The sequence below is a fragment of the Mesoplodon mirus genome (assembly GCF_964341445.2).
Source record: "Mesoplodon mirus genome assembly, chromosome: 9".
NCBI lineage: Eukaryota > Metazoa > Chordata > Mammalia > Artiodactyla > Ziphiidae > Mesoplodon > Mesoplodon mirus.
In genome coordinates this window covers 98,895,313-98,967,401 of record NC_138985.1, presented here as the reverse complement: position 1 = coordinate 98,967,401, position 72,089 = coordinate 98,895,313, and the positions used below count along the sequence as shown (strand labels likewise).

Below are 72,089 nucleotides of genomic sequence, written 5' to 3'. Positions count from 1 at the left end.
GTTTCAATTTCATAGCAGAATTTAACTTTATATACAAATATTAGAATCCAAGCTCTGGTCCCATGCTTTATTAGGTGTGTGATATTTGTGTAGTCTGTTTCCCTATTTGTGAAATGAGACATTAGGAATGAGATCATCTTGTTGGTTCCGTCTAGTTTCAATAGTCTTTGAAACTGAATTGAGAAACTAGAGCTGAAGTATATGTATATCTTATGTTAAAAAAAATTCATAGAAATACATGTGGAAAGATACTAGAAGAAAACATACCAAAAAGATAACACCCTGTTTGGCAGAGGGGGACAGGAAATAATTTATGAGTAATATATTTTTCTTCAATTTGTTTTTTCATATGTTCTAAATATTTTATAAATCACCATGTGATAGATGTATAATTGGGGGAAACAGACACTTTTTCAGTTTTCAAAAGCAATATTTATGTCAGGCGACTACTTTGTGTAAGGGCATGAGACATCAAATATTGTCAGCACAGAAAATAAGATTTGCTTCACATGTGTTCCTTGTTTAGGATAAGGTTCCAAATAAAGCACTGCAGCAAAGTAGTACCAGCTGGACAAAGTCAATGGTATTGGTAGTGTCACTGGGCTAGTTATGAGTAGACGATAAGAATCAGGGACTAGAATGAAGCAAACACCTAGTTTAGGCATCACAGTATTTATGCTGTAGTTTAAGCATAAAACACTCAAGTTCTAGTTCAAGATGTTTTGCTAGATTAAAAACAAAACAACAAAACAATGTTTGGCTCATAACATATCAATTTATATCCCACACATCACTGAAGTTCATCATTGGGGTTGGCTAGGCATGGTTTCATTCATTTCAAATAGTTAGTTGGAATCTGAAGATTTTTGACACCCGTATCTGAGGTCCAGGACCTAGTTCCAAATTTGCCATTAATGACGCACAATTTGCTATAGATGAGTGAAGAGGCTGATTGTGACTTGTATTCACATTGTTTTAGCAGAAAGGAAAGGACAGTCTATTCTTCTGGCAGAGAAGGCGGGTTCATAAGAGAAGTAATAGAGGGTGTGATGCTTATATTGAATCCTGGCAGATGGGTGGGTGGTCCTTCCTAAATTAGAAAGTAGGGAAGACAGGCAAGGGAGAGATGGAGAGGGCATTCCAAATAGAGAAAGATAAAACAATATATTATGAAAAGTTTGTATCAATCACTATACAGTGTGCATCTCAACATTTAGGCAATGAGTCAGAGGACTATTCCAAGGCAATGACAGATTCAGATTTTACAAAGATTATTGTGACAAGCAGTGTAGAAAGAGGATTAGGGGGTTGGGGCAGAAAAGAAAGAAAGAAAAACAAACAGAAAAAAAAAAGTAAAATTTTAAAAAATAAACCTGAGGCTCAATTTAATACTCTTCTCATGGTATTCATTTCTAAACTGAAAGATCATATTAATTGGAAAATATAAAATAAATATTCTCTTATATTTTGTCCAACTTCTAGGATATATCTGACTGATGCTATCATTCTATGCTGGGACTGGTTTTCTTTAAGCACGAGTTTCCAAAGCATATTAACAAAACTCATTGAGAAATGATCTCCTATTCTTCTGTTTCCTTAAAGCTCAGGAATGACCTATAAGAAATAGAAAAGTAGAATAAGCTCTAGTAGTGAAGATAATTCTGAAGTCCAGGCAAGCTTTATTTTACTCTGTGTGGTTGAGATAGAACATCCAATCTGTCTAGAGAAGTCTTGGAGACAGGAAACATTCTGGACTATTTGAGGGAGTGTAGGTCATGAAAGGGGTAATTGTGGAACCCAAGCAGAAGCAAGAAGAAAGGAAAAAACTCATGAAACACATATGCTTTCAGAGAACACAAATGAAGGCCAAGAAGAATAAAAGAACAAGCCAAAAAAGAACAGTGACAGAGAAAGTAAGGCCAGAATGCTACACTGAGTGAGTCTGGTCAGGCTTAAGACTAGCAGCAAAGAGAGGTTCCAGAGGGCTCAGCCTTGTAGCGTGATTAAAAATGGACACTTATACCTATTTGAGTGCATCTACGATGCCCTGTGGAAAGTACAAGAATTGGTATAAACAATCAAGTTTGGGGTCACATCAGGAGAAAAGATCCAGAAAGCTGCAGGAGGAACTGGTGAATACAAACACGAAAGCCATTAACGAGAGGTAAAATGGTGGGAACCAGGGAACAGGAGAGACAACTGTGATCACAAAAAGGGCCGATCACATTTGCATATTTGATAGAAAAAAATAGCACTATAACTGAGAACTTCCTCCATTAACTTGGACAAAGTTATTTACCTTGTTGTTGGCGTCTGCACAAAAGAATGAGCATAATTATATCCTCTACAGCAGAGCTGTTGTGTTGCCTCAATTAGAACACTGGGAAAAGGCACTGAGACCATAGATGAAAAGCTCTATAGTAGCACAACTTATAAAATCAGGAAGAGGATGTGTGATCCCCCAGCTGCAACCATTAAACAAGCCCTGTTCCTAGCACAGAGCCGAGGTCAATGGATGAAGCTGGTACACAAAAAAGGACTTTGGCAGCAGCAAGAGCTGCATTAATCAAAGTTGTGAAACAAAACAACCATCAGCTGCATTCAAGCCCCATTGTGGAAGGGAATCAATATTTGACAAACACTTTGTAAAAGGACACAAATTAGAAAGGGAAAACATTTAAAAATATTTCATAGGAGTCAAACAACAGGAAGTAAATACGCAAGGAAATGGTCTTAAGTGTCTCTGAAGGCATTCTTTGGCACAAATGCTGACATTACTCACACCCCATAACCGAGAACCTAAACTTTGCTGTGAGAGTGCCCTGATATTTGTGATAGATTCTGGATCGAATATATCAATAAATATTCGACCTTAATGAGAAGCAAACTGTATCCAATAGCCAGACCAGGCAAATATCCATGGGTGCCAGATGCTTATTCCATAAACAGGTTTGATAAGTAATTCTAATTAGTAAGAAAAGCAACTGCACCTAGGAATTCAGTGATTCTGTGATGGACTGACTGTAGAGCAGGAAAAATATGACTAATTCATTGAATAATAAAAATAACTTTCATCTTGGTATGTTATTCAGATTCTTAGTGTATTGTCACACCGCAACACATTTTATTCTTATAGCGAGAGTCAGCAAACTTTTTCTGTAAAGAACCAGAGGATAAATATTTTAGGCTTGTAAACCATACAGTCCTCTGTAAGGTCGCTCATCATTCAACTCTCCAGCTGTTGTGTAAAAACAGCTACAGACAGTATGTTAAGAACCAGCTGTGACTGTGTCCCAATAAAACTTACACAAACAAATGGCAGGTTCAGTGTGGCTCTCTGTAGTTTGCTGACCCCAGCTCTATTGTGTAAGCCTAACTATCCCCAAGGCCGCCACTTATCAAGTGAATATTGACAGTTAATAGTAATCCAAACTATATGCCAATAAAATGGACACTCAGGTAGAAAAGGACAAATTCTTATAAATGCACAACCTTCCGAGACTGAACCAGGAAGAAATAGAAACTATGAACAGACCGACCACAAGCACTGAAATTGAAACTGTGATTAAAAATCTTCCAACAAACAAAAGCCCAGGACCAGATGGCTTCACAGGAGAATTCTATCAAACATTTAGAGAAGAGCTAACACCTATCCTTCTAAAACTCTTCCAAAATATTGCAGAGGGAGGAACACTCCCAAACTCATTCTACGAGGCCACCATCACCCTGATACCAAAACCAGACAAAGGTGTCACAAAGAAAGAAAACTACAGGCCAGTATCACTGATGAACACAGATGCAAAATTCTTCAACAAAATATTAGCAAAGAGAATCCAACAGCACAATAAAAGGATCATACACCATGATCAAGTGGGGTTTACTCAGGAATGCAAGGATTCTTCAATATATGCAAATCAATCAATGTGATACACCATATTAACAAACTGAAGGGGAAAAACCATATGATCATCTCAATTGATGCACAGAAAGCTTTTGACAAAATTCAACATCCATTTATGATAAAAACCCTCCAGAAAGTAGGCATAGAGGGAACTTACCTCAACATAATAAAGGCCATATATGACAAACCCACAGCCAACATCGTCCTCAGTGGTGAAAAAATGAAACCATTTCCTCTAAGATCAGGAACAGGACAAGGCTGTCCACTCTCACCACTATTATTCAACATAGTTTTGGAAGTTTTAGCCACAGCAATCAGAGAAGAAAAAGAAATAAAAGGAATACAAATCGGAAAAGAAGAAGTAAAGCTGTCACTGTTTGCAGATGACATGATACTATACATAGAGAATCCTAAAGGTGCTACCAGAAAAGTACTAGAGCTAATCAATGAATCTGGTGAAGTTGCAGGATACAAAATTAATGCACAGAAATCTCTGGCATTCCTATACACTAATGATGAAAAATCTGCAAGTGAAATTAAGAAAACACTGTCATTTACCAGCGCAACGAAGAGAATAAAATACCTAGGAATAAAACTACCTAAGGAGACAAAAGACCTGTATGCAGAAAGTTATAAGACACTGATGAAAGAAATTAAAGATGATACAAATAGATGGAGAGATATACCATGTTCTTGGATTGGAAGAATCAACATTGTGAAAATGACTATACGACCCAAAGCAATCTACAGATTCAATGCAATCCCTATCAAACTACCACTGGCATTTTTCACAGAACTAGAATGAAAAATTTCACAATTTGTATGGAAACACAAAAGACCCTGAATAGCCAAAGCAATCTTGACAAAGAAAAACGGAGCTGGAGGAATCAGGCTTCCTGACTTCAGACTATACTACAAAGCTACAGTAAACAAGACAGTATGGTACTGGCACAAAAAATATAGAAATATAGATCAATGGAACAGGATAGAAAGCCCAGAGATAAGCCCACACACATATGGTCACCTTATCTTTGATAAAGGAGGCAAGAATATACAGTGGAGGAAAGATAGCCTCTTCAAAAAGTGGTGCTGGGAAAACTGGACAGCTACATGTAAAAGAATGAAATTAGAACACTCCCTAACGTCATACACAAGAATAAACTCAAAATGGATTAAAGACCTAAATGTAAGGCCAGACACCATCAAACTCTTAGAGGAAAACATAGGCAGAACACTCTATGACATTAATCACAGCAAGATCCTTTTTGACCTACCTCCTAGAGAAATGGAAATAAAAACAAAAATAAACAAATGGGACCTAATGAAACTTAAAAGCTTTTGCACAGCAAAGGAAACCATAAACAGGATGAAAAGACAACCCTCAGAATGGGAGAAAATATTTGCAAATGAAGCAACTGACAAAGGATTAATCTCTGGAATTTACAAGCAGCTCACTCAGTTGAATATCAAAAAAACAAACAACTCAATCAAAAAATGGGCAGAAGACCTAAATAGACATTTCTCCAAAGAAGATATACACATTGCCAACGAACACATGAAAGAATGCTCAACATCATTAATCATTAGAGAAATGCAAATCAAAACTACAATGAGATATCATCTCACACCAGTCAGAATGGCCATCATCAAAAAACCTAGAAACAATAAATGCTGGAGAGGGTGTGGAGAAAAGGGAATACTCTGGCACTGTTGGTGGGAATATAAATGGATACAGCCACTATGGAGAACAGTATGGCGGTTCCTTAAAAAACTAAAAATAGAATTACCATATGACCCAGCAATCCCACTACTAGCATATACCCTTAGAAAACTGTAATTCAAAAAGAGACGTGTACCAAGATGTTCATTGCAGCTCTATTTACAATAGCCAGGACATGGAAGCAACCTAAGTGTCCATCGACAGATGAATGGATAAAGACGATGTGGCACATATATACAATGGAATATTACTCAGCCATAGAAGAAACAAAATTGAGTTATTTGTAGTGAGGTGGATGGACCTAGAGTCTGTCATACAGAGTGAAGTAAGTCAGAAACAGAAAAACAAATACTGTATGCTAACACATATATATGGAATCAAGAAGAAAAAAAAAAAAGGTCATGAAGAACCTAGGGGTAAGATGGGAATAAAGACACAGATCTACTAGAGAATGGACTTGAGGATATGGGGAGGGGGAAGGGTAAGCTGTGACAAAGTGAGAGAGAGGCATGGACATATATACACTACCAAACGTAAAATAGATAGCTAGTGGGAAGCAGCCACAAAGCACAGGGAGATCAGCTCGGTGGTTTGTGACCACCTAGAGGGGTGGGATAGGGAGGGTGGGAGGGAGGGAGATGCAAGAGGGAAGAGATATGGGCACATATGTATAACTGATTCACTTTGTTATAGAGCAGAAACTAACACACCATTGTGAAGCAATTTTACTCCAATAAAGATGTTAAAAAAAAAAAAGGAGTCATGTACCACAATCTTCACTGAAGCTCTATTTACAATAGCCAGGACATGGAAGCAACCTAAGTGTCCATCAACAGGTGAATGGATAAAGAAGATGTGGCACATATATACGATGGAATATTACTCAGTCATAAAAAGAAATGAAACTGAGTTATTTGTAGTGAGGTGGATGGACCTAGAGTCTGTCACACAGAGTGAAGTAAGTCAGAAACAGAAAAACAAATATCATATGCTAACACATATATATGGAATCTTAAAAAAAAATGGTCATGAAGAACCTAGGGGTAAGATGGGAATAAAGATGCAGACTTACTAGAGAATGGACTTGAGGATACGGGGAGGGGGAAGGGTAAGCTGGGACAAAGTGAGAGAGTGGCGTGGACATATATACAATACCAAATGTAAAACAGATAGCTGGTGGGAAGCAGCCACATAGCACAGTGAGATCAGCTCGGTGCTTTGTGACCACCTAGAGGGTGGCATAGGGAGGGTGAGAGGGAGGGAGACCCAACAGGGAAGAGATATGGGGACATATGTGTATGTATAACTGATTCACTTTGTTATAAAGCAGAAACTAACACACCAGTTTAAAGCAATTATACTCCAATAAAGATGTTTAAAAAAAAAAAACTAACAAAAAGAGGCAGAAGATCTTTATAGCGAAAATTACAAAACAATTAAAAGATTTTTAAAAGACATTCTAGAGATGTACCATGTACATGGATGAGAGGACATACTATTATAAAGACATTGGGTTTTCTCCAAATTGATCCACAGATTCAATGAAATTCCCATCAGTTTTTTTTTTCATGGAACTTAGCAAGGGAAATCTAATTGTATATATATGAACTGAGGACAGAGAATAGCCAAGGAAGTTTGAAGAACAGCAAATCTGGTCTATTATTATTATAATTTTACATAATAATAGTATTATATAAAAGTATTATAGGAAACATATAATAATTAAAACCATGAAATTGGTGCATTGTAAATTATTAGGAAAAGACAATGATGCTGGGACAATGGTTATCCATATGGACAGAAGAATAATAAAATTGTATACTTATATCACATTATATAAAAGATATGTAAATTCTAGGTGAATTATAGATGGATCATGAAAAGCTTTATGAACTCACATCATTAAAGGATTGTTTAAATAAGGCAAAACCCCCGTAAGACATAAAGGAAACAACTGATAAATTTGACTACATTGGACTTAAAATTTCTGTGCATTAAAAGGGACCTTAGAGAAAGTAAAAATATAAGCCAGAGCTTGGAGAAAACAAATAAAGTAGATGTATGTGTACTACCATATAATTTCACAAACACGATGTGGAATTAAAAGCTATACATGATGTGGAATTAAAAGCTATTTGCAGGAAAAGAAAAAAAAAGTAATCTAAGTGTTCATCAACAGATGATTAGATTAAAAAGATGTGTTGTATATATGGTATGGAATATTACTCAGCCATTAAAAACAATGAAATGTGTGGATGGACCTAGAGAATATTATGCTCAATGAAATAAGTCAGACAAAGACAAACAGCGTATGATGTCACTTAATGTGAAATCCAAAAAAATAATACAAATGAGTGTATATACAAAACAGAAACAGACTCACAGACTTGTGGTTACCAAGTAGGAGAGGGAAAGTGGAAGGGGCAAATTAGGGGTATGGGATTAACAGATACAAACCTGTCTATATGTAAAATAGATAAGCAACAAGGATATACTGTATAGCATAGGGAATTATACCCATTATCTTGTAATAACCTATAATGGAGTATAATCTGCAAAAATACTGAATCACTATGCTGTATACCTGAAACTAACACAATATTATAAACCAATTTATTTCAATAAAAAAATATAACTTTGCCCTCTTCGGAAGCTTGCCCCACCCCCTCCAGATTAATCATCCCGTCACCTGATAGATCCCCTGTTTTAACTCTGCATAGTTAACATGGATATGAGTTTGCTATTTTCCTATTTGTTTATCATTTTTTTCTCTACTCCCCCCAACTCTCCAGGAAGGATATAAGCTCAATGAAAGCAAAGAGCTTATCTGGGATCCTTGGTACCTGGAACAGTATCTGGTACTTAGAAGAACCAGTAAATGTTGTTCATAGAATAAACCTATACTAGGATGGTGAGGGGGCTTTTCCTATTATCTCAGATTTTTAGCTAAAGCTTTGGAAAAGAGGCAATTGATATTCCCATATTCTACAGAAACATCAGTAGACTCATCCTTATACGATTTATTACAATGCAGGGGTGAGGATTAACCTCATCCTCTTACTACCTTCAGCCTATACAGAAGACTAGATATTCAAAGGAAAGTCATAGATTCAAGGAACCATGGGCCTTGGGAGGGAGAGTATTTTTACTGCATTTCTGTCCTACCTGACAGTGACTCCAAGAGACCCATCCTTCAAGGTAATGGAGGGTTCTGGCACTGTATGACATAAATCACAGCAAGATCCTTTTTGACCCACCTCCTAGAGAAATGGAAATAAAGACAAAAATAAACACATGGGACCTAATGGAACTTAAAAGCTTTTGCACAGCAAAGGAAACCATAAACAAGACCAAAAGACAACCCTCAGAATGGGAGAAAATATTTGCAAATGAAGCAACTGACAAAGGATTAATCTCTGGAATTTACAAGCAGCTCACGCAGTTGAATATCAAAAAAACAAACAACCCAATCCAAAAATGGGCAGAAGACCTAAATAGACATTTCTCCACAGAAGATATACAGACTGCCAACAAACACATGAAAGGATGCTCAACATCTTTACTCATTAGAGAAATGCAAATCAAAACTACAATGAGATATCATCTCACACCAGTCAGAATGGCCATCATCAAAAAATCTAGAAACAATAAATGCTGGAGAGGGTGTGGAAAAAAGGGAACACTCTTGCACTGCTGGTGGGAATGTGAATTGGTACAGCCACTATGGAGAACGGTATGGAGGTTCCTTAAAAAACTACAAATAGAACTACCATATGACCCAGCAATCCCACTACTGGGCATATACCCTGAGAAAACCATAATTCAAAAAGAGACATGGGGCCTCCCTGGTGGCGCAGTGGTTGGGAGTCCGCCTGCCGATGCGGGGGATACGGGTTCGTGCCCCGGTCTGGGAGGATCCCATGTGCCGCGGAGCGGCTGGGCCCGTGAGCCGTGGCCGCTGGGCCTGCGCGTCCGGAGCCTGTGCTCCGCAACGGGAGAGGCCACAACAGTGAGAGGCCCGCATACAGCAAAAAAAAAAAAAAAAAAAAAAAAAAAAAAAAAAAAAAAAAAAAGAGACATGTACCAAAATGTTCATAGCAGCCCTATTTACAATAGCCCGGAAATGGAAACAACCTAAGTGTCCATCATCGGATGAATGGGTAAAGAAGATGTGGCACATATATACAATGGAATATTACTCAGCCATAAAAAGAAATGAAATTGAGCTATTTGTAATGAGGTGGATGGACCTAGAGCCTGTCATACAGAGTGAAGTAAGTCAGAAAGAGAAAGACAAATACTGTATGCTGACACATATATATGGAATTTAAGAAAAAAAATGTCATGAAGAACATAGGGGTAAGACAGGAATAAAGACACAGACCTACTAGAGAATGGACTTGAGGATATGGGGAGGGGGAAGGGTAAGCTGTGACAAAGTGAAAGAGCAGCATGGACATATATACACTACCAAACGTAAGGTAGATAGCTAGTGGGAAGCAGCCGCATAGCACAGGGAGATCAGCTCGGTGCTTTGTGACCGCCTGGAGGGGTGGGATAGGGAGGGTGGGAGGGAGACACAAAAGGGAGGGGATATGGGAACATATGTATATGTATAACTGATTAAATTTGTTATAAAGCAAAAAAAAAAAAAGATAATGGAGGGTTCTGGAAGAAAAGGGAACTGACACCTCACTCCTCAACTGGCTGCATGCTAAGCTTCAGAAACTCACACGCATAAGTCCACACACTGTGAGAGCTATATCTGATACTGAAACTTGAAGACAGTATCGTAGAGACTAATGCCTATTTCTGGCCTGGAGTATTCTGAGAGGAGGAGGTTTCTGGAGCAGCCTGCTGGCAAGGCAAGAAGAGAGGGCATTTGATGTGTATTTCAGCTATTTGGAACAGTAAAATGCATGAGGTCAGGCTCAGACATCTTAAACACACCTTGTGGAGACGGTGGCTGGCAGTGATGAGCAATAAAGGGACACAGGCTGGACTTTCACTTGCTCTTGGTCCAGCTTTACTTTGCTTGGGCAGGTCCTGCATAGGGTAGACACTGTAGTCAGTTAGAGAGTATATTTTCCACATCCTAAAACTATTTAGAGGTGAGATCTTTGAAAAGAGCTGGGCACAGAATCTCTCAAAATGTGCTCAGAAGACAGCCATCCTTTGAGTGCCTGCTATACAGATAACTATAATACAAAACATCAGCCAGGTAAAACATTAGTTCCTTTGTCTATTATCCATCTGTCCTCCTACCTCAACAGTGATTATCTCACACTTGGGGGCCGGGCAGTGAGAGGAAGAGTGAAAGATCAAAAAATGTAAGAGAACAGATTATACAACTTTCCCATGCATTCTTAAGAGTCAGAAGAAGTGAGAAGTGTAAAGTGTAATCTGAATATGAGATTCCATTTTTAAGTCATATAAGACTGGATTTTAATATCTAGCAGAGTTTTAATGACCAAAACGAGACTGTTTTAATAACCAAAGTGAAACCATGGAATCTATAATAAGATGTCATTAAAGGACATGGAAATGAGATCCAGAGAATGTTTAAATATGGTGATTGGAAAAAATAAAACCAAAATAAAACCATTTTCTTTTGTAACAAAATTCAAACCATTAAATAAACTCAGTAAAGGCACTTGCCTTTTCTTTTCCAAGCTTACTAGTCATTCAAAAATAAAGGGTTTCTTGTGTGCCAGTCAACATGCTCAACCCAGGAAATGCAGACTGAAACTTGCCCTCCATCGATAACCTCCTTCCACGTAGCCTCAGTCAGGCACACAGCTTGTTCACCTGGCTATTGCTAGGATCTCTTTAATAATGTTCAGAAGCCAACTTTTCTCCCTCCCAAATCAAATATCTTTTCCAGTTCACTTAATGGTCCTCTATTGCCCCTAAAGCACAAGATTTAGAAACGTCCTTTTTTAATGCTTTTGCCCCTTGTTTCCTAAAATTAGTCACAGTCTCTCAATTAACATTCTTTCATGTGTTCCCTGCTTTCAACCATCACAGTTGCCATCCTAATCCAAGTGGCCTGAACTACTGTAACGAACTGCACTGGTTTCCCTCACCAATCAATGTCCATCTGAAGAGATGATGTACTGTATACTAAATTACTGAATACTATCCACACCTCCACCAATACAGTATTTCTTTTCTTTTTTTTTTTTTTTCCGGTATGTGGGCCTCTCATTGTTGTGGCCTCTCCCGTTGCGAAGCACAGGCTCCGGACGCGCAGGCTCAGCAGACATGGCTCACGGGCCCAGCCGCTCCGCGGCATGTGGGATCTTCCCAGACCGGGGCATGAACCCGTGTCCCCTGCATCGGCAGGCGGACTCTCAACCACTGCGCCACCAGGGAAGCCCTCCAATACAGTATTTCTTGCTGCTAAAACCTCAGCCTTACCTTGACAGCTCTCTACAGCCAATAAACTTGTATATTTCCTACCTGATCACCTCTCACTACTTTATGTAAACTGACCTCAGTTATCTATTCGCCTTTCCATAAAGATGCCTTTCCTTCCAACATTCTAACTTTGCTCATTGCATCTCCCTCTGCCTCTGAAGGGCCTTCTGAGGAAAAGAAATTTTGGGCATGAAACTGGGAGACAATATTCTAGAGCTGCCCAGGTGTCATCCAGACTGACATTCCCATAAAAAGGGGTCACATTAGATGATGCATTCCCTAGGATTCATCTAGACTTTAGAATCACAGAAAAAGGAAGCTCAATTCTAAAAATATTGCAATAACTCCTCAAGAACAGTGGCTCCCAAGCATCCCGTGATTCTGATTTAGTAGCTCTAGGATGGAACCTATACATCTACAGTTTAACAAGATGACTAATTGAGTCTGTTGATCAGATAGGTATGGGAACGTTGGTCCTCTGCCCAAAGGTGGTTGGCCTGGGAGCCTAAAAGTCGGTGATGAGAGGACGCAATACATAGCACACACCACCGGTGGTACTGTCCCTGATTATTGACACAACATGGGGAGAATCACACTGTCTTGAACCCCCTGTTCATATACTGAATCTCCTAAGATCCACATAGCATCTCAACTAGTTTATGTTCCAGGCTTTCTTTAAAAAGTAGATCACTTATCCTTGGCTCCATTCCCTATAATGCACAAGTACATAATAATCTAAAGAAATGTAATTCATTAGCATGGCCACAAAGTCCTAATATGAGTAATTTATGATTCCCCTTCTGAAGAGAATAAGTGCACATCCCCTAGACCACACCCCTCCACCCTCCTGCACACAACTTCTAACTCTAAAAGAGTGGCCAGTGAGAAGAATTTCAGGCTCCATAGCAAAGGAGAAGGAGAAGGGGATGGAGGGGCCTTATCAGAGCCAGTGTTTCGCCTAGCTGGGGGAATGGTCTTTGGATAGGGAATGTTCACACTTCACCCAGTTAAGCAGGCCGAGACACTAAGTCACAGAGTCATGGGCTGTTTGACAGGATCTGTGAAGGGGCATCTCCAGAGCTAACAGGTATCTTAGTACTATAGCTACAGTGATGATTTGAATAGAATAGCATACTGAGCCTCCCTTTCACCTCTCCATTCCCACCCCCACTTATGTTAGGAAGGTCAGAAAGTTTGGAACCAGCTCAAACAAAAGCCTCTCTACTTTGCTCTCCGGAGAGTGCTTTGTATTTCAACTGGGTTATATTGTATTAGCACTGTCATAATATTATGGCAATTGCCATAGCACCTGGCGATTTAAAAAAAATCAATTCGGCAACTTTGTTGGAGGCTGTGAACTAGGTTAGACTAATTAGGGCTTAAGAAAGCCAGACTGTTCTCACCGCCCCTGCTGAGTCCCAGCCAAGAGTCATTCATCTGCTTCCCTATCAAAGCAGAAGACCAAGTTTTACTCCTCTGGGGAAGCAGAGGCCACACGCCAAAACAAACCCAGAAAATAAGTGGCCAGGGCTTTTGCCATTTAACAAAGACCTAATATATCTTTCATTAGTGACCAGTTAAAATTGTTTCAAATTCAACTAGTTTTTAATAAGGTGACTTAAGTAAAAGATATTTTCTCAAATAAAAACAAATCCAAGGTTAGGCAGTTCCAGAGATGTTTCAGAGGCTCAGCAATGTCAGGGCTTTGAGTGAGCATCTCTGTTATTGCCTCTCCTTTCCCCCATGGTCACAGGATGGCTGCAGTGACTCCAAGCAATATACCTTCATAGAGCAGTATCCAAGTAGAAATAAAGGGGGTAGAGAGAGATGAGCTGTTTTCATACCCTCTCTGAGGGAGGAAAATTTATCCCCCAAAAACCCAAGATTTCCTTACGTCACTAGTGTTGAGTTAGTCACATGTCCTCCCCTAGACAAATTACTGGCAAATAAGAATTTGATTAACATGACTGGCTTAAATCAATCATATTCCATACCCTGTGTTTTATAATCTTGCTGCTAGAACAAGGAATAAAGGCAGTGGCCCCTCTATAGGGAAAATGATATCTATACAGTGAGGAAGGCAGTGTCTTTCACCTTAGTATATGGGTTAGAAGGGACAGGGATGCTGTGCACACCATCTAGCTTTCATCAACATTTGCTAAGTGTTGTTAGCCTCATTTTTACGGTATCTGAAGTAAATGAGGGGTACACCACTGGGATGCTGAGGTAGAATTGCCAGCAACAATTCTTGGGGTCCTGTTGTGTTAGAAATGCAAATAGTAGGATGCCAAAAATTGCATTTAGAAGAAGTCACTAATGAAACTTCTTTTCCATTACATCACAAGACACACACCTTAGAGAATGTAGGGTGTCAGAGTTTCAGAGGGATGAGAAGTTATTTTATTGAGGCTAAAAGGTAAGAGAAGCCTATGAGGGCCTGCTAGCTTACTTCAAAAGAGAAGGTGCCAAAGATCCTAAGTATTGTTAGACCCGGGAGATTTAAGGATGGAGGAGGAAGTGCCAAGTCCCAAGCTTTTGTATGAAAATAAGAACTGGAGAGGGCAGGTTACTTCCATATCCCACTCTCATATCAGTAGCTAAGAAACTACTGAGTTGCAGTGAAAGGGAAAAGAGTCAATGCCTCATTAAAAGATGAGACTAAAGGTATGTGAGGTTGTAGAAATTCCCACACAGCAATAATTGTGATTAGAGTTTTAGCAAACACTTCCTTCATCAGGTGTGACCAATGTTCTTCCTAAGACCAGGCCTCACAAGAGCTGCAGCTCTCTAAATCATGGCCTCCAAGTGCGGTTCCCAGACCAGCAGCACGACCATCATCTGGGAATGCCTTATAAGTGCAGATTACCAGGCCTCGGCTCAGCCCTCCTAAATCAGAAACTCTGGGGAAGAGGCTTAGCAATCTGAGATTTAACAGCACTCCAAATGATTTTTCTAATGCTTGCTAATATTTTAGAGCTGCCCGCAAAGTTTCTGGTATTTTAAAATATTCTTAACATTGAAGCCAGTATCAGAATGTTGAACTGGTTTGTTTGGTCCCAGTTCTTGATTTCTTTTTTGGTTCTCATTTCTGCCCACGTAACCCAGTCCCTAATGGATATTCCTCTGCACTAAGCTGTTTTTGCATGGGACCTACTACAATATTTGTAGACTGAATCTAGAGATGAACTACAGCTTTGCCTTAATGAGTAATGCTTTTACATTAAAATAAGCTTATTGTTCTACTCTGTGAAATCACTGAGGTGTCAAACCAAGAAATGGTCGATGAAAATTAGGTAACGCAAAGAGCCCTGTCACCTAAAAGTTGTTTCCTTGTTCAACAGATACAAATGAACTTGTCTTTCTTGCATTTTCTTTATGAGATTAAGAAACTTACGTCCAGGTGTCCTGTCTAACGAAGAATTCCTATGGGAGTTCTTGGTCATGTTATTGAAGGGGGATACCGTGCTATCATCTCCTTTCTCCAGGAGAGCATGAAGCAAGGCTACCATCAGAACCAGGTTCATGCTATTCTCCAAAAGGGCCATAGTTAGGGGAAACCTATTTTCTTCTCTCCCAATAATAATGCCTGCAGATAAGGACAGTTGGCTAAAGTAAGTTCTTACATATTTCAGAGTAAGTGCTTACATATTTCCCTTCTCAGAAGTACAATTTTAAAAGGCACTGAAGACTCTTCTACAACTCAAATATAAAATGCACCCCTAAACGTTTGTTTCTCTTTGCCTTTGGTCCAATTATTCTATTTAACTATTTGTATTGAGAGACAGCTCTGGTCACTGGTGTGGCAAATAAAAATGGTATTTAGAAAAAGCTTTTCAGATAATTCCGAGGTCCTGCCTTCTATCACTTCCTATTTCCCTAGTCCTCCTCCCCCCACCATTTGTTATTCTATATCAAGTAGACCACAATCTCTGGGTGAACACTTGGTATTCTCAGAAACACAGGCCCTAGTACTGTGCTAGAAATCAAGGAAGAGCAATGATGATGGATACCATCCAAAAATGAGATTCGAGAATCAAAGATCATATCTCTTCCAGTCTAAGGAATTTAAAGACAATGTCTATGCACAAAACTCATCTTTAGTTACAGCCACACAAATACACTTCAGCCTCGCATAGTCCTAAACCTCCAGGATGCCCGCAGGTAAAAGCTAAAGAAACTAATGCTTGGAGGGTGGGAAGAGGGAAAGGGGATGGAATTCCAAGAGACAAGAAGTTATTCTAGCTAGAAAGTGAATTGTTGAAGCTATAATTGCAATGGATTGCCCTATAGTCCAAAACTGTTAGGATCTGTTATGGTTTCTCTTCTGGTTTTAAGAAGTAGTTTGTATATGAAGTCTTACACAAATATTGAAACAGAACTGCCACTGCTTATGTATATTCATTTATTAGGATAGTGATAAAACTCTCAAGTAGATTTCTTCAGTCTTTTGTACAGCAATGCTATAAAGAAAGCAGCAGTGGTTATGGTTCTAGCTCCAAAAGCCAATAGCAATATAGTTCCTAGTTCCTTCTCCTCACCTAGGATTTTTGTAAAGTGTTAATGCCAGAATGCTTAGAGTCTTTCTTATCTATACTCTATGGTTAATCACTCCTTGGGATGAAGCTAATCCCACTGGGCCAGCACTATTGTTGGTCTCATGAGTAGCACTGGTCAAGAGAGGACCACCTAGCACAGCTGCCTCCATCTCTCTCCTAGAACTTCCTGAATGTGGTAATTAGACAGGTCAGACGGTCCCTTTTAATAGAACATAGCTCAAGCCATCCTGAGCTTAGAGCATGAATTCTCAATAAAAAGCAATATCATACTCAAAGGGCCAAAATCAGTTTTTAGAGCAAAAGTCTTAGATATTAACAATGGTCACGGCCCTTAAAAGTTCAATCATACCTGAAAATTTCTTATTCCTTAGTATTTAACTTTTCTTAGAATTAACATTTTTATCCCTAAGGAAGTGATTTTGAAAAAGAAAAAAAGGTTGTGAGACACTGGCTTTGAGACTCCTACATCTTTGCCGATTGACTTATAAGATCCCTACTCTGCCTTGACCACGCAACTTTCTCCCAGTAGCTTTGGGCCAGCTTCAGGGAGGGATGTAAATTTTTTTTTTTTTTTTTTTTTTACAAGTTCGAGTCTCACAGCAGTTACAAATGTCAATGTTACCTTCTAGAGGAGACCACCTGGAAGATAACAGCAAAGAGCTATAATCCTTATTATACCTCTAGCCGATAAATCGTCAACTTTGACAATACTCATCTAGAAGGTTCACAGAAGCATAGTAACAAAATTCAAGCAGGGGAATGACATTCATTATTTAACTGGTTACTTTTTTTTTGCCGTACGCGGTCCTCTCACTGCTGTGGCCTCTCCCGTTGCGGAGCACAGGCTCCAGACGCGCTGGCTCAGCGGCCATGGCTCACGGGCCCAGACGCTCCACGGCATGTGGGATCTTCCCAAACCAGGGCACGAACCCGTGTCCCCTGCATTGGCAGGCGGACTCTCAACCACTGCGCCACCAGGGAAGCCCTAACTGGTTACTTTTTATTTTGTGAAATCAAATTCCTAAAACTTGCATATAGAAGCTGCTGGCTCTAAGAAAAGTCTCTGATAGCCTTAGATAAGATTCAAAGTACAGGGCTTCCATGGTGGCGCAGTGGTTGGGAGTCCGCCTGCCGATGCAGGGGACACGGGTTTGCGGCCCGGTCCGGAAAGATCCCACATGCCGCGGAGCGGCTGGGCCCGTGAGCCATGGCCGCTGAGCCTGCGCGTCGGGAGCCTGTGCTCCGCAACGGGAGGGGCCACAGCAGTGAGACGCCCGTGTGCCGCAAAAACAACAGCAACAACAAAAAAAAAACAAACAAAAAAAGACTCAAAGTACAGCATCTTAAGGGATCAATTAGACTAGGTTTATACCAAGTGACTCGGCCAGTGTTTAAAGAAAAGAAAAAGATGGTATAGGAGGAGAGAAAAGATTTAGTATGAAGAACGGTTTATTCTTTTCCTAAGAGAAAAATGAACATGATATTTGAGTGAATACAGTTATATTTATCCCAAAAGGTAAAGATGGCCAAAGTTGAGCCCTCCAAAGTGTTCTATGCGTTCTTTTAGAGCCTAAAGTTCCTCTGATGATCTAAAACTCTAGATGTATTGTCTGCATGGCCAACATAAGACAATCAGTTGATTGTAGGGTTCAGTACCTAATAACGAAGAGGACAGCAACCTAAGTTCAAAATTGAAGTGTAGGTTTTTAGTCCTGAATAAGCTATAGTAGAAATAGGATAACTAACCAAGATAAGTTTGAAGAAGTATATCTGAGACTCTACTCCTGTTTATTATTCTGCCCCCATTACAGCTAACTCTACTCTTTTACTGGAGTTGGTAGTTTTTTTGTTTGTTTGTTTGGTTTGGTTTTTTTTACACAAAAAAGGAAGATTTGGGGGGGATTACTGAAGCCTAACTTTGAGCACTAAAGAAACAAAGCTTCTGATAACTTTTAAGTAGATTGTAATAAGGTTAAATTGGAGCTGTCCAGCTTATCGAAGCCACCTGTGATATAGGTGCCAGGTGTCACCTGAATTATGAAAGATTTATATATGAAGATATACTAACTTTGATTATTTCAAAGCTTAGTGTTAGTGAATAAGGTATGATTTAATGGACAAAAGTATATTATAGCTTTAGTCTTTCCTTAAATGACTGATTAATAGTATTTATTCTAGACCAGAGTTTTTCAACCTTAGATGCACACTGGAATCACCTGGGAAGTTTCAGAATTACTATCTGGGTTCTACACCCTAAAGCTTCTGATTTAATTGCTCTGGGTTAGTGACCGCTTATTAGATGACCTGGGAAGCTCGTAAAAATTCTATCATGCAGCCAATGTTGAGAACTCTCCTAGATTCTTTAATTAGGAAAGAATATGATTTGAGAAACATGGACATTGATTGAAAACCTAATTTGCCAATTGTCTTAGTCATTATTAATAGGTGCTAACTACTCCCCTTTAATAATAAAAAAGACCTAACTCTCATATTAAAGTTGTAAAGTGCTTAGTTCCTTGATACAGATGTTAAGCAGTTAACTTACATGTATGGTCACAAGTTATAGCCATTCTTTCCCTGCCTGTCCTAACACCTGGGAAAAAATATAACTTGTTCTATTCGGCCTTAAAGGGCTACTGATCTCCTCCTAACAACTGTATTTTTACTGAATTTGCCTCTACATGGTCATAGTGGTTTACACCTAAAGTTATTTAGAGCCATTGACATTCAGGTCAAAACCTACAGATACTCCAACAACTATACCCACAATTTTCATCATCTACTAAAAGAGCAAGCCTTGTTTGAAGAATCTGGGTCAACCAATGCTTCAGTAGTCTTCAGATGGCACGTAATATAGAGCTAGGGAATAATTTGTAGTTGAAACTTAGGTGGACTTGGACTCATATTTAGAATGTTAATGCTAGATCACCCATAACAGAGCAAGAAATGTAACTCACCAGATTTTGTTTGAGCCTTGGTAAGATGAAGGTAAAAACATCTTTTGATTGACCATCCACCAGTCAGCTAGATAATTAAAGAGCACTGGCTACTGAATTACTTTATAGCTGGGAATTGACAAGGGAGCTTCATGTAACTTACCCACTGTAAAGTCAATAAGGAGGGGTTTCCCTGGTGGTGCAGTGGTTGGGAGTCCACCTGCCGATGCGGGGGATGCGGGTTTGTGCGGAGCGGAGCGGCTAGGCCCGTGAGCCATGGCCGCTGAGCCTGCGCGTCTGGAGCCTGTGCTCCGCGGTGGGAGAGGCCGCAGCAGTGATAGGCCCGCATACGGCCAAAAAAAAAAAAAAATCAATAAGGATATGTCAAGGAGTAGATTCTGTGTTTGGAGTTCGCATGGCTACATATGAATCAATGGAGAGCCTTAGAGCAATATGACTCCCAGTGTGGACATCTGCTTGAATGTGAATAACATCCCTAAGTTGGAAGCTAGTATAATTCCTCTCAGAACTCCAAGATTCTGTATTGAGATATCACCTGTAGAGCAACTGGAGGTGAGGAGTAGCCTCTAATTTACTCATGCCTCTACCTACCAGTCATCCATCTCATGGTGCATTTCATTCTCTGCTGAGAGGACAGAGTAGAACTAAATGGAATCCACGTGGGTTGAATGGCTTTGCTGCCCACACTCCTCCTCCTGAATGAGACATTAATAGTAAACCAGCCGAGGGAGTTGAAGGGGGGAGTCATAATAGGGCAGTAACAACTATGAGACATCTCACCTGGTATAAGAACATTTTATTGGAATGACAGTTGGATTAGTTCTCCAGATACCAGAACTGTTGGCAGGCCATGAATTGTAGTGTAGAATTATGGCATATACCAGTGTGTCAGGAGTCATCTAGATAGAACCAGACAAATATTTGTCACCTTAGCAGGATGACTTCTTGGAAGGAGAGCTCACACACTGTAGCAATACTTTTTGTGGCATTTTCCACCATCTTTTGATGAAGCTTTATATAAAGCCGGCTGGTATCTATATGTTAACACCACATGAAACTTACATTCCAAACTGGTTTCTCCAGAGATTCATGAAAAATAACTGTGGCATAGATCAATGTTAATGATATGAATTAAGAAAAATCTAGGTTTTAATCCTAATACTGCTAGTTATCAACTGTATTGCATCAAATTACTCAAACTCTCTAAGCCTCAGTTTCTTCACCTATTACTTGGTGAAAAATAGTATTTACCTCAAAAGGCAGAGAGAAAGTAGTTGTTAGCACATTGCATCTCTCACTCTATTCTATGGGCAATTTATTCTCATAATTAGATTGTTTAGCTTGTAGAAACGACTTCTCATAGCTTGATCTATCATAATAATTGACTATTTTTCAAGGGTAGAAAACAAAAATGAAGCAACTTGAATATTATTCACAACATTCTCCACCATTTGGTTAAAGTTATAGGAGCTGGACATTACTCAGACCACCTAAAATGATGCTGACAGCAGCAAGACGAGTTCAAGTCACTCATGTACTTTACATCATTGTGTAAACATAAAGAAGTTGATTTGATAGGTGATAAGGTGAAGGTAGTGAGGTAACTTGACAACCTCTCAAAATAAGTCTTAGAAGTAACTAGAAAAAGCTACATCTTTTAAACAAAAGGACTCTATGCTTCTTGCTGTACTGCATTACCCCTCCTATTAGTTTCTTAATCAAACTATGGCATCTTGACAAACTCCCAGTGAGGAGTCTTACCTGTACTGCACTGTGCTATTCATGGAGCCCAACTTCAAAGATGGCTGCATTGTTTACTGAGTCTAAACAGTTGTAACAGCAGCCAACTAGGCTGAGATTCATATGGGATGGGTTCACCATCTTTCCTTTCCTGAACACTCTCTCTGAACAGCTACCACCATCTTCTCTTCTTGACACTGCATTTTAACAGGCAACCATGAGGAGGAAGACTTAGGAAGAGAAGTCTGTGGAGAAGCCCAAGAAAGAGAAGGGACATGAGAAGACTCCGGAGTGGCCTTCTTATCTCTAATCATGCACTTGGTGGGAACAGAACCTGAAGAAGGAAAACCCCAAAGAGCAACAGACCCTAAAGGATTCACTGCCAACCAGACTAATAGAAGCCCCACCAGGTACCCCTGGCCCATCCCACCTACTCGCTACTATTAGCTTCCTAGCAACCTAGAGGCGGTGGCCTTTATATCCATCCTCAAGTCATTCAGCAGTTATTGCAGGCCCTGAAGTTCAGGCTGGAAATAAAGGAGGCAAGAATGATAGTCTACAACTGGAATTCAGCCAGCGCTTTCATCATTTAAGAGCGAGCCCCGGGCTTCCCTGGTGGCGCAGTGGTTGAGAGTCCACCTGCCAATGCAGGGGACACGGGTTCGTGCCCTGGTCCGGGAGGATCCCACATGCCGCGGAGCGGCTGGGCCCGTGAGCCATGGCCGCTGAGCCTGCGCGTCCGCAACGGGAGAGGCCACAACAGTGAGGCCCGCGTACCGCAAAAAAAAAAAAAAAAAAAAGAAAGAGCCCCAAGGAGGAAGGAATCAGCTGTTGAAAGATTTTCAGCTCTCCTTAAGAAGGCACATGTTGTATCCCTTTTGAGAAGCTTGATGAGGCCTGGAAGGGAGTTATAACTTACAAAGATTCAAGGTATACTTTCCCTGTAATCAACAACTGCCTTAAGTTGCTGAATAATTTGATTAAATGGAGTTTTAAATCAAAGACATAAGAGTTTAATTAGAAACTATTCTTGTCCTACTGAAGTTAACAGGCAGCTGTGCTGATTTTATTCCCCTGCCAGGATTTTTACCAACTCACAGAAAAGAGGGACTTGGAAACAAGCATAAATGTGTAAAAGGAAATACAGTTACCAATGAAATAGGCCACGAGGTGTTTTCCACACTAGCCACTAGGACTGACTAGATAGAGGAGTCCTGTAGAAAAAAGTATGGGTCCTGAGGGGGAGGGGGAAGGGTAAGCTGGGACAAAGTGAGAGTGGCATGGACATATATACACTACCAACTGTAAAACCGATAGCTAGTGGGAAGCAGCCACATAGCACAGGGAGATCAGCTTGGTGCTTTGTGACCACCTAGAGGGGTGGGATAGGGAGGGTGGGAGGGAGGGAGACTCAAGAGGGAAGAGATATGGGAACATATGTATATGTATAGCTGATTCACTTTCTTATAAAGCAGAAACTAACAAACTATTGTAAAGCAATTATACTCCAATAAAGATGTTAAAAAAAAAAACTGTCCCAAACAAGCAGAGCTGGAGGACACCCCTTCCATGTTTTGCTTGATGTATTTAATACTCCATTTATTTATCCCCGTTGGTACTTTTTCCTACTTCCCAATAAATATTTTAATTCTCTGGTTCCTGAACTTCTAGGCTGATAATTTTCAAATATCCATGTGCATAAAATACATTTTGCAAATTTTTTTTAAATGCAGATTGCCCCCACTTTACCTCCAACTATGCTCAATAGGTCGGGGTGGGACTCCCTCATCTTTGGTAGATTCCCCCAGGTGATGTGACGCAGTTGAAACACTTCCTAGTCCCAGTGTTTGTGTTCTCTCAGTGCTTCACCCTCTACCACCACTATTTCCTATGTCCTATACACCTCAATCCATCTGTTACCTGTTTTTCCAAACCCCCTGCTTCCAGGACCACCTGATCAACTAGGAATCTTTGATCAATAAGAACTCTGGGACATATTAAAATATACAGGAAGGAAGGCAAAACCTGGGTAGCTGTGGCATTCTCCAAAAGGATGTTCGCATTTTTACCAAGAGGGTCAAATCCAAGTCACTCTGGATCCTGGGAAAGTGCCTAATTCAGGAGACTCTTGGAATTCTCTCTAGAAAGTCTCGATGGTCCCAGGAATTTAAAACAGAGGTGGCTGCCCCAGAAAAAACCTTTGATCACAAAACTAGAAGGGGCCTTTGAGACAATTTAGAACTTACACGTCAGAAAAGAAAAACTCAGAGAGATTAAGTAATAGAATCATGGGAAATCTGTTAGTTAGTGGTTAGTGACATTTCTGAGGGTACAATCTGGGTGACCGATCTCTTTCCGTGGGTAGTGTGGGTGGTGTGTGTGTGTATCTGTGCGTGTGTGTGGAGGACTAAAAACTCTGAAGAACATTACTGATCCTTGAATGGATCTGGCTGTTCTGAGATTGTAGCCAATTTGCCTTGTTGGGTCCACTCCAATCCCAACCACCATATAGACCTGCAGAGATCCACACTGGCCAGCAAAGACTGGAAAAGGACAAACAAGGAGTCTGGAGATCCTTATGTCTATAAAATCAACTTGCTATGATTTTGTCTAAAAGCCATATACCTAAAATGTATTAAGTGTATTCTACCTAATAACATAACATATGAAAAATTGAGGTCCAGAAATGGGATAAGGGCTCTCAAAATCACCCATGTGTTCAAGATCAGAATTATACAGAAGCCCACACCTAATTTCAAATGGTTTGTTAACTGAGTGTTGTCACCTCTCCTGTCAAGCACAGTTATGGTCACTCTTGATGAGTGTTCCTGAGAGACATGAGTCTAATATTTTAGATATTTTCAGAAGGCATTCCTGTAATAAAAATCTATGTAAGAATGAAGAATTTGAATAATAATAATAAAACAAGTACTATTCAAAGCTGTATGCCTTACCTGTGAAATCACATTTTGACTTTTGCTGTCCTGGCTCTTCAAGTAAGTAGTACTTTTAAACACAATCCAGCCAGCTCCAAATTCCTTCCCCAAATGACAATCTTCTTGTAAAACGTACGTACACTGCAGTATGCCCCATGCCTAACGGAAGTAGTAAGTCCAACCTGACTTTGTCTTGTATATCTGCACTGTGTGTATATGTCTCTGTGTGTGCCTGTGTGTGTGTGTGTGTGTGTGCATGTGAGAGAGAGAGAGAGAGAGACTCTGATTTGAGTGTCTTTTTAAAGTGAGATCCTTAAGAGGGAAAAACATAACATGTTATTATTAATAACATTATAATTATCAAAATGTATGAAAATATTCACAGTGAAAAGCCAAGTCACTGGCAGAACCAAGGATGGAACACTTGGGTGGAACACTTTTCCCCCGCCATTCATTCCAAGAGGAGTAATTTTTCCTAGCCCCACTCTTGGCCCCTTTACTCACTCCTCATTATTAAACCTGAGGATGAATCCTAAGCAAGCTTGTGCACCTGACACTTTTACCACCTGGGCGAGTCTCCCAAGAGATTTCACTGCTGCTACATGGTGAAAGTCTTCCTGGGTATTGGTAGGTAATTTGTTTTAATTCTAGAGTCTAGTATTAGTAAGCCCTTTAGGTAACAGATCTCAAGGCTTGTTATTTTTTACTTGTTCTTTTTTACGTTTCTAATTATACTGGACTTTTCTGAGATATATTTCATATGCAAAATAGAAACCCTCCAGAAAGCCTGTGGGAGAGAAGGGCACAGTGACACACAGCTCCCAGGCTCATCCCTCTGGGACAGAGACCCTGATACTTGGTTTAGTGGCAGCTCCTCCAAGGCCTTTCTCCAAGCTTGTTCAAGGACCACCTGGTTAGTAACTCCTGTGCCCTTCTATTTTTTTTTTTTTTTTTTTTTTTTTTTGCGGTATGCGGGCCTCTCACTGCTGTGGCCTCTCCCGTTGCAGAGCACAGGCTCCGGAAGCGCAGGCTCAGCGGCCATGGCTCACGGGCCCAGCCGTTCTGCGGCAGGTGGGATCTTCCCGGACCGGGGCACGAACCCATGTCCCCTGCATCGGCAGGCGGACTCTCAACCATTGCGCCACCAGGGAAGCCCTGTGCCCTTCTTTTAAGTCAAATTCTTGAGCCTCGCCTAGGATTTACTGAATTAATACTGGTTGTGGGGCCCAGAGATGCACGTATTTTAAAAGTTTCTCAGGTTATTTGTTTTTATACAAGAGCTTAAGAACTACTACAACAGAAATACTTTCTTTACTGCACAATACTGTCCTTGCATGAGAGCACTTGAGATCTCTCCGGAAGTTTCAAAAGCCCTCCTCAAATACACAGCTCTTCCAGCAAACGTGCCCTGATTTTATAAATTTCCACTTTCTATCCCAGCAGTGTTTCTTAGTTGGAAGTCCATGTATAGACTAATAGGGGTCTGTGAACCCTCCAAAATGTATTAAATTTTACATACATGTGAATATGTACATTTTTCTAGAAAGAGGGTTTATAGATTTCAAGACTTCTATAACCCAAAGCATTCTTGGAGTTGCAAAATTAGAAGATAATATCCATCCAGAAAGACTGATTTGTTTTCAACAGCTCTTTTGGGTCCCTAAACATAACGAAGTACAAGGCTTAGCAGTTAAATTTTTGTTAAATGGCCTTATTTGTCTGCATGTCAGTTCCTTATAATTAAGCATACTTTGACTAATTTGAATTATGTATGCCTGCATTCTAAACTCCCCACGCTATTTGCCTTACACAGATAGAGAACACAAGAACAGGAATGTCTGTGCTCCTTTTTCAGTGTTAGTTACCTCTGAGGAGCAAAGGTATCTTTGCTTTTCTGTGGAAAAAATTAACATCTTCTCTGATGAGAGTCACAGATTCATCTGATAACAGGTGCAGAAAGAAATCTTTAAACTCTAGACAGATTAAGGATAAAGGAGGACCCTAGGGCACAAAGCAGATGTTGTAAGTAATCAAAGAGACAGAAATTTTAATCAGTTCTTCTGTTTTTCAAAGACAATTCTGTTTCCTGGATTAATAGGGAGCTGCTGTGAGGTTGAATTGCCCAGGTGTGGCAAAATACTGTCCTACCCTCCTAACCTGGGGAAGTTTAGAGAACGACATTCTTTCTAAAATTTAAAGTTATCTAGAAAAAAGTTACTTGTTTATTTTTTAAAATAATAATCTCATTGACATATAACCTGTTAAGCTTTGGAGTTAAACAGAGGGTTTTGGGGCTTTTCTGGGGAGGGTACTTGGGGAAGGATACGTTTTTTCTTCCATAATTTTCAATATGATACAAATATTTAATACACAAAGTTGATGAACATTACATGAAAATATATGTAAAACAATTTCCATTTGGTGTTACTCGGTGTGACTTTCCTTCCCCTTACCAAGCTGAAATGGAGGACTAAACATTTTGAATGATCTGAATTTCATTCCAATAGTGTAGTAGGCAGCTTCTAAGATGTCCCCCAAGGATCCCCATTTCCTGATATCCATGATCTTGTGTAATCCCCACCCTTGAGTGTGGACTGAACCTTGTGACTTCCTTCTAATGAACAGAACATGGTAAAAGTGATGGGATGTCCCTTCTAAGGTTAGGTAACAAAAGACTTTGACTTCCATCTTTCTCGGCCTCTTTCTCTCTGCCCTTGCTCTGGGAGAAGCAAAACGTTGTGAGTAGCCTTATGGAGATGCTCACATGTCAAGGAACTGATATATCTGGCCAACTGTCAGTAATGCTTGAGTCAAGCCAACAGCCTTGTTAGTGAGCTTGGACCAGGGATCCACCCTGAGTGTGGGAATGACAGTAGCCCCAGCTGACACTTTTTTTTTAATGTTTTCTATATTTTTATTATAGTGTGGAGCACCAATAAAAAGAGGTATAATAATAAAACTAGGCATAAGCCCATAGTTTTCTGAATTTTTTAAACATTGAATACTTTTTGAATATTCATATAGTTCAAAATCAAAATAATACATAAAAGTACATGGTGAAAATTACTGCTTCCTTTCCAGCCCACACGCATGTTCACCCTTCACCTTTCCTCTATCTTACTAGTTTTTTGTGTTATCTTTCTTTCTTTTTTTCCTTTTTTTTTTTTTTTTTTTTTTTTTTTTTCCTTTTTGTGGTACGCGGGCCTCTCACTGTTGTGGCCTCCCCCGCTGCGGAGCACAGGCTCCGGACGCGCAGGCCCAGAGGCCATGGCCCACGGGCCCAGCCGCTCCGCGGCACACAGGATCCTCCCAGACCGGGGCACGAACCCGCACCCCCTGCATCGGCAGGCGGACTCTCAACCACTGCGCCACCAGGGAGGCCCTCCTTTTTTTTTTAACATCTTTATTGGAGTATAATTGCTTTACAATGGTGTGTTAGTTTCTGCTTTCTAAGAAAGTGAATCAGCTATACATATACATTTATCCCCATATCTCTTCCCTCTTGCATTTCCCTCCCTCCCACCCTCCCTATCCCACCCCTCTAGGTGGTCACAAAGCACCGAGCTGATCTCCCTGTGCTATGCGGCTGCTTCCCACTAGCTATCGGTTTTACATGACACTTTTTGGTTGCAGCCTTATGAGTAACTCAAAGTCATAGGACTCAGCTAACCTGCACGCTGATTCCTGATCAACAGAAGTTTTAAGGTAAAAATTGTTTATTGCTTTGGACCACTAAGTTTTGGGGTATTTTATTACACAGCAGTAGATAACTAAAATAAATGCAAAGAAAGCATAATTCACCCTCATGAGGAAGAAACACTTCTTTCTCTGGACAGTGGTAACCCATTCAATCTCATTCTATAAGCCTATGGTTTTTATAATGAAAACCATTTCAAAGGAATTGAAGTTGCAAGGATGAGATGGGCATACAAAATCAGCTAAGGTAGCTTTTTCAAACATCACTTGCATTACTACCCTAGCTTCTAGGAAGTAAAATGATGATAATTTAATATATATTAACTGTTCTCTATGTAAAGTGCTGTATCTGAATCATTCCACTGAATCCTCACACGCACCCCAAGTGTTACTATTATGGACACTTTACAACTGAGAAAATTGACGTAAAGAGAGGTTGAATATCTTTCTCAGTCTACATAGCTAGAATTTGAACCCAGATCATCTTGAAACTAAAACTCATATTTCAAAGCACAGCAGTCTGAGGAGACCTAACAAGGACTGGCATTAGTGAATAGTGAATTTATGGCTTTCTTTGCCAAGTCCATTCAATAATAATAGGGAAAATAATTTTCCAAAGTGCATAAAATCCTAATTAACTCTATTAAACTAACCTATAATTGTTTCAATGCACTCATAAAAATACATAGAAATATCAAACATGTTCTATTCATGTATAACATTTTTGTGTACTCTAATGACAGGTACACACAACCAAGAGATGTTAGAATTACATAGACCTATATATAAGACATATATAATAATGACATTTCAATTTTTTCTTTGCATTTTTCCTTCTCTTACTTGGAAGAGCAATTTTGACCAAAATCATAAAAAGCTGACAGAGAAAGAGTCCAACAATTTCATTTTCATACAGTCCAACAATTTCATTTTACAAATGGGAAAACCGAGGACATTATTTGCTACCAGTTAATGGTAGCAAAAATTAGAACCAGATCTACTGATTTGCAGTTCAGTGTATAGTCCGGTGCTGTGCATGGTCCAGTAAATTCGACATAGTATTGAAAAAGCACTAGTTTAATTTTTTCCAATAAAAACGTGGAATCAAATTAACCAACAATGAATTATTTAGCTCCCTTTGGAGAGATATATAAGATATATAAGATATAAAATTCGTATTGAAAGAGCAACAATAAGACTGACAGCTAATTCTTCCTTAGAAATAACAGAATTCCAACTATAATGGAAAGATCTCTTTAAAGTTCTTAAAGAAAAGCACTTAACTTCTCAACCTAGAATTTTACATTTATAAAAATATCCCTCAAAAATGAAGGTTAAGATTAAGATGTTTTCAGGAAGTTAATCATTTATCACTACCAAGAACACTGAAGGGAGTTTTTCAGGCAGGAAAAAAATGGTTCCAAACAAAAGCACAATAATGTAAAAAGGAATAAAGAGAGAAAAGGCTAAACACACTGGCAGAAAATGAGTAATGACTGCATAAACGATCATAATAATGATTTGCAGGGTCTAAAATATATTTTGTATAAAAATGCATGACAGCAACAGTACAAAGACAGTAAAGGATAATTGGAGTTTAAGTGTTCTAGCCTTTGCATTTTTCTGGCAGTTGGTAATAGGACATATTTAAGGTGGATCTAATCGGTCAAAAATACATGTGCAATCTCTAGTCTAACCACTAAAACAGTAATAACACTACATATAAGTGCACACTGATAGAGAAGGGAAATTTGAAATTTTTCAAATATTTGAAAAATACAAAAATCAAGAAAAAAAAAGGAACAAAGAACTGGTGAGTAAAAAACAAACAAAAACAATATAAATGTTATAGTTTTTTTTGTTTGTTTTTGTTTTTGTTTTTTTGCGCAGTACGTGGGCCTCTCACTGTTGTGGTCTCTCCCGTTGCGGAGCACAGGCTCTGGACGTGCAGGCTCAGCGGCCATGGTTCACGGGCCCAGCCGCTCTGCGGCATGTGGGATCTTCCCGGACTGGGGCACGAAGCCGTGTCCCCTGCATCGGCAGGCGGACTCTCAACCACTGCGCCACCAGGGAAGCCCTAATTTGAGCTTTTATCTGAAGAAGCTATGAAAAAAATAGCAAATTGAATCTAACAGACAAGAAAGGAAATAAAAATACGAACAGAAGCCAATAATAGAAAGCAGACATAAAATTGAGAACACCAACAAAGCCTTTGAGAATTAACTGAAATTCAGACATCTAACAATACTGTGTCAGGGTGGGGAGGTGGGTGGAAGAGTGGGGGAGAGAATACAAATTATTAAGATCAGGGATAAAAAAGCCACCGTTACTTCAGGTGCTACAGATGTCAAAAAGACAAGAGGATAGTGTAAGCAAGTTTATACCAATAATTGTGATAATTTGGGTGAAATGTACAGATTATCCCAAAAGTTGCATTATCACAGCTGACAAAAGAACAAAAACAAAGTATGAACCCACAGTTCCTTGCCAGGGGGCTTTCTCAACAAGGTTACTCAGCTCATCAAGCCACCAAGTGGTACCTCTTGCTCCAGTCTATGAAGACAGAGTCTTATATAGTGTGTGACATAACCACAGGAGTTATATCTCATCATCTTTGCCTCATAATGTAGCCTAATCAAACGAGTGACATCCATAGCTTTGCCATATTATATTGGTTAAAATAAGTTACAAGTCTTATCCTTATGGGAGATTGAGGGGTGGGGGAAAGGATATAGTACACAAAGGCATGGATACCATGAGGCAGAGATCATTAGGGTTATCTTAGGGTCTATCTATCACCCTGTGCCCAATCACTTTGACTACTGGGCTTGTTATAAGAACATTCACAGCAGCATTATTTGTAAATGTCAAAAACTAGAAATGACTCAAACATACATCACAGTAGAATGCATAAGTAAATTATGGTATATTCTAATAATAGAAAATATACAACAATGAAAAAAATGAACTGTTGCTTCACTCAAAAATATGGCTAGATCTCTTAGACAAAATGATGAGCTAAAGACAACAAACACAAAAGTACCTGTGGTATAATTTCATTTATGTATGATTCAAAAAGAGACAAAACTGGTTGTGGAAATAACATCAGTGGATACCTTTTGGTTAGAATAACTGGTAAGGGCCATAAGGAAGGCTTTTGAGGTGAGGGAAATGTTTATGTCTTAGTCTGAGTGTTGGTTGAAAATTTATCAAGATGAACACTTAGATTTTGCACATTACTGTGTATATTCTATGCTTCAAAACAAAAATTATCTAAATCTCTTTAAATTATTTTAATTTCCTATACAGAAACATCAACTATTCCTGATTCTTCAACTCTTTATTAAGACTTTTCCTTCTTATTCAAATGGCCAATATGTGCTTTGAAAGAAACAAAGAAAAGAGGGCAACTGTCTACCAGCTTCTCTTCCATGTGGCATTGGTGACCTTGTTTCAGGCATCATGCTTTCTCTTGTTTCACAACCATCATTCTCATGTTCTACAGATCCCATGGCCCATTGGTTAGGGTCAACAGTTTGTTGTTCAACAAAGTGACAATTCAACCAACATTCTTAAGCACTGTAGCTAGTAGATTACAGTGTAGCTTTCTCAAAGAGCAAAATCATCAAAAATAACAACAAAATCCACTCTGTACAGGTCATAGACGAATGGAAAGGAGAACCACAATGTGTAAAAATGGAAACATGAATTAAATTCTATAAATGATCAAGGAAAGAAGCACTTTATGTAGAGAATACAGGACTGTCTACTCAAAGGAAGTGTCATGCAAACTGGTATGCAGGGATGAGTGGGCAATGCCCTGAACAAAATGGTGCCACAGCAGCTAATGTTTAACTAACTAACATCTACTTGCTGGGCACTGTTCCAAATACTTTATATATATATATATATATATTAACTTACTTAATTTTCATATCATCCTAAGGGGTAGGAACTCTACTTTACAGATGGGAATAAACAGAGGTGAAAAAATAACTTGTCCAAGGTCACAAGCTGGAAGTAAAAGTTTAGAAGTTTGAATAGGAACTCTGGAAACCTGTGCTTCTAACTGCTTTGCAGCAGCAGTAAAGAAAACACCACCACCTGAAAGAGTGTGGCCTCCTCTGGAGAAGGCAAGCATCAGAGCACGGCCGAAGAGTGAGAGGTGAGGCTGGGATCGTAGCAGAGACCAGAGTGTCATTCCATAAACGATGTTTGGATTGATTAAGTGGGGAGCCGTTGGAACACTTTAAGGTATTGAGTCACCATTAAGATTTTTATTTAGAAAAACCACATTGGCAGCAGTTGGGGTAGGAGGTAATGACACAAGAGGGGAGCCTAAAATAACAGACAAGGTAAGAAATGATTAGGCCTTCCTGCACTAAAGCAGTGAGGATAGGGGTGAAGAGTAGAGGCTAGAGAAGGAGTTCACAAAATCCAGGCAGGAGCGTGGCATCAGCATCACTTGGAACCTCATAGAAACACATACCTTCAAGCTCCGCCCTAGACATTCGCATCCAAAGTTCTGAGAGTAGGGCCCCAAAATCCGAGTTTTACTGATCCTTTTGAGTCATCCTGGTTCACACAAAAGTTTAAGAACCACAGGCTTAGGGGATTCAGTTTTAACCCAGGGTCCATGTTAGACTTACCTGGAAGGTGCTCAAGATTCATTGCCCCACCACCCACCCATTCTAATTTAGTTAGTAGGTCTGGTGCAGTGCTCCAGCATGTGAATTTTTGAAAAGCTCCCTGAGTAATGCTGATACATCCCGATTAAGAACAACTGAAACAGAAAATGGAATCTGATCTGGTTCTTTACTCCTCCATAAGTAGATACACACGCACCTTGCAAACAGGGTATTCTCTGCTTCAGAAAATTCTAAAAGAGTAACTTGCTGATGTCTGCCTGTGAGACTATCTCTAAGTCTAAATCTTTACCTGGGGATGCCCTTTCGTGTCTGCCTATGTGCATAGGGATGATCCTGCCCTCTACTTCACATGCAATAGGGCCTTTTGATGTTTGAAATTCATCCAGCAAATAAAAACAGGAAAAGTGGCACATCTACTAAATGTTTATTTCTGAAATGCATCAGATAATGGTTTCAGAGTGAATGATTCAGTCCCTAATAAGAACACTGTATTAGCTAGTGAATCCAATTTAATCTGAATTCTTGGGAATATTCAAACAGTTTTATACTTGTCAGTACTGAAATTTAAAAAGCAAACAAATCAGCAACAGAAGAGAGGCAGGCAGCTGTACAAAGCTCAGCTCCATGGTGGCCTCATTTCATACTTGTCTCCCTTCATCACCAGACTCATCTTTCAGTGCTTCCTTAGACCATTTGAGTCTCTTTCTTCTAGGTTTGTACCACTGTTTACTCTTGAAACAGGCAGACGTAACTACATATGCAGACATTCCCTGTGGTTGGTGAAAATTTCAGAAGCCGTACTACCCCGGGGCACACTCTTCACCCTCAGTATCATCCTACCAGTTTTGGCACAAAGTCCAAACTCCTTAGCATGGCTTATAATAGTCCATCGTGTAATTTATCATCCAACTCAAAGGATTTGAGAATGATAAGCGGTGCTAATAGTAATTACCATGGGATAATTGGGCAGACTGTGATAGCCCCAGTCAAATAGGAATCTCCATTAGCCTCCACACCTGGCAGTTCATGATCTAGTTACATAACCAGCACTTCATCAATGTCTACCTGCTAACACATATTATTTCTAATCAGTACAAAAGTTCTGCAATTCTTTATTATTACCCTTATTTTACATATGAGGAAATGCAAAGAAATTCAATAGCTTGCAGGACATTTTACAAACAGGAAAAGGCAGAATCAGAAGTCAAATCCCAATCTGTTTGGTTTCTATATCCAAACTTTTCCTCAGGTGGGTGTTTTTTTTAACAAGTAGTAACTTTCTAAAATAGAATAAACAAGGAGTTATTCAAATCCCCATGTATACCAGAACCTGTTTTTTAAGCTATATATTAATAGCTCTCTTCCTGAAGAACAAATCATTCATAACAAAACTCAAAAAAAATTGAGACAGAAGTATATAAAGTCAATAATATAAGTTCCCCTCTGCCCCCACTCTCAGTCAACCCAATCCCCGTCCCAAAGGTAAACACTCTTGGCAAAATCCTGTTTATATTTCCAAAAGTTTTTAAGATGAAAACATAAATGTGGGTTTCTCTTTTTTCCCATTTAACTTGGAATATACTATATGAAGAACTCTCTTAACACTCCATTAAGAAATACGGATAATTTTTAAACCAAAGATATAAAGTACTTTCCCATATAAATCTGCTGACAAACAACAAAAAACATTCACATTAATTCCTTAATTAAAGACTAAGAGACACTTAGCAATAAACTCATGAGAGTGGAAGGAACAAAATATATTTCATGCTTAGTAAATTTTGTTACTGTGGTTGGCACCCGCAAAGAGTTCAAAATATAATCATTGAAGGCTAAGCCTGTTATATGGAGGTTGAAGTATACATCTTTGACTCCTGGGAGTGGGTCAAGCCCCATGAAGCCCCAACTCTGCCACAAATAACCTGGGTCACCACACTATTATTCACCTGAGTCTCAGCTTTCCAAGTACAAAATCAAAGAGTTTGACTTCATAAAGCTAAAACCTCATGTATCTAGATGATGTTAATGCACCAGCAACACCAAACAGGGCCCTCCTTCAATCTCCCTCCTCCTCTGCAGGAGTACATTAGACAAACATCACCACCCTCTCTTGCCTACCAGCTGGGCCATTTTCCCCAAGACAGAGAGAAAACAGACATCCAAAAGAAAAACCTGCTGCAGAACTACTGAACTGTGGACGGGAGATCATTGCTCCCCTCACCCTACTAACTACTGTGCCTGCTCTCACAAAGATTCACATCTAGAGGAAGAAGGGAAATACAGTTTTCATGATGGATGGATCTTTTCCACTCTAAAGTTTCCTTCTTGTGAAGGGAGGTCAAAATAATATAACCTGTGGGCATTCTCCACCTGTTTACTCATTAGGGAGGTCCTTACATGTTTGATAAGTCTGGGAAGAATAACTGAGTATGTTTATTATTGTGTTTAGGCTGCTATAACAAAATACCATAAACTGGGTAGCTTAAACAGCAGACGTTTCTCCCAGTTCTGGAGGCTGGGAAATCCAAGGTCAAGGTGCCTGCCTATTCTATTCAGTTCTTGGAGAGAGCTCTTCTCTTGACTTGCAAATGGCTGCCTTCTCACTATGTCCTTACCGTCCTTACATGGCAGAGAGAGAAAAGAGAATACAGACTCGCTTATGTCTCTTCTCATCAGAGTATCTCCCCTCCCCATGGCCTTATCTAAACTTAATTATTTCCCAAGGACCTTATCTCCAAATGCCATTACACTCGGGGTTAGGGCATCAACATGTGAATTCTGAGTTGGGGTACAGCTCAGTCCATAGCAGTATGCTCAGCTCCGTCCTTTTTCTTATCTTGGGAGTAAACCTGCCCACCAGAAATCATGAGGCATCTTGTATCCATCTACACTGTAAGCCTCGCTGGGCCAAGGGGGATAGGTTACCTGATTCTTGAGTTTGGTATGGACATTTCCATTTTTTTCATAGAAAAGCCAAGTACTTTATGCTGATCTTTATCTACAGTAAAAGTGATATCCTGGACATACTGTACTTTCTGTTGTCCTATTAACCAGTACCAACAATTCTCCCTCCCTCCAACACATATAGGATTGTGAATGTCTTTAGCCATATGCTCCAACTGAAGAACAGTTGGTTCTTTCAGAGTATTCTTCCCTCCCTATGAGTACACACTTCTGTGTGTGTATGTGTGTGTGTGTTTGGGTGTGTGTGTGTGTTTACTGGAGGGAGAACTGGTGGTAGTGGTTCATCCATAAGTTCATCCATAACTATACTTGGCTAGTATTCTGCACACACGCCACAGGCACTCATGGGCGGCAATCCGACTGTGCAGCACGCGCTTGCTTTTCATGTAACACGTCCTCCTCAACACATGCTTCTTTAGAAATGAGAGACTCTGTGCATGACTCACCAACATTCAAGAGTAAGGTCATTGGTAGAAAAACCAAGTAAGCAAGGCACACCTCCTTCAAAGAAAGGACACAGCCACCAAGAGGAATTCAAAGGGTCAATCCTATCAGTAAGAACACATTCAGGCAAAAGTCACAGAAAAAAACCCTTGACATAATAGGTTAAGAAATTAGGAAATATTTTAATCTCAAATAATGAGATAGCAGGGACAGCTCCAGGACTGATTTGTTCAAGTGGTTCCTTTATAAATCAAGAACTCAAGATGTTTTTTTTTTTTACTCTGTCATCAACAATGTGTCAGTCACTCAAGGTAGCTTCCCTCATGGTCACTAAGTGATTACCACTGCTCCAGGCATCTCATCCATGGAAACATGACAAGATTTAGTGGGAAAGAGGGGCATATCTCTTCCTATGTGTCCTTTTTTAAGAATAATAAATCCTTCACCCAAAGTCCCCCAGCCAATTCCTTACATTTCAGGAGCCAGGACTCGTTCATATTCCCCTCCCTAAACCTATCGGTGAAAAAAAGGTAATGATATTAGTATGATTCACTTCGGAAAATCAGGTGTTATACCTGAGTTACAATGGAAAATCAGGACTAAACCAGCAAGGAAGGAGGAAAGCCTATCAGGCTGGTAACCAGTAGTGTCTGTTACATTTACCAGTCAGGACTGATGGATAATGCAAGAATATGCTCTTCTTGGTAGAATGTAGGATCACTTCTCACACCCAAATAAAGTCACCCATCCCCTGATGTGCACTTGGGGACTTCAAGGAAGATAGGAGACAGGGACTAAAACATTTGGGATGTTATCAGCGGCATCAGCATATTGAGATAGGAAGGCAGTGATCACATTTAATTAAATTATGTTAAGTCCTTTCCCAAATGGCTGGTGCTCTTGTTTCCTTTCATAAATGGATGAAATGAACACATAAAGTATAGGACTACTCAAATTCCATTCCTTGGGAACTGTCACATAGTCCTTGCCAATGAATGCAGAGGGGCAGATATAGACCACTGACCTTAACAGAATTTCAGAAAGACAGTAGCCCGGCCTGCTTATCCTAAGTTTTAAATTAGATGTGCTCTGCCAACACGAGAGAATCAGTTTGCTGTTCTGACAGCCCCTTTGCTGCAGCCATTTATGTAGAATATACACAATTATTCAAGAAGTGTTGGCAGTGATGTTATTCATATTAATTAGATAAGAACCATCTGAGAATGCTAAAATTTATCCTATTTTCAGCTAACAATTAAGGACTGTTGCATAATAATCAGACTCTTTAAACATTTCAATTTCCATTGACCATTTTAATTAAATTTAAGTTGTAATAAAAATATAGGATGTTGCTACCCTTTTTAAGCTATTAAGAGCCAACTTGTGGATTGCTTAAACAGATAAAAAGAGACTGAGTTTCCAGGTAGTGTTCATGATGTATGGAAGGCAGAGTGATATGGTGTAAAAATGTGATATTCCATGAGAGAAGACATGAGTTTAAGTTTCATTTCTGCTGCTAACTCTGTTTCTTATAGATGTCAATTACTTTCAAACTGCTCATCTCTGAAATGGGGACAATATTATCTGTTGCATAGGTTTGTTGTATAAAACACTCAGTGCAGTACCTAGCACATAGTAAGTACTTGAGGATGACAGATATTAGTATTTAATGGATATGAAATAACTTGCATATATGTGCCGCTATTAGGCTAATTAATCTGAACCTAGAAACACAGGTGGCGTTAACATTATTTTTATGGTCAGGTAAATTAATTTTTAAATGTATAAGAATTCAGACCACAACATCCAAAAGATCAAACTTAGAATCTCCTGTGATGGCTAGTTTTATATGTTAACCTGGCTAGGATACTGTGCCTAGATACGTGGTCAAACATTATTCTGGGTGATTCTGTGAGGATGTTTTTGGATGAGATTAATATTTACATCAGTAGACTCTGAGCAAAGCAGATTGCTCTACATAATGTAGGTGGGCCTCATCCAATCAGCTGAAGGCCCAGATAGAACAAAAGACTGAGCTCCCCTGAGCAGGAGGGAATGCTGCCAACAGACAGCCTTCATACATGAACTGCAGCATCAGCTCTTCCTGGTTCCACCAGCCCACCCTGAAGATTTTGGACTTGTCTCAATGATCACCTAAGCCAATTCCTTAAAATAAATCTCTCTATACATGCACATCCTATTGGTTTGGTTTCTCTAGAACCCTGACTGATATGCCTCCTAAGACAAAAAAATAGCATGCCATGTGTTAGACCATGACAGCAGTTGGCAGTTATATTAGTATTATGACCCTTCATGCTAGGTAGGTTCTCCTCCCACCAGGCATGTCCCCTGCCAGTGGAGAAAGGGCAAAGTAAACCTTCCTTGAAAACCAGAGCCACAACCTATTACTCTCATTAATTTCCTTAAGAAGGACAATTTAGTCTTGGCAATACCAGAGGTTTAAAACCCTATTTACTAATTTCCCCAAAATATATATCTACCTGCATAATATCCAATTATCTTACATCTATTTCAGAATTTATTCAGGCTTCCTGTCAAAATGTATTCTCCAGCCTCTTAGCTTCTCTATTTCCTCCAGCCCCTTTTTCTATCTATCTATCTATCTATCTATCTATCTATCATCTTCTGGTTTATTACCAGGTGTTGCCTCTCTATTTTGTTATTTTTCCTAAGGAACAGACCAACTTGTTAGATGAATGTAGGTATAATTTCTAATGGCAAAACTGTGGACACTTTTTAGCTAATTTGTGGGAATACCTCTATCCTTAAAGAAAGCAATACTTTTTTGGAAGTGGTCTATGTCAGGCCAGGATAAAGATTATGAAGTCAAATTAAATTACTTCATCAAAAAGAAGAACAAGAAAAATATGGAAATTTTTTTCTTCATACTCCCAGGAAGAGGGCTAGAGAACTTAATGTTTATCTAGTCTTAGGAGTTTATCTCTTTGAACCTAGTTTACGTCCATTAAAACCAAATGCATAGTAAAACTGTACATCCTAGCCAGAGTAGAGGTGATGAACATAGTTTAGGTTAAGACAAATGCATAGGACTGAGACGTAATAGATAACAGTTCAGTGGCACTTGGAACTGGGAACTAGATTATGGGAATATAAGGCTGTGTAATAACTAGGTCACTTGTGTATTAACAAGGTCCTATGACCCCGGAGTTTATCCCTGCGTCCTCTACAAGCTACACTCTCAGTGAAATAGTGTATTATTTGGGAATAGCGTATTTGTGTTCCATTTTCCCAGCCAGGAAGAATATAGACACACCTGTGAGGTGTAAAAAAAATCCATTTTGAAATATCTATAGACAAAAGTATTCAAGGTGTGGATTTGGGGGAACTATCTCTCTGAATATCTGAAACATGTCAAATGTTCAGGCATAAGCACTGAAGGTTATCTTGACTATATTAACCTTTTAAAAAGAGTGTGAATACTTTTATCCCCGAATTTTGAGGGAAAAAAATATAGTGGAAAGAATTCTAAAGCTGTTCCCCCAAGATTCTGTCTCCTGGTTATTCAATCAAACACTATCTAGGTAGGCCTGTGAAGGGATTTTGTAGGTGTAACTGAGGTTATGGACCCTAAATTAGAGAAAGTAGCCTGTATGATCCAGATGGGCCCATTCTAATTACTTGACCCCTTAAAAGCAGAGATATTTCTCCAGCTTGAGTCAGAGGAGAGATGAGACAGAAGAGGTGAGTCAGAGACTCAAAGGGAGTTGCAGTCATCCTCTAAAAGCTGAGGATGACCCCCAACCGACAGCCAGCAAGGCAACGGAGACCTCTGTCCTACAACCACGTAGAAGTAAATTCTGCCAATAATCTGAATGAGTCTGGAAACAGATTTTCTCTCAAAGCCTCCTGATGAAAGCCTCGGGTGCCCCTTAGCCCTGCGGGATCCAGAGCAGAGCTCCTGGACCCTCTGGATTCCTGACCTACAGAACAGTGAGATAATAAATCTGTGTGGTTTTAAGCTGCTAAATTTGTGAGAATTTATTATGGCAGCAACACAACACTAATCTAGTACTTTAAAATAATTCCTTATTTTCATCTATTTCCTCTATTCCCTCCCCCTCTACAGGAGCAAAAGCAGTTTTCAAAAAATCTGCAGGAGGAAAAATCTATGCTTTTATGCTTTACAGATGTGTCCTACAAATTTACATTAGCCAAGAACAAATTATTTAAATTAGTATTTTCCCCTAAAATCAGATTGATAAAAGAAACAAGCACACATTTTCACTGAGAAGAAATGACTCCAAATTCTCACTCTGCCATTTACTAGTTTATATGACTTTGGACACATTTTTAATCCCTTATAACATTGCAAGGATTAAAAATGATTTTTAAGTGAATCTCTCAATTATAAGAGATTTTAAAATAATTTTTAAAGTTACAGAACGATAAGACTCTATTACCTAAATTCATCATTTTGTTATTGCAGAAGCAATCTACATTTATTGTAAAACAAATATGAGAAAAACCAGATGAGACTAATTTTTTAAAAAAGAAATAAAGAAGATAAAAGCATAATTTGACATTTTAGAATAATTCCTGTTAATATTCTGGTGTAAATATCTTTCCAGACATTCAATTTTTGCAGCATATAATGCACATATAATAAACAGTGTGCATATATAGTATGGCAGGGAAATGTATTGATGATTTTTCTCTTTTTCACTGCTATTAAGACATCAGAAAGAATGAGAACTTTTTTCTCCCCAGGGAAACTAGAAATTGAGTTTCACAGACTGAATTTACCACATACCAGGGCTTCTCTTCCCCCTGCCTAAAGAGAGAAGAAGAGGTTCACTTAGGTCCTTGTGACAGGGACTATCCCAGGCAGCAGAGGATGAAGCAGGGCATCCAAAGGGAATGGCTGTAATGACCTCTCAGAAGGTCTAAATCAGACTCAGCAAAGATCCTATGCCAAAACAAACCCCTAGGTGATAAGATCAGAACACCTGCTACCTAAATATCTAATATAGTGAAATTTTAAAATGTGGCATTTCTTACATCCAAAATGTGGTGGAAAAAAATCTTACTCATATAAAGTTTCACAAAAATTCTAGAACCTGCTTTTTTCACTTCACGTGTTAACCTTTTTTCACGTCAATAAATGTAGAGCTACAAAATCATTTTAATAGCTACATTATATTCTTTTGGATAGATGTTCCATAATTTTTTATTAATAACATATTTTTGGACATCAGTTAAATCCAAATTTTCATTATTATAATCAATCGTGCTGTCAAGCTCCATTAACTTTAACATAATAAAAGGGTAAGTCAAGGTGACCTATGCTTTACCAAGACCAAAGCCAAGAAGCTGAGAGGCACGGGTGATGGGTCGTAACTAGGATGCTTATTTGCTTCCCCATGAAGGATGGAAGGTTTCTAGACAAGGTCTGCCACAGTGTATGGGCTCTATACAGCTTTGTGATGGCTCGCTCTCTGATACTTATTTTTCAGTGCTTTTTACTTTGTTTGGTTTCCTCAAAGACAGGTAGTATCTTGAGAGCAAGGCAACAAATATATTGCTTTTCATAGTCTCAGATTTTCTCCAATATTCTGCAAAGAGTAAGTGCACTAAAAAATTACATAATGATTACAATTATACTTATTTTCTTGGCCAAACACTTACTAAGGTAAACTATGGACTAAACTTATCTTTAAAATTATATTATGTCCTGGCTTCTCTGAAGACCATAAACCTGTGATGGTTGAGTACTGTTTCTAATATCTAAAATTTGATTTCGTGATACGTGTTTAGCTGATTGCTGTTTATTACGTCAGTTGGACTATGAATGCACCTTCTAACACCAACAAAGAGACAATTTTTGCTAGGGAGGCTGTGTGCCCAGGTTTTTTCAATTCTGCCCCTTCATGATTCAATAAATACATGTGCTATAACTTGATAGGCTCATGTTTTACTATATTTTATCGCTCAATTTTAAAATTTATTATCAGTTTCAAGGGGTTGAACTTGCTTAAATATATGTAATTATATCCCCAAGAAGAAACTTCAAATACATTTAAATAAGTCTAAATGTTGAGCAAAAATTACTTAGAGAAGGGAAATCCCATGTATTAAATCTGGGCAGTGGAGTCTTGATATAATGCCAGACCAAATCAATGAAATATTTCATCAAATTTTTCGTTAGTCCCATTCTCTCCTAGCTAGTGTGCCTTTCAATCCAAATGGCTTGTTAGCTAGAAAAATTCAGACAGACAGCTGGTGTGTCCTATTGCCTGGCTTCTGGATGCCTTTGCACTGAACTCCATAGGCAAGCAATGAGCTCCCAATATTGAAGAGTTGTTATCTCTGAGTATCCAGGAATAAGCTCTCAGTGTAGAATCTAAATTTATCATCATGTAAAAACATGGTCCTTAATATCTTAAAAATATCTGAATAGTTCCATATAACTAGGAGAAGGCGGAAGTATCCAGGAGAAAATCAACAGTCACAGAAGACAAGCCTTGCCAACACAGTGCTGTGGGTTGAGTCCATCGCTCCCCAGCAGAAGTGTCTATCCAAACTTCACCGATTTTTAATTCCTTTAACAGGGACTCAAAAGTCCACCTTCACACAAATTCTTTAGTAAGTAAAGAACCCAGGAAAAACCAATGTTCTTCTAATCCCATCCTCAACATGTTACAAGTAAATTTTCTATTTTCAAACAGGATAGCTTTCAAAGAGAGAAATGTCATAAAAAGGATGCAATTCAAAGTGATGTGTATTGTAGGGGAGAGAAGTTTGACAATTTTGCCTTAGTTCTTCTTGGTGGGATAAAGAATAGAGGGTCACTCTTATACACACACATATACATGCACATACTGCATTTGTTTTGGTTTTTTAACCTCAAATTTCATTAAAGACCCGGGTGATGAAACTGTCTCTTTCTGAGGCCACATCCATGAATCACTGTGAAGCTACCAATACCCTCAAATGTGATCTTCCTGATTTGTCTGTCTCCCAAAGAGGCAAAATCCAATAAACATTAACATAAAGGTTATGTTAATTTACAGTAAATATGTGGAAGATTAAAAAAGAATCAGTCATGATTTTAACTGGCTTATCAGGATTAGTGGAGGGACAGACAAGATGCTGCATATACACCCGGAATGCCATGTGCATGCGCTCATGACCTCTTACGTTTTTCACAGGTGTGTACTTGGATACCACTGGAGGACCAGTACATTTTGTTAGGATATTCTCTGGTGAGCTGTAGATTGGGTCCTATGCACTGTTAACACACACACTGAATATTGCGAAATGAATGAGTAACAAGAAAAATACATTTAAACTATTTGATTTTCTGGTCTGCCTCAGCACAGACAAATAAAGGAGACATGGGAAAACTATTTGGGTCCAAATAGAATCTTAGCCTTCTAAAGGAGGAAGGGGCAAAATAGCTGGTGGCCAGAATGAATTTCATGTTAATAACACATACAACGTGTATGAACTTGAATTACTGTTTTACTTAGACTCATTCCAGTTTCCATATTAACTCACAAGAGTAAGATCTCTTGCAAGCCTTCAGACAAAAAATTGATTTATGGTTTGCTAGATTCTGTTGCATGAGCCCTTCAGCACAATCGCTACTGGGCATGACAAATGGAAAGACACTGCCATTCTTCGTACTTTCATTTTGTAGATGAAACCTTTGATTTAACCAAAAATAAGAGACCTGCCCTTGAGAGTCTGAAAAATAGTCTTTGGAGTCAGTGGTATGCATCATACAAAGACTTCCGAGCAGGAAATTCTTCCTGTGCTGTTTTGGTGGAATAATGTATGCAGAAATGTTTCTTTGGATGCCAAGGCAGCACTGGGGCACCAACTGTGGTGTATTGAAAGAGTTAATAACTGAGTCATTTTGCTCTGTAGCCCTTTGGTGTGAAAAGAAAGCTCTACTTTTAAATAAATAAAACTAAATAATGATTTAATTTCTGATTCTTAGACCATAAGTGAGACCATCATTCAGAAGCCAACAGTACACTCTACCCACGCCCTGAATTAAAGCATTTATGGCAAGAATTAGAACACTCAATGCAAATTCATTAACACTTTTGCAAACCCTCAATTTCTATTTCTCTCCCCAAAGATAAGTAATCTACTTAAGAAAGGTTAATGAGAAGTACAAGTGTATTCCATTTCTGCTAATCAATGTTTTTGGTCCAAAATGTTAAATATGGTTTTTAAGAGTATTTGTTGTCAGCTGTACAATCCAAGCCCAGCTTTAAATGGAGCATTATTATCTGATTTCCTAGTCCATGGGTTACATGTGAGGTTGGTATAAATGAACAGAAAATTCTTTGATGATGAATGATATTTCTGATATCCATGATACCAAATATGATATTTATCTATGCTACTCCCCAATTTAGGAAGCATGGATATATATATATATATATATAAAGCTGCCATTTTTATAGAGTACTTCAGCATGTCAGGTATTGTGCTATTTTCCATGAATTATTCATTAACTCTCACAGGAATTCTCTGAACTAGGTATTACCATCTATGTTTTGTAGATGAGGAAACTTGGATGTAAAAAATTTAAGTGTAAGTGATGAACTTGTAGCCTCATTTTTTTTTTCTGACTTGAAAGCCATCTTATTTTGCTTTCAATATTTTGGTATAAAATGGTATAATTTTAATGTTTTTTCCTGATTTAAGTGATTTTTGAAAACAAGTAAGTTTCTGAATACAGTAAGGTACAGAAAGAACAAAGTAGAATTAGACCCCCAAACACCAAATTTATTATAATCATCAAGTTCAGAATATAATTTTTAAGAAGATTTAATATGTTTAAGAAAATGAAATAGGCAATCAAAAATATGAGCTGGTAACAGAGAGATGAAACCATAAAAATTTATCAGTTTATTTTTTTTTCCTTTTCTGCTCTACAGTAATTTTATTCATATCGCTGTTCAAAGCCCAACCTCACCATGGAAAACTATTTTCTCCTCAGCATCACTTTTTTTTTAAATCAAAATTTTCAAACATATACAGAAGTAGAAAAAAAAGTAGAGACAATAATATAACAAATAATAATATAATAAATCTCCATTGGCCCAGTAACAATATTCAGCAGTGGTCAACTCATGGCCACTCTTATTTACCTACAGTTCCTCCCCTCAGCCCCCACTATCCCTACTGGATTTTGAAGTACATTCCAGATATCATTTTATTTAATCTGTAAACATTTCTGTATTTATTTCTAAAAGATAGTCCTTAAAATACATAACCACAGTACCATTATCACCGTTAAAAATGATTCCTATTTTTTAAATTGTCTTATAATGTTATTTTACAATTTGTTTTTATCAGGATTCGAATGAGATCCATACACTGCACTTGTTTTTATGTCTGTTAAGTCTATTTTAATCGGCAGATTGCTCCTTCATCATTTTTCCCCTTTCCTTGCAATCTATTTATCGAAGCAACTGAGCCATTTATCTTATATAGTTTACTACAGACTAAATTTTCTTGATTGCCTCTCTGTGGTGTCACTTAATATGCTCCTCTATCTCTTGTATATGCTGTAAATCAGTAGTTAGATCTAAAATCTTGATTCAAAAGTTTGTTTTTGTTTTGGCAGTAATGTTTTATGGGTGGTATTGCACACTTCTATTAAGAGATGTGTAATATCTGTTTGTCTCTCTTTCTTGATGTGAACAATTTATAATTACTGTCTAGATCCTTTATTTCAGTAGAGGTTGAAACATGGTAATACTCAAATCGTATCATTCTTTCTTCATTTATTTGCTAAGATGCATCTATAAACAGAACTTTCTCTTATCAACATTTGATTATCTTAAGGTATAATCCAGAAAGGAAATACAGGATAAAAGTTTGATTCTATTCCTTTATTCACCAGTTTTCAAAACAATGCATTGGATCTCCAAAGGTATCCAATGACACCATTATTTTTTAAATTATTATTAGTAGCTCATAGATTTAAACATACTTGATGTATTTTAATCTACTATATTTAATTTTCTTATTGATTATCAAATTGTCCTAATTTTGGCCAGTGATAGCTTTTTCAAGTTGACTCCTGAGTCTTTTTGGTACTAATAATCATGTAAATCTTTCTTGCTTCTTAATAAAAAGAAAATCACCTTTTACTTTTTTCTCTTTTTTTCACTTTTTAAAGTAAAGCTTCCTTGCTTTTAGCCATCCCAGCTGAGGCTCATACATGTGAGTAAGTGTAGCCACTCTGAAAGTTGTCCATTGCCATATAACTCTTTCTAGACAAAAAGGGTAAAAGAATCACCCAGTCAACCCACTGGAACATGAGAAAATAATGAATAATTATTGGTTTAAGACCCTAAATTTTTTTTTTGTTAATGAAGCAACATATAATCTTCAATATATTATACTCACTTAAGTTGATCATGTTTTTTAAAAATTTTTACTATTACTTAGATACCACTGCATAGCAATTTACAGAGCTATTTGACATTCTTTTATAAAGCTGCATAGTACTCTATTATATGGACTTAGCATGCTAGACAACCAGTACTCTAGTGATGGCATTTGGTCTGTTTTCATTCTTTTCCCATTACAACAATGCTTTAGTGAAAGCTTCGGTGAAAAGCACATGTGTCTTTTACATTTTTTCAACAAGGCTGTTTTGATAAAGAATAAAATACAAATTGTAGAAATAAAAAAAATTAAAAATCAATGTGTAAGTTAAAAAATAGGCAAATATTTCTGAAGACAGAACTAGTGAATTGGAACATAAATCTGTAAAATGTTATGGAATGCAACAAGAAGCCAAAGAAATGAAAAATATGAGAGAATGGATAAAAAACATAGAGAAAAGATGGGAAAATTACATTTGTGATGACAGTTACAGAAGAAGACAATCAGAGTTTGGGGGAAAAGCAATACTTGGAGAGTTAATGGCTGAGAATATTCAAAATGGATGAAAGATATGAGTCATCATAGTTGGTACACAAACACCACATAGTTTAATTAAAAGAAGTCCTTTCTAGATACATCATGGTAAAATTGCAGACACTAAAGACAAAGATTTCAAAGGAGACCAAAAGAAAAGAAAGAAAAGACCTGCAAAAGGGCTACATTTATGCTGACACCTGCTTTCTCAATAGCAACAGCAGAAACTAAAAGCAAACTGTATTCAAAGAGATGACAGAAAATAACTGTCAACCTAAAGTTGTATATCCAGAAAAAGCTGTTCTTCCAAAATGAAGGCAAAATAAAAATGTGTTCAGGCTTAAAATAAAGAATGATCCTTCGGAATTTCACCACCAATTGACCCTCATCAAAGGAAAGCCTAAAAGAGTACTTTGGGAGGAAAGAAAATGGTCCCAGAAGAAAGGTCTACTATGAAAGTTACACTGACAACCAAAATTAATTGTAAACACGTGGATGAATGTGTCAACACAGATATATATAAAAGTAATGTGTAATTTATAGGATTATCAAAATAAAATCAGATTAAAATACCAGATAATACAATGATATTTGGGAAATGGGTTATTTGCGTTAAAGTCTTCTAAGTTACTCGTTTCGATAGAAAATGGGGTAGACATTGATTAGTTTTATAATTAATTGTGTACATTAAAATTTCAAGAGTGTTATTAACAACCTGAAAATAGAGTATAAAACTTCCAAATAAGTAGAAATGAAAAAAGGAAAACTACAACAATTTTTTAATCTTAAATTGAACAAGAAAGATGAAACCAAAAAATGTACTGCCAATGGAGAACACAAATATGGTGATATGGGTAAAATTAAATTAAATTTAGTAATCCAAATAATTTAAATGAATTAAGCTTATTCATTAAAAGGAAAACATTCTCGAAAATTTTTAAATTTCTGGTACTATATTACTTACAAAATACATACACATATCATAAAAACAGAAAGGATGAGAAATTATGTACCAGGCAAATACTATCCAAAATGAAGCTACGGTTTCTTTCAGACAAATAAAACCAAAGGCCAAAGGCATTAATAAAGATGAAGAATACAATTCACCAAAAGATACATCAATTTGAAATCTGTTGGTACTGAATAATATAGCTTCAAAATCAAAAAAGCAAAAACTGAAAGAAATATAGGAGGAAATTGATAAATCTATCACCATGGTAGACAGACCTCAGTAATTAGTAGATCAACCAAATAAAAAAGAGATCATTTAATATAGAGAAAATCTGAACCACACATTAGCAGCTTGATCAATGGGTTTGTGTACAGCCATGCATTCAGTGTCACAGACTACATTTTTCTTTAGCATAAAGGGGCATCTATGGAAATTGCCAAAACACTAAGCTATGAAACAAGTCTCACACACACACACACACACACACACACACACACACAAAGAGCAAAAGAACTGGAAAAAAATATAAACCATGATTTTCTAAGCACATGTAATTAATTTAAAATATACCAGAAAAAAAATTCAAGGAAGAAATCATAATAGAAACTATAAAAAACTTAAAAGTGAGTAACAATAAAAATACTGAATATTAAAAATGTATTAATGGGCTTCCCTGGCAGGTCAAGAACCCACCTGCCAATGCAGGGGACACGGGTTCGAGCCCTGGTCCAGGAAGATCCCACATGCCACGGAACAACTAAGCCCATGCGCCACAACTACCGAGCCTGTGCTCTAGAGCCCGCATGCCACAACTACTGAAGCCTGCGCGCCTAGAGCCTGTGCTCTGTAACAAGAGAAGCCACCACATGAGAAGCCCGCACACTGCAACGAAGAGTAGGCCCCGCTCACCGCAACTAGAGAAAGCCTACCCACAGCAACAAAGACCCAATGCAGTCAAAAATAAAATAAATTAAAAAAAATTTTTTTAATATATATTAAGGTAGTTAAAATTTTCCTTAAAGGAAAAATTTAGTGTTCAAACCTATATTTGAAATTAAAACAAAAACAAACAAACTGAAAAATAGTGAGCTATGAATCCAATTTAAAAAGTTAAAATAAACACCAAATATAGTGGGAGGAAAGGGACTGCTCTAGTCTGAATGTTTGTGTCTGACTCCTCCCCACCAAATTCATATGTTGAAATCCTAACTCCCAAAGGTGATGGTATTAGTAAGTAAGATCTTTGAGTGGAGACTTGGCCATGAGGGTTTCACCCTCATGAATGGGATTAGTGTCTTCATAAAAGAGGCTCCAGAGAGATCCCCTGCTTCTTCTACCATGTGAGGACACAGCAACAAAGCACCAGCTATGAACCAAGAAGAGGGCCTTCATCAGAAGGCTACCGTCCTGGTGGCTTGATCCTGAACTTCCAGCCTCTAGCACGGTAAGAAATAATTTTCTGTTGTTTATTAGCCACCCAGTCCATGGTGTTATAGCAGCCTGCATGGACTGAAACAGGGATTTAGGGAAAAAAAGAATTAATAAAATAGACAAAAATACAAAGATACAAACTGCCAAACCAAACTAATACAGATACTCAGACAGTTTAACGTTGTATATATGGAATGTAACAAATGGAATCAAAAAGAGCATAATTTGCTTCTATTTAAAATAAGAAACAAAGAGAAATTGAGAAAAGCTAAGCTTATGTATTTTAATAAATTTGAAGTCTAGTGAAAGAGGGGCTGGTATTTGTCTCCTTACCCCTAAATCTAGAAATATGATTATTCAGACCAGAATCACTCAAAGAGCAGCCCTGGATGGAATTACATTTTTGTGAGATCCAAGTATCTAGGGGGAAGTATGAAGACAAAAGATCACCAGGGAGGCAATAGGGCTCCAGATGCAGGGAGGAAGAAGGGACCATCTCAATACAGACTTTCTGCAACTCTTACATAACGTGCAATGATCACACCATATTACTCGGTGGGCAGATTCCTATCCTGTGGTCTGGCAAGCTTATGATGTGGAATGCTGTGCTCTGACTTTGAACTGGTTAACCATTTTCCTCACTACCCAACCCCCCTATCTTTCTTCTATGCTTTAATATTGCAAATCCCAAGAAAAATATTTTCCAAATTGTTCCAAGTAGTTGAGATAGTTGGCAAAACAAGTCTCTAAGAAATGTAAACTTCTGATCAAAGAAAATGTTGAATATGGTTTACAGTCAAGGTGAGTTTCAGCTTTTAGGAACTAAAAAGTTCATTAAAAGAGGCTGAAAATCTTCTACATCGAACACTGCATTTTATTAATAAGTTCAATGAAAATCAGCTCAGGAAATCACAGGAGACATTTTTTCCCCTTAACTCAGCTTTATTGACTCCCTTTGATTCAAAGCACCAATATTTATGTGGCAGAAATTTCCAATTGCCTCTTTAAAATTCGTTTATTTGATTTTATGTGAGAGACTATGCTATAAAGATAGTTCAGTGAGTAAGATTTTTGCACACATTTTCATAGAGCGTTTCTTCTGTCCCATCAGTAAATATATTCACCTGGTAGCATCCCTGACTTGGAGTTATTGCTGAGGAAACAGCTGGGACTATTCTTACATCCAGCAATTTTTTAGTAGGTAGGTGCCATTCTAAACAAACAAAAAAAAATAGGATTTGGGAGTAAGATGGAATAGCAACTTGGTGAAAGAGAGAAAAGAAGGGAGGGAGAGAGAAAGAAGAGAAGTTACTGATTCTCCTGGGGAGAATTTGAACAGATACTTCACAAAAGAAGATATATGGATGGAAAAACACGCACACACGCGCGCGCGCGCACACGCACACACACACACCCCAGAAGATGCTCACCATCTTTAGTCATCAGGGGAATGCTAATATAGACCACAATGAGTTACTACTACACATCCGCAGAGTGGCTTAAAGGAAAATGAAGCATTGGTGAGGATGTGGAACTAGATGTCTCATACACTGCTGATGGGAATGTAGAATGGTGCAGTCATTGAAAAATACTTTGCCAGTTTCGTATGAAATTAAACATAAGACTCAGTAATCCTGCTGCTAGGTATGTACCTAATAGATGAAAATATACCTCCATGGAAAGACTTGTACACTAATGTTCATAGCATTGTATTCATAATAGCTTAGAACAGGAACAACTCAAATGGCCATGAACAGATGAATGAATAAACAAAATACACATTAATAAAAAGCAATGAACTAGTGGTACAGGCAACATCATGGATATATCTCAAAAAGATTCTGGAAGCCAGATACAAAGAGTACATACTGCATGATTCCATTCATATGACACTCTAGAAAATGCAAACTAGTCTACAGAGTTATGAAGTAGATTGGTGGTTGCCTGGAGTCAGTGGTAAAGAAGAATTGAATGCAAAGGAGCATTAGGGAACTTCTGGAGTGATGAAAATATTTTGCATAGTGACTGATGTAATAGTTACATAAATGTTTACATTTACCAAAACTCATCACTTAAAATGGGTGAATTTTGTTGAATATGAATTATACCTCAAAAAATGTGTAAGGTTTTAAACATATACACACACAGAAGGTACTTAGGAAGAATGAAGAAGATGGTGAGGGAATTAGAACAAGCTTTATTTGCCTTTGAAAAATAGAATAAGTGTTGTTTTTGAAAACATGTCAGTTCGTGGTAGATGCAATAATTGCCATAGCACTTTAGGTAAAGTAGAAAGGAAAGGTGGCAGTCAGCCCTTTAGCTCTGAATCAAATGGACAGAACATCTCCAGTGCATCACCACAAGCTTTTGTCCTTGGTCATTCTGATCAACTATTTTATCCATGACTTTACATTCTTTCAGCTCTACTATTTTATGATTCTGTGTTCTGCAATAATGTACTGAAATTTATTTGTCAAGCCTACAGAAAGGATAGCTAACTAATACTTTGGATGACAACTTCAGGATTCAAAATCCTTTTAACATAGAGGAACACTGGACTGTAATCAACAAGATGAAATTTAAAAGGGCAAATATCTTGAAGTTAGGTTTAAAAATTCAGCTCTGCATACAGATTTGGGATAATCTGGCTTCCTTTAAGGAAAAAACAACAACAACAACATACTCTCCAAAGGAGAAAAATCCTTTGTAATGGATTATATAGGTGTGTATGATTTCATTTATATAAAATTTTAGAAAATGCAAACTAATCTATAGTGGCATAAAGAAGATCAGTGGTTTCCTGGGGTCAGAGGTAGAGAGGCTATTGACAGGAAAGGAGCATTGGGGAACTTTGGAGGTAGGATATAATATATATATATATATATAATTTATTGCAAAATGATCAAGCCAGATTGTCAAATAACTATTAAAAATTTCATGCAATATTAAACTACATGAAGAGAGGTAAACATCCAGAACATTGTAAATCACAGCCTCATTGAGTTTTGTACTCGTCAAACCATATCTGAAATATATTCAATTATGAGTATCAGATTATAAAGAGGATACCTAAGAAAGACAGACAATCTGATGAGAAATTCTCCAAAACATGTCATGGATTAGAAGACTAAAGTGAAGAGAGTCATAGCAGTTTCCAAATATTTGAAGCATTGCAACATACAAGAGGAAGAGGAATAGAAAATATACTGGGGCTTCCCTGGTGGCGCAGTGGTTGAGAGTCCACCTGCCAATGCAGGGGACACGGGTTCGTGCCCTGGTCTGGGAAGATCCCACATGCCGCGGAGCGGCTGGGCCCGTGAGCCATGGCCGCTGAGCCTGCGTGTCCAGAGCCTGTGCTCCGCTACGGGAGAGGCCACAACAGTGAGAGGCCCGCGTACCACAAAAAAAAAAAAAAGAAAGAAAATGTACTGTCTTAAAAATTTAAGATCAACGTAAGTTTCAGAGAGGTAGAAATGCCTTTAAAATAAGAAAGAAGTCAAATATGACAGCTAGTTCATAAGGTCTGAGCTGTCTCTTGATGTACCATGTAACTTGTTATTGGAAGTAATTGTGCAAAGGATGCATGATCAAATTATAGAGATATTAGAATAGGAATCCTACCATTAGGTGAGAAGTAAGACTGTATGTCACTGATTGGAAAATGGAGTAGGTGGAATTCAACCCAAGTTTAATGATGGAAAATATCTGGAGAGGCAAAGAAAAAGGGCAAGTGGAAGTAGGAGGAAGTAAGGGGAAAAGATAGCACATGTATTGATGCAATGATGCCAAAGTCAAAAAAATAAAAATAAAAGAATCAAATAGGGCTTCCCTGGTGGCGCAGTGGTTTAGAGTCCGCCTGCCGATGCAGGGGACACGGGTTCGTGCCCCGATCCGGGAGGATCCCACATGCCGCGGAGCGGCTGGGCCCGTGAGCCATGGCCACTGAGCCTGCGCGTCTGGAGCCTGTGCTCCGCAGCGGGAGAGGCCACAACAGTGAGAGGCCTGCGTACCGAAAAAAAAAAAAAAAAAAAGAATCAAAGAGTGTAGCATGCCACGAGACACCAACCTGCCTAAAATGCAGTGTTCTTGTTCAGGAATATTACCCTAATTAGCCTGCTAAGAAAACCCTTAATATTAGGACAGGTGGTTTGATACCTGACTATTCTGAGCCAAAAGCTAGAAGGTGTTACTTTCAAATACATTTTAGAGTCGAATGCCTTGCTTCCTTGCTCACATCATTAATAAAGGGAGGTAATTCATGGGCAGACATCCACAGATTTTGCTCATGAGATTAAGAAGGAAAACAGAAGAAGGAAGAAAGGGAAAGTGGGGAGAGTATTGAGAGAAAAAGACCAAAAAGATAAAGTAGAGTATCATCAAACCCAAATTCTAGCTTGAGTTTGCTAAATTCAATGTTGAACTCTAATTTGTATGTTCAGGGTGAAATTAAGAGGAGGAGGTAATGAATGGGATAATAAAGAATTTGTGGACAATAGAATAACATCAACAATCATAGCAACAACCGGAAGAGAAAAAGAAATGATCTTATGAGGAAAGGCTGATCTTTTGAGGTGATCCTCTGCGTCCAACTAGCCCATAGAATAGACTCTAGGCACTTGAGAAGCTCCAAGCTGATGTTTGTTCTGAGAGAAAGAGAGCACACAAGCACGTCTGAGGTTCTTTTATTTGCTCTCTTTGTGTTTCTCTGTATTTGTTAAGATGGATGGATTCTCTGCTTCATTGAGCATAATAGTTAAAGTGAATGAAAATTAAATGTTGACTCGGTCTGATTGAAATATAAATCTAAATACAGCAATGAGAGAGAGAATCAGGAAGTGAGGAGTAAGACATTCATTAAATATTTATATATACAGAAATGTGGCTTTTAAATATCTTTATAATGGGTTAGATGTCATAAAGCCATAGACATAACAATTTTACTTTAGCCTGCATATAATTACACCTATGCATTTAAAATTCCAGAAGCTGGACTTACCTACAGAGGCCAAAGAATTTTTATACCCCTAAAGCCTGAGGCAAGAGGTCAAAGAGCCAAAGCTCTTGTCATTTATATAAAGGAAGATGTGGAGGTTTTAGTCAAACACCTGTATATTCAAATGGCCGATACATGTATGAAAATCTGTAAAACTTCAGATCTAGTCAAATGAGTGCAAATTAAATTAATGATATTGTCTATCTAATGGATTGGTAAAAATTAAGATGAATCATATTTAATGATGAAGGGGGTGGTGGAATGGGCACAATAAAGGAGAATAAAGTTCTCAAATACAGTCTAATATAGTGTATGTATTTTTTGGCCCAGTAATTTCACTTCCAGAAAAATATTCTAAGGAGATTAGGAAAGAGTATAAAGAAGTAAGTATGAAAATGTCTGAGGAAGCATTGACTGCTAGTGTACTACAGACAATTTAAATGCCTACTAAGAGGGAATTGGAGTAAATAAATTATAGTTTATTCATAAAGTGAAATACTAGGTAACTACTTAAAAGGATGCATTTATCATTATGCATTAATATGCCGTTATATATTATTAAGTGAAAATAAGATAGAAATATATATACAAAATTCTATGCAGGGAATTCCCTGGCAGTCCAGTGGTTAGGACTCAGTGCTTTCAGTGCCGTGGGCCTGGATTTGATCCCTGGTCAGGGAACTAAGTTCCTGCAAGCTGCGCCGTTCAGCCAAAACAAACAAAAAATGCTATGCTATACTACATATTTGATATGTTTTAATTTAGGTAAATAATCTATGAAAAAGTCTAGAAGGATGTGTTTTTAACTGTTAATTATGTCTAGCTAGAATTATATAGAAGTTTTCACGTTCTAATCCATAAAGATAGGCTTTCACTTTAAAATTTTGAGCGTGTATTATTTTGTAATCTGCAAAATCAATTAAGCAATTCAATATAGTAGACTCTAACATCTCTTAAGTGAAGCTGTAGCCATACAGGTGGATGTATGAACGTAGGTGAACGTAGGTGAAATCACTGGAGTTGAGGAGTTTAATCATCTTTGAGGATAGATAATTGGATGTCGTCCACATGCATTATGATGGCAAGAGACCAAGTGTAAAGAAAGAGAGTGAATCATATTATGACTTTAGCAGAAAGTGATAGACAATAAGAAAGGCCATAGGGCAGTATTGAGGTGGCATGAATCTTAAATGACTAAGGCCTTTGGCATGAGGATGGAAAAGGAAAGTCAGGAAGGAGCAGTAGGGAACTGGAAGGATGTCCACACCACTCTAGACCCTGCTGCTCCATGCTGAGTGGCCTCCGAGGACAGGGCAACTATGGAGGCCCTGTTCCCCGAGGAGACCTAGTCAGAAGGGCCATCCAGGGAAGATGTTTCATTCATATAAAGATTTATTGAGCCTCTACTACACGCCAGTTACTGGATCAGTTCTTCAATAATAATTTAATGCTTATAGAAAGCACAAGGGGAAAGGTCTTGACTAAATGAAAAAATAAGGGAAGAAAAAGCAGATAATAAAATGGAGATAAAAGTTCATGATCAGATAGCTTGTGTGGGTCTAGTCTTCTGGATGGTGACTAAGGATAGTGATGATAATAAGGTTTCTATTATAAGGGCTGCCTGACAGGATGCAGGGGTGAGTCAAAAAATGAATGACAATTTTGAAGATTCCAAAACACTGAATATATAGAGATGGAAATGTCAAGGCATGAATATATCCTAAAAGCTAGAGAGACCAGATTAGGTGTATGACTTTATCACCGTCTAGACTCTTGCTACTCAGAGTGTGGTCCATGGACCATCAGCCTTGGCATCACCTGGGAGCTTGCTTGAAAGATGAAATCTTAAACTTACTGACTCATAACCTGCAATTTAACAAGCTCCCCCAGGTGATTCATAATCATACTAAAGTTTGAGAAATATTGCTCTAGAACATAGATTACCAATTAACTACTCAACCATAACTGGTGGAATTAGAGGTGGCGTTACAACTAGGATGCTAGGAATTATGCATAAACCTATATCCTGTTGTGTCTATGCAGCCATCTATTGAACTACTTACTGGGGGGAGTGTAAGGCTGGTGAAAACTTTTTTTTTCTGAGTTTCTTCAGAAAAAACATGGGGGAGGGTGGTTGTAAAAGAAGACTCCAGAAAAACAGACCTGCAAAGCCATGACTATATGCTCCAAGAGACATTTGTGCCTAAGAGTGATTAGAAGTTGTTGAGAGAGCCATGAGGACTTACATCCTATTGAAGAGAGAATTGTTTCATAGAGAATTATAATGTGTACTGAGACTATATGCATGAGTTTAATTGGGCTCGTTGGCCTCTGCCACTGCCAGAACCCTTAGGGACCGGGAGACCTAGAGCCACAGGATAAGTGAATGTGCTGTTCCAGGGAGTAGGACAGCACTAGGAAAGGGAGGGTTGCTAAACTGCCCTGTGGTGACATTATGGCTCTAACGATAAAAGTCTACTTTATACTCCCCCAGACTCAGGCCAAGATACAATTTATAAGTGTATTACGAAGGAAGACATCAGCCTGGGCAATGAGGGTGGCCAGCAGGGAGAGGGTGGGGGCTTGAATTCACCTTAGTTTCCAGGGGGTCCACAAGAATCTGTCAGAGGTTCAACCTCAACCCACGGGAAGCCATCCCAACTGCAGGGCAGGCAGGAGGGAACCGAGAATCCCACCCTTGGAGAAGCCAGCATGTTAAGCTCCCTCTCAGGTGGGAGGAGTTGCTGATAGTCCTGCAGCTGCAAGACAGAAGTGGGGCTCCAACCGTTCAAAAGCAAGCTCCCCTTCTTCCCACCTTCTGCTAAGGCATTGCCCTTCCTAGAGAAATATTTGGGAGAATCTACTTCCTAGGGACAGTGAGCGCGCTGAGTTGAGAGGAGGAACATAACTTCTTTACCTCCTTTGAGAAAACCCCCTGGAGTTAGCTGTATGAACAGGCATTCCATGCCTGCTCAGAAAATCCTATCAGTGAACTTGCCTACACCTCTTCTTTTACTCATCCTTCCTGTGTCCACCGCTATCCACCATTAGTTTAAAAATAAAATCAGTTTGGGCATTCCTTCCCCTGGATATGGATGTGGAAATTAACTTAATGAGAAGTCAGAGCACAGCCTAGAATGGTAGTTTAACCAGGGAACTGGGTAGGAGTCTCAGTTAAACTGGTAGGCATAATATTTACTATAATATTTACTTTTTTTGTGCTCCTCCCTTTGGAGAGACACAGTGTCTATATAAGTGTCTCTATATTACTTTAAATTGAATTATTGAAGATACTGCCAAGCACCCTCATTTGAGATACCTTCATCTTTCTCAAATCAATATCTGTCTCAGGAGAGCAGAGTTAGAAATTAAAAGGGTGGAAAGGAAAAATATCCTTAGGTTATCAGTTTTTCATTGCATATTCAACAGGGGGATGGTAACTCAATTATTCTAGATCAGTTGGTAGCCCACTTGGACAAAAATGCCCTTCTTCAGCAACAAAAAGGGCTCCATAGGGTTGAGTTTGGCTGGAGAGCTCTGAAATGCCAGAAGCCCTGATTCAGGGGCATGAACAAGACAACCTTGCAGAGACTTCTTCACTCTACTGCACTTCCTTGGCATTCACTTGGATTTCATCATTCAAAATGGATAGACATCTTAGCGTTCTCTAAAATTCCTCAAATCCTTGGAGGAGCAAATCAAAGTCACTACCCTGTGTGTCCAGTAGGGGGCCAAGTGGTATCAGCATGATCCAAAGTAATTGAACCTGCCTAGGATCATTTTCCAAATCTTCTACACTTAATCTTAATTATACTTGTCTTCTCTTTGATTTCATGACAGTCCATGGAGGGACAGCTAAATTATGCTAAAATGATAGGCAAAGAGTGACAGCCCTGAGTCATAGTCAATTCATTTTCATAACTGAAGTAATCACTGATTCTTGCAACATCACTTGGATTGAAATATGGAGGACTTGTTTTGTTCTTGGAAGTTACTGAAAAAGCTACACCATGACATATCTGAGAGAATTATTCCTGTCATTGTAAAAGCAGATTCAGATAAACTGGCCAGTTATCTGCTTCATTATTTGCCCATTGTCTATCATGATAGCTGAAACAAAAATTAATGACAGAACAGTTGATTTAGGCGTGCTATACAAATAAAGCCTGAATGTATCTGCCATGGACATATGTTATTTTTCCAACTTTTATAAACAATGGATCAATTTGCTGGCAAAAGTCTCTATAGACCAACCATTTCACCGGCTTACAAAACATTCCACCATGGGAGAGAAAGAGAAAGACAAAGAGAGAGAGATTTTTTTCCTCAAGCAATGTTGTCTTGCATATATGCAAATAAATAAATAAATGCTTTCATTTCTGCAAGGCCCCACTGAAAAATATAAAGTGTGCATTATGCTTCCGTGATACAAAGTATGGGCAAGTATCCAGCCACTTAAGCTTTTTTCATTAATTTTTCAATGCATTTCACATCTACCTACAATTTAGTACAGTGCACATAAACTAGAATAACAACAGTCAAAATATATGATGTCCACCCCCAAAATGAACCAGTTGGCAACTGTAAGCTGCTTCCATCCTGAAAAATGTGTAGTCACAGTCATTTACAGGGCAATAACCAATTGTTGGCCCCCAAGAAGGGACAAAATCGGGATGCACTATGTAATATAAACCTTTTATAATGACTCAAAACTCTTATTAAATTTATTTTGTGAATTCTATTATTTTAATTATTTAAATGTTAAGTCTTCTAATGTCAAACACCTAATTTCATAGTTTTATTATAAAAATTATCAGTAGTGACAGGAATATGATGGTGCAAGTAGTGAAATAAGGGGAAGTCATTTAGGGGTATTTAAAGATTCAATTAAACAGTCATATTTATACTTGTTTTTCTTTTTTTTTTTCTTGCTGGAAAAGCATTAATAAATCCACTTTGCAATGGTATAAGATTATAGGTTTTAACGTGCTTTGACTACATTAAATGTCTAATATTTTAAATCTGTCTAGAAGCCAGATATGACATCTATACGATGTCATATTTTAAACAAAGAAATAAGAAACCAGCTAAAACTTTTTAAAGACTCATAGGTCTAGCCTTAAGTGTCAATGGCCAAGGAATACAACGAGTAGGAGGTGGAAGGAAGGGTGAGTGGTTCCCAACAGCATATAGAAAGACAATGGAAATCTTGCAAGTCAATTCACATACCAAATAAGAAACTGTATGATTTACTGATAGATGATAAATAGAGAGACAGACCGATAGATAAACAGAGCTGAACAATAATCAGCATAAGGCATTTCACAACTCTATGAAAAGATTAATCTGATACTGACATCTGAAAAAGACCTCATAAAAGTATACGTATAGCTGAGTCACTTTGTTATACAGCAGAAACTAACACAACAATGTAAAGCAATTATACTCCAATAAAGATGTTTAAAAAAATCACGTTAAACATCATTACACACATTTTTCTAAAAACAGAAAGACCTCATTATAAAATTGTCCTATGGCATGCATTTTGGGGCAGCTCTAAGACAAAGATGCAGCATAGATATTTGGAATCTGTAAGATTCCCAGATTGGACTGGTGTAAAATGCAAGCATGGAAGCAGGCCCAATGTTTCCCAAAGAGCACAATGCATGCTCTCGGAGGTTCCACAAATGGTTTCAAATGGCATATAGACATTAAATAGCATCAACCCCCATAGAAAAAGTTACTTCCTCTTCGATCAATATGATTATGTCAAGAAACAACTCTCGTTTTAGTGCCATTGTGTCATCAAAAACTCTCTAGCGTGTGGCAAACTACCCTTAGTAAACAGAAAACGAAACAAAACAGAAAACCCGTAAGCAGAGGTGTATTTAACTGGCATCCAAATACACTTCTACTTCCTGGGTTGAAAGTCACAAACTGAGATGAAGGTCATGGTATTTCACCAAAGGTTTTCCAAAAGTGTGTGTCTTCCTCTTCTTGGACAGGAAATAACCTTTAGGGAGCTTCAACACAGACATGCCTTTAGAATTGACTGATACAAAGAGTGTTCTCTGTTTTCTTGACCTCTTACTTGTGTGGTCAAGATCTTTATCACATGAGAAGCATTTTAGTTTTAGTGTTCCATCACAACTGATGATGCAAGTACATTCAAGGGACATTAAGTTTTGCTGGGCTTTCTTTTCTTTCACATTTCTACCTTCAACCAGTCCTGATGTTACATAAGGCAGATATCCAGCATAATATTAAGGTAGATTTTCTGTCAACTGGAAATTGTTCTGGATGTCATAGCATGGATATAACAGTGATAGATTACCTGACCAGATCAACTGATCCCCTGCCGCTTTATACTTATTTATAATTAAAATAAAGTAAAATAATACAATAATAGCAACATCTTAATTAAAAGAGGCTAATAAATAATTTACAAAGGGAATGTGGCCAAGGTAACGATAAAATGAATTTTTGTTTGCCTGCCTGGTCAGCTTCCTGAAGTGCATCAGTGGTTCCAAAACTTTCCAATTAAGGAACCATGGCCCATCAGAACCCTGCACCTCAGGGACTCCACGTGGCTGCAAATGCCACACTTAAGGAAGCCCAGTACCCTTGCCTATGCTGCCTCTCTTCCTGAATGACATCGCCTGCCTCCTTCACATTGGAGTCTCTGCCAATGCTAGGCTCATCTTCTCCAGGAAGTCTGCTTCACTTGCTGTATGCAGTGTTAGGTTTTCTCTCACTCTATTCCCCTAGTACTTTACATGTACTTCTAACTTATAGCATACAACACACCATGGGCATATTTGTTTGCATGTCAGTTTCCCAGAAAAACACCCTCCCCTCAATGCAAGATGATGGAGGACAAGACTGTATTATTAACCATCTGTGTATCTCCAGCCACAAAACCTAGCAAGGTGTTGTCCTTTGGGAGCTACGTAATACATCCGTGTTGAATGAATGTATTAACGAATGACCTCAAATTTGCTGCAAAGTTCTGCACTGTGGGAAAATCAGAGAAATCCTCTTGCCACCTCTTATATATGGTGGGGGGGGTACCGGGAAGGTCTGGTACATGAGTTCAGAAATGTAACTGAATGAATCCCCAAGCTGTGCTCATGAGGAATCCAAGAGGAGATGAAGTCCAAGTTTCTTATGCTTTAAAAATCCTTATTATTGAATATCTCCTACTTTAAATTTTTAGCTGAGAATGCTATATTACTTACAGGGAACTTGCTTGTTCTAACAGCCTCACATTTGTCATTTAAATAGGACCCTCTATCATTTTTCCTTAGTTTGTTAGTAGCTGTCACGTATAAAATTACCACAAATAAAAGACGGAGGTGGAATATAAATGTTCAGAGACAACACAGCATGGCAAGCAGATGTGAGAAAGGAGGTTGCACAACACTTGCTGGTTCCCCAAGGGACAAGGAATTTAGGGCAAGTCACATCAGGAGCCTAGTGGCTGTTCAGCCCAGATACATACGTATATATGTATGTATATATGTATATTATTTTTTTCTTGGAAGTATAATCTTTTGGGATCTTTTTGATCCACTATGTTGTGCAGGCCTCTGCTGCTATAACTTAAAATACCATACCTCTTTTTGTTTCAGGAAGCTAAGGCTAAGTTACTTCCTGAAATCCTTCCTCGGCTTCCAGGCTCTTTTTTTTTTTTTTTTTTTTTTTTTTAAGCATTAAAAGCACACACAAAAAAATCAAAACAGCATACAGGAATATAAAGTGAAAAGGAAGTTTCTACCCTTCTTCTTGTCCAGGCTCTTTTACCACAAAGAAATTTCATTTCAGCAAGGAAAAGCCAGAGAGGGAGTTTCTCGGGTGGGAAAGCAAATGAGAAGGGGAAGAGAAGAAGGACATATTCTGACAGAGTCAGGGCACCAAGGATTTTGTGACCAGTGTCACCAAAACACTTATGCCCAGGTTCGTGAATAGGGTAGGACCCTGCAAACATAAGACCTGGCTTGCAGGTCAGCCTCTGGTTCAGGTTAGCTGGGTAATTAAGGGCATGTCATTTCCCACTCTGAGATTCAGTTTTATTATCTATAAAGTGAGGAATTTGTCCTTTCCAGGTTTGATCTTCTGTGCCACAGGGAATGTCTATAAATTGTTGTTTCCTGCTTTAATTCGCATCAAATCTAGTAAATGGGAACCACTGACTTATCCAAGGGATATTAATTTGCCTCTAGTCTGTTAGGTCAAGAGAAATAATGTGGTTAAAAAACAGAACTGGCATTTTCCTTCTTCTTGCCAATTCAACAAACGTCAGAGACAAGGAAAGGCTTTGCTTAAGACTGAAACAGCATGTTCTAACCGGTGCCACAATGTACAACATACATCACGGGGAGAGCACTGCCAAGCAGAGAAAAGCAAAACTTTAATTTTTTCCACTTGGAATTAAAAGTGTTTTTCATTGCATTTTCTGCCTACGGCTTTAGAGCTTCAACCAGGTGCTATACAGCTGATGAAAGAGAGCTTAGCGTTGGATGACAGTTTACATTTTACCTCCTTCAGCTCTACCGCAGAACGGTGAATTCAGAGTTGTGCCCTCTAGTGGAGAAACATTCTGATTGCAAGTTTCTTTTACTGGGAAGGAGAATCAGATCTTCAACCACTTGGGATTTTTGTGTGACGGGGCACTGTTTCAAATGATTTATGTCTTTCATGGTCTGATACTTATCCGTGATACAGCATAAAGAGCACTCAAGACTTGGAGTTAAAGAGTCCCAAGTCTGAGTCCTAGGTTGGCCATCATGTAACTATGTAAATTTGGGAGTTAATCTCTGAAAGTCCCAGTGCTTCCATCAATTACCTGAGTTTTACCTTCCATGTTGCGCTGTTGTGTTAATTAAACGAAGTAATACATCCACATGTGCTTTTTATAATATAAACTATTTTTATTATAAGTAAAGTTAAAAAAATATTCAGTCCCTTGAAAGCCTAAACCAATACTAAGAAAGTACATCTCTGAATACTAGGTGAATCAGCATATATTTGAATTTTTTGAAAGCTTTTTTTGTATTTCTCCTCTTTGTCAATCTCCTCTCACACTTATCCAGCATCTTCTCTGAACTCACAACTGCATTATCAAGTAAAAAATCTTAAATGAACTTTGAATAATTTACTTAAGAATTACCTGAATTCAACTGAAGAGTTAGTTAAGAGATCTGCCAAGTTCCTGGACTTAAATAAAACCAAAACTTACAATAGTTAACAAAATCAAATAATTTAATTAAAAAATGCCACCTATAGGAAGCCCACTTTAAATAAGAATATATAAAGTAAAAGTATGGTAAAAATATGACATTTTAACATTAGTCGAATTGAAGATGAAATTCCTTCCCAAAGAGCTTCTCTACAAGTTACTTCTCTACAGAAAAAGCACCTAAAATGTATGAATGACTATCTGTGGATGGTGAGATTATCCATCATTGTTTTTCTTCTTTTTATTGTTCTATGTTAACAATATATCGCCAACATTATTAAGTTAAAAGCATTATCTCAAACCAATTTAAAGTAATGGGTAATTCTGTGTGAAGTGGAAAAATGGTGGAAATTGACATAGATGTTTGTCATTTTAACTACCTAAGCAGGTATAAACCTCCCCTCCTCTGTCCCCAGTACTCTCCGAGAAGCACACACACCTTGTTACACACAAGACAGTAGCAGACTGTACTTGCAAAGCATTCCTCCTGTTTCCCCAGATGTGTTTATGTATCATCCCAGTCTACACACAGCACGTACCCTTCCTCCTGCTCTCCATCACACGTTTTTGAGATTAAGAACTTTTAAAATTAAAAGCATAGTCAGTAATTATGTAATATAACATTTTTCTGTTTGAAAATAACCGATTAACATTCCACTAACACCAAGCAAAGTAACTGATCTTTCCAGGTCTGACTCTATAGTAATACTACAGAATCAGAGAAAAAAGCCATGTTCAAGATTAGCAAGGAATGGGCCTCCCTGGTGGCGCAGTGGTTGAGAGTCCGCCTGCCGATGCAGGGGATACGGGTTCGTGCCCCGGTCTGGGAGGATCCCATATGCCGCGGAGCGGCTGGGCCCGTGAGCCATGGCCGCTGGGCCTGCGCATCCGGAGCCTGTGCTCCGCAACGGGGGAGGCCACAACAGTGAGAGGCCCGCATACCGCAAAAAAAAAAAAAAAAAAAAAAAAAAAAAAAAAAAAGATTAGCAAGGAAAATGGATGAGGAGGGAACGTCACGAGCAGGGCAGTGACACTGAGGATGGGAAGGTGGGGTTTAACTGGGGCAGACTTGAGGATCTGAAACAAATGGCAGAAGTAAAGTACACGTGGAAAGGAGAGGGAGGAATTAGTGTTCAGCCCAGCCCCTCCAAGCGCCCTGTGTCTTCACGTGTAGGTTCTGATGCCAAATTAAACCTCCGAGAAACCCTAGGACTACCGAACTCCTGCACTCTGAGCCACGGGAAAGTTCTAGCCTCCCAGAGACACTGGATTGTCTTCCTGAAACCCCGACCAGACAGATCAAGGCCCCTTCTTCTACTTTCTCACAACACCCTGAACTTTCCCTCACGGGACTTACTACAATTTAAGTATAAATCTATTTATGTGAATAGTGAACCTGGCAATCAAGGGGATTCTGAGAGAAGGGTTAAAATGGTCCCAATTTATACATGATCAAAAAACTCAGGACTCTACGGACAGACCCCCAAAACTGCTAGCCTGGTTAGCATTTCCAAACCTCTCCATAAGTCAGTCCCAGACTTCTTACAAGTACGTGTAAAACCTCACAAGTCTGAGTTATTATCATTCAGGTTCAGAATTATTGTAAATTATCTCATCAAACTCTTTAACTTTTATGATAGATTTTCTAATTAGTGCCCTGAACCACAAGAAACAAAATAGAGCAAAAGAGAGAACGCATTTATATTTCTCTTTATTGAATACCTTTAATTATGGATCTAGAGCAACTCCATAATGAATAAAAAATGAAATTACTTGTAGCAGTGGACTTGCACTGCTCAATCCACATTATTCTTTCTGCTCTGCATATCTGTGGACCAGAAACTAATTATGTAACTACCAATGCGTCTACTTTAACCCTGAACCCTCACAGCATTAACCAACTAATCTACTCGGCACACAATCTCACCCACACCGAGAACCATAAACCAAAAGGAGCCCTAAAACCGTGTGCTCCTTCTCCATTTGCTCTCCCTCCCCAAACATCTGAGCTTCCCTCCTGATGGCCCATCTGAGTTCAGCTTCCAGCAATCAAAACAGCAGCTGCACAGCACCCTCCCAACCAATCTAACTACAAGTTAAAGAAAAAAGATAGAATGAAGAGATGATTGTAAAAAATTCAGTTAACCTCTTAGAAGCCTAGAAAATATGATTTCCCTCTAAAGATATCAAAATGAACTTTTGAGTTTTGCTAATCCATCCCCCAAAAGGAACTTTGATGGTGCTCCTACCAGAATTGCGTATATGAGGCTCTGAGGAATTGCTCCTTTGGTCTAGTTTGCCTGCGTAGCCCTCTTCTGTTTTCCAAAGACTTTCCTCCTTGTCAAGTATTTTCGGTCCTAGAAACCAAAGGAGGTTATGCTCCTTCTCTTAGATGAAAATTTAAGTCATGTATGGCTTTTATTTATTTTTTTAATTGGGGTATAGTTGTTTTACAATATTGTGTTAGTTTCTACTGTACAGCTAAGTGAATCAGCTCTATGTATACATACATCCCCTCTTTTTTGGATTTCCTTCCCATTTAGGTCACCTCAGAGCACTGAATAGAGTTCCCTGTGCTATACAGCATGTATGCCTTTTAAAAAAGAACCCTGTGTGAGTGAAAATATACAGTATTGGGAATCCAAAAAAAAAACAAAACAAATGAACAAATCTAGCAACACAGAAACAGATTCACAGATATAGAGAACAAACTGATGGTTGTCAGAGGGGAGGGGCTTGGGCAAAGTAGATGAAGGAAGTTAAGAGGTTCAAACTACTACATATAAAATAAATAAGTCACAGGGATATAATGTACAGCACAGGGAATATAAATAATAATGTGTATGGTACATAACACATAAAAATATCAAATCACTATGCTGTACACCTGAAACTAATACTGTAAGTCAACTATACTTCAATAAAAAAGTAAATAAATAAAATAAGATAAAAAGGACTCTGTATGATATTATAATGGTGGTTACATGTCCTTATACATTTGTCCAAACCCAGAGAATGTACAACACCAAGAGTGAACCTTAATGTAAAGCATGGACCTTGGGTGATTATGATGTGTCAAGGCAGGTTCGCCAGTTGCAACAAATGCACCACTCTGATGGGGAATGTTGATAATGGGGGAAACTGTGCATGTGAGGGGGCTGGGGGTATACAGGAAACCTCTGTAGCTCCCTCTCAATTTTGCTATAAACCTAAAAGTGCTCTAAAAAAAGTAAATCTTTAAAACAAATAATAAAAAGAAATGTTTACCCCAAAGGAGTTTCCTTACACAAAATGTTTATCATGGAGCATTGATCTTTTCTTCTATTGTCATCATTGTCAATAGAGCAATGTACAGTAGGGAAGTCTCCCTGAAGGAGTTACAGGGCTTTGTGTACAATCCCTTGTTTACTGTGCCTCATTTCTTAGGGAAGCTTAATCACCTGCTCGTTGAAAGGTTCTCCCCACAGGTGTTTTATTCCCTCTCCAACTGTTCATCCTCATCCCCACTGTTAAGTAATAAAGGGATCAATACCATTAAGTAGGTCATGATGTTGAAACCTTATGATGAAAAAGTTTCTTTATGAAGATAATCCCCATTTCACTAAAATGTTTACATCCTGGGGAAACAAAAACAACTACCTTTGTTATTACTGACCGAAAAAAAACAGACTAAGGGCTTCCCTGGTGGCGCAGTGGTTGGGAGTCCACCTGCCGATGCAGGGGGCACGGGTTCGTGACCCGGTCCGGGAGGATCCCGCGTGCCGCGGAGCGGCTGGGCCCGTGAGCCATGGCCACTGAGCCTGCGCGTCCGGAGCCTGTGCTCCGCAATGGGAGAGGCCACAGCAGTGAGGCACGTGTACCGCAAAAAAAAAAAAAAAAAAAAAAAACAGACTAAAAGGTGTTTGTAGTATATGCACTTTAGGGTCTGTTTGCTCAGAACGATCCTCCTTTCTCTGGGACATTCCCCTGAGAGTATCTTTTTTGTTTTTTACCCCTGTGATGATGTCAGTATCATAGTGCTGTGATGTGGCTGTAACTGATTGGCCACCAGTTGGCATCTCAATGAAGCTGGACCAATTAAGTGCTCACCTTCAGAAATCTGGGCTGGGTTCTGAGAGATGTCCCAGTCTCTGGGCTGTGATGGACTATCGTGGGAGTGGCATCACTGTAATGTTCACACTCCAGAAGGGAGGTCCCCAAACTTCTACTGCAGAAATCCGTAAAGTATCCCAAGTTTCCATCCATCTCAAAGCAGAGCTCTTCATCTTTTTCCCAGCATCTGTGAGATACCACAAAATTCTTTCTTTCTTCTATAAGCCACCTCACTTCCTTTCTGTAATAAATAATAATGATTTGTTTAATGCATCTTTTTCTAAAAACTCATTAGGGTGGCACGAAGTGAAGCAAATTATTTATACTTAGTCTTATTTCTGATACAGGTTACCACCATTGCTGGTATTTTTGAGAGGGTAGGAATGTTCAAACCTCTCCACACTTCCCTATAAAGGAACACTTTCTGTCCAGTCTCGTTGAGCTTTTCTCCTAGATAGGAAGAGTTCTTCATCTGATGGGCAGAATCTGAGACCATAATTCAGTCTTTATATCTACAGAGAGAGAGAGAGAGAGAGCTCCGGGATACTATATCTTTTTTTTATTTTTTATTTTTATTTATTTATTTATTCTTTTTTTTTTTGCGGTACGCGGGCCTCTCACTGTTGTGGCCTCTCCCGTTGCGGAGCACAGGCTCCAGACGCGCAGGCTCAGCGGCCATGGCTCACAGGCCCAGCTGCTCCACGGCATGTGGGATCTTCCCGGACCGGGGCACGAACCTGTGTCCCCTGCATCGGCAGGCGGACTCTCAACCACTGCGCCACCAGGGAAGCCCGGGATACTATATCTTGAAAGGCTTAGAGACTTGTATGTTCTCTCTCTTTGACTTACTAGGCCCATTAACATTGGGCTCTCTTGCCCTCTCTTGGTCTGTCTTCATGCTCCCCTTGCCCAGGCCCAGAGAGCATCCTCTCTCCGATCCTACATTTATGCTCTTATTTGGATTAGCAAAGCAAGCTATATAGATCTTGACCCTAACCCTGGTTGGGTAAGTAGACTGGCGATCTTCAGACCAGCTATTTTCAGATATGTCAGAGTCATGACAACTACTCAAAGGAGACTTTATTTAGATTTCCATACCTAACTTACTGAAAGGATTTTCCAAAATCTTCTAAAGGCAAAGCAATACATTTAGTTCAGATAGTGGGCATCTGGCCATTTATTTTATTTAATTGGTATTTTACTCCCTGTTTTCCCTTATATCAGAGCTTCTTAATCCAAAACTAGAGAGAATATTGGTAAAGAGTAGAATTTAGGCATTAAATTTCACCTCACATCCCTTTGGGGCATGATTCATTCTTGGTATGCTGTACACAGGTTATCCTGTATCCAACTCAGTGGTTCTCAATGTGGGCTACTAATTAGACTCTCCTGGGAAGCTGTGAAAACTTGCAGTGCTCAGACAGCACTCGTGTCAAACTAAACCAGAATTTCTCTGGGTGGGAACCAGACAGCAGTGAATGTGCAATAAAGGTTGAGAGCCATTGCTATGTCTACTACTCTTTCAACAACCCTCATGACTCTCCTGTTGTCTTTTGACAACAGGAATCTCCTGATCAACCAAAGAGCACAGAGCCCAAACAGAAGCAAGGAAGGGCTAAGGGAGTCGAGAGGAAAAAAAAAAAAAAAAAAGTTGGGCTGGTGCGCAGCAAACTCAGTGGGTTGTAGCAGTAGGAACAAAAGTCTTGTGCCAGATGATTTATTATAAAAGGACAAACTGCTTTGATTGGAATTGTATTGATCTCAGTGGACAAACTTAATGGGAAAAAAGATCAAGTTCTGAAATTAGGTAAAAAAAACCCAACATATATATATGGGATGAGAGAGAGAGGACTAAACATGAATAATCAAAGTTGAGAAAATTTAGGTGCATATCGGTCTGCTCGGGCTGCCATACCAAAATACCACAGCCTGTGTGGCTTAAACAGCAGAAATATATTGTCTTATAGTTCCAGAGGCTAGAGGTCCCAGATCAGGATGCTAGCATGGCCAGTTTTTGGTGAGAGCTCTCTTCCTGGCTTGTAGGTGGCTGCCTTCTCTCTGTGTGCTTACATAGCGTTTTCTTGGTATGTGCAAGGAGAGAGAGGGAAAGAGACAGAGACAGAGAGAGGGAGGGGGAGGGGAAAGAGGAGGTGAAGGGGAGAGGGAGGGAAAGAGGGAGGGGGAGGGGGAGAGAAGGGGAGAGGGTTCTGGTGTCTCTTCCTCTTCTTATAAGAGCCACCAGCCCTATCAGATTAAGGCCCCACCCTTACGACCTCACTTAACCTATATCACCTCCTCACAAATATAATCACTTTGGGGATTAGGACTTAAACATGAATTTGGGGAATAGGAGGGAAGGAGGTTTCAGTCTACGGCAAGGTGTTTTGGTTCAGTCTAGACAAACTATAAGTCAATAATGATTGCTAAAATGTGATTGTATGTCAAGATACATAAAAATAATAGTGATTATTTATTCAAGTTTACCATGTAGCAGGCACTATAATACAGATAGCACACTTTTACAGTATAACACACATGGACCTTTTTACACATTATATCATTTAGAGTATGGAGAGAAACAAACAGGATTAGCCAGAGAAGGCCTCTGGACACTCATAATAATGGAGAAAGAGGATTTCCCATTCCCAGTATGAGCTGGCTGTGTAGCTATTGTGTACCTAGCACAATACCAGGGCACCATATCCTCCAATAGCCTGAAGTCAATTTCTCAGAAAGTCACCAGGCACTATCAGCTGGTTCTCAGACAACTCCCTGAAGCTGTCACCCAAGACCTGATCCTTTATTCCCTGAATGAAAACTGTTTCTCATATTTGCATTATATGCTGGTAGCTAAAGAGGCAAGGTACCCCCCCCAACCCCGCCAACACAAGGCCATCCAAAATTGTGCAGCTTCTCCCAGACTCCCAAAGGCATCTCTGTGATACGGGGCAGCATGCCTCTTCTTACTGAACTTTGGCTGGTCAATTTCCCCAAAAAAGCCTCTTTCCCAGATAGAGCTGTTTTTAACCTGGTGCTTCTCTAACTTTTATAGGCATATGAAACATCTGAAAGATTTTGTTAAAATGCAGATTCTGAGTCACCCGGTTTGCAAGGGAACCCAAGTTTCTGCAATTTTAACGAGCTCCCGCTGCTGAAATAGGGACTGCACTCTGAGTAACAAGCATGTTTTGAGGAACATACTTTGTGATATGGTGGTATTTTCCATCTCTCACCTCCCACCTCCCCATCAGTCCATCAATCCTCACAGCAATCTCCTGAAATATTCTTGTGTATACTCATCATTTTGTGTATTAGAAAATTAAGGCTCAAATAGGCTATGGAATCATAGAGAAGAGACTCCCTGGGGTTTCAATTAAGTTGGTTTTTTCTTTTTTTGGAAAAGGGACACTGTCTCTCTTCTCTCATCTTTCTCTTTACAAATTCACTGATTTTATTCTGAAGGATTAGAACTCACTGTACGATTATAGAAGCGAACTCTGGGAGAGTACGTAGAAGGATCCTGGACTTTGATGTGAATCACAACTCACCAATCAATTCACTGTCTTTCCCAGACCTACATCGCTATAATTTAGTAGATGGCAGCTACGGTTGACATGAGAAACAGCTATGGGGCCACCAGCCTGGTACTTTTGTAACTTCTTATGTTTTTCTTTCTTCTTATTTTTCATAAACCCCTTGGTACCTCATACACAGAAGAAAGGGTAAAAGAATGAATAAAGGTATAGATAAGTAAACGAGATTCCCATGTTAGATCCAAAGATTGAGTAATGTTACTCTCCTCTATGAAAACCAGCAGAGGGAGTGACAAACATAAATACACATACATATGCATATATATACACACAAACATATTTCTTACTGTTCAGTATCATATATATTTAGATTTAAATTTGTATAAAATGTACATAAAAGATAGATATGTACATATCATAAGAAATATGCATAAGGAAGCAAATATTTTTATCCCTTAGGCATGTCCTTCGAATGGACTAATCAGGAGCATTTCAAAATGAAGGCAAAACCACATGATTCAAAAACGAGATAAATTAAACTCATGAGTTGGTCTGTATTCTGCCCACTTAAAATAATTTAGCTTGAGTTTCAAAGTGATATTGTAACCAGGTTCACTTCACTGAACCTATTTGCATATTCATCTGAATGCAAAGCACAAGATTAAAGTGAATTGCTGTTTAGCTTTCTTCTCTGGAGTTCTCCGCAGGATCCACCTCTTGCTGACAAGCACACCAAAGCCCCTAGGGAAGCATTTACAAAATGGGTTTACAAATTTGTTTATGTGCAGTACCCTCCTCACCAAAACAACAGAGATCACCATGATCCTGCAACTAAAGCAACTCTTCCCATTTAATCAGCTTCTCCTACTCATTTTTCACTCTATTCTTATTTTGTACACTTTTAATTTGAGCTTATCTTTATCCTATTTAACATT

The 72,089-nt window shown here is 38.7% G+C and overlaps 1 protein-coding gene across 1 annotated transcript; it reads right to left on the bottom strand.

Moving 5' to 3' along the window:
• Nucleotides 1–19,372: 19,372 nt before the first annotated feature.
• LOC309810290 (zona pellucida sperm-binding protein 3-like) lies at nt 19,373–63,154 on the bottom strand (the record flags this gene model as incomplete). The annotated part of the gene is made up of 3 exons (XM_082632248.1): nt 19,373–19,456; nt 19,957–20,072; nt 63,148–63,154. The coding sequence occupies 3 exons, from the start codon at nt 63,152–63,154 to the stop codon at nt 19,373–19,375; spliced, it is 207 nt and encodes a 68-aa protein (XP_082488374.1).
• Nucleotides 63,155–72,089: the final 8,935 nt, after the last annotated feature.